Genomic DNA, 72,089 nt, shown 5'->3' with positions numbered 1-72,089 from the left:
TGAGGGGTTCTGGGTTATGGGTCTCATGGGTCTTCACCGGAAATCCACTAGAACCGCTAGAAATCGTGCCAGACTTTACCACCGAAGGATCGAGTCACACGGGTTCTCCCGAATTCGTCGGGTTGCACACACGGGTCACGGGTTTCACTCCCGGGTCTGGCGGGTTTGACGGGTTTCCACGAAAATCTCTCTATCTCCATCTCACTCTCTCGTCTCTCTCTCTGTGCGATCGGGTGAGAAGAACAAAGAAGGAAGAAGAATAGAAGAGAAAGAAGAAAGAAAAGAGGAAGGAAAGGGGGGGGGGGGGGGCTGATGCGTGGGGCTTGAGGGGGAGAGGGATATTTTTCCACATCAATCCACTGCCACACACGTGGATGTGGATAAGACCAAACCTTGGTCTTATTCCAATACTAGCCCTTATCCTTTCTAAATTGCAATTTTGACCCCATCTTATCTTATTCATTTCTCAAATAATTATTATTCAACCCCATTTTATTCAATATCATTATCACTTAACCTTATAATTAATCATACATTACATTAGAACTCATTATTGTTAATATTTATTTTAACTCCATTATTTACTTTAAACTCATTTTATTCTTTCATAATATAAATGTTATCACCTAAAATCTATTATTGGTCCATCCTATTTAATAAATATGATTTACTAATTGCTAAACTCCTTGTTTAAATTCTTGGTCTTTACATTCAGACTCCAAGGCAAAGAAGAATTCATGTTCCGCGGATCTCCTGTGCGAACTACTCCACCACTTCTCTCTATCGTTCAAGCAATAAAGAGTGTCAGAGAGGGTGCACAAGCTTAGTTGTCTTATGTTCAATATTTGGCTTATGTTCAAGCCAAGCCTGAAGTTTAGGCAAATTTGGAAGACATTCCGGTGGTATGCAACTATCCGGATGTTTTCTTTGAAGTCAAGAAATTGCCTCCAGATTGGGAAATTGAGTTCTTCGTTGACTTGATATCAGGAACTCATCCTATTCACAAGGCACCCTACTGCATGCCTTCGATAGATTTAAGGGAGTTGAAGGAGCAGCTTCAAGAGTTGCTTGATAGGGATTTTATTCGCTCAAGCGTGTCACAATAGGAGCGCCGGTGTTATTTGTGAAGAAGAATGACGGGTCTATGCGGATGTGCATAGATTAGAATGAGCTAAACAGGGTGACAATCAAGAATAAGTATCCCTTACAAAGAATTGGCGACTTGTTTGATCAACTCATGGGAGCTTCGGTATTCTCGAAGATAGATCTTCTTTCGGGATATAATCAACTTAAGGCGCGAGAAGAAGATGTTCCAAAGACAGCGATCTAAACCTGGTATGGCCATTATGAGTTATTGGTGATGCCATTTGGATTGACTAATGCACTGTCGGTATTCATGGATTTGATGAACTGGGTATTGCATGAGTACTTGGATTCTTTTGTCGTGGTGTTTATTGATGACATATTAGTCTACTCGACTAATCATGTTAAACACAAAGAGCACTTGAAGACAGTGATGGAAAAGCTGAGAGAAAATAAGTTGTTTGCCAAACTGAATAAGTGTGAGTTTTAGCTTGAAGAAGTGTCCTTCTTGGGTCATGTGGTGAACAAGAATGGACTTGTAGTGGATCGTTGTAGTTGAGTGGGAGCGATTGATGAGTGTTTGGGAAATCCATAGTTTCCTGGGGCTAGCAGGTTACAACTGGAGATTCATAGAGGGATTCAAGGCCACTCATCGCCCTTACAAGGAAGAATGCCCCATATATATGGAACAAAGAATGTGAAGCAAGCTTCCAAGAGTTGAAATGGAGACTAGTGAGCATTGCACCTGTACTTACGCTACCTATGGAGTCTGTTGGGTATGTAGTTTATACAAATGCCTCGAAGAAAGGATTGGGATGCGTGCTTGTGCAGTAAGGCCGAGTTGTGGCCTATGCCTCAAGACAACTGAAAGATCATCAGAAGAACTATCCTACACATGACCTGGAGTTAGCAACAGTTGTCTATGCATTGAGGATATGAAGGCACTACCTTTATGGTGAAGAGTGTGAAATTCACACTTATCACCAAAGTCTAAAATACATTTTCACTAAAAAAGACTTAAATATGAGATAGCGCAGATGGCTTGAAGTGTTGAAGGACTACGGCAGCAAGATATTTTGTCATCCCTGCTAAAGCTGATGTTGTGGCTGATGCTCTTAGCAAAAAGTCTCGTGATGATGAGACCAATCCTGAAGTGCTGATGGACCAGCTATCGCAACAGTTTGCCATTGTGCAGAATGATTAAGTGATGACTGGTGATCCTCCAATCATGGTAGCACTTGCAGTACAGCCACAGAGTCTGGATGGAATCAGACAAGCACAAGAAGATGATCTTGAGCTACAGGATCTCATTGATAGAACCAGACATGAAGAAGCAACTACGTTCAATCTCACAGGAAAGGGAATGCTGAAAACTAGCAGTGGGAGAACAGTTATCCCTAATGATGTTGAGTTGAGAAGAGACATTCTTGATGAACTCATTAGACATGGTACACTGTTCACCCAAGAAATAACAAGATTACCAGGATCTCAGAAAAAAGCTTTGGTGGTGTGGCATTAAGCGAAATGTAGCTGAGTATGTTGCACAGTGTCCTTCATGCCAGCTTGTAAAAGCTGAACATCAAAGACCAACTAGGCAACTTTAGCCTCTCGAAGTGCCAATGTGGAAATGGGGATCAGATAGCTATTGATTTTATCGTTAGTTTATCAAGAACACCAAGCAGACAAGATGCCATATGGGTAATTATTGATAGACTCGTGAAGAGTGCCCACTTCCTCCATATCAAAATCACAAACTGGCAGATATGTATGTGTTGGAGATGGTAAGGCTGCATGGAGTGCCTGTCTCCATTGTGTCGGACCGTGATCCACAGTTCACTTCAATGTTTTGGGAGAGGCTATAGGGTGCAATGGTAACCAAGCTGAATTTCAGCACCGCATACCATCCGCAAACTGACGGCCAATCTGCAAGAACTATTCAGACACTCAAGGATATGCTTAGGTTGTGAGTGTTGGACTTCAAGGGAAGCTGGATATGATATGATGTGCAAATTTTAATACTCACAAGCGCACGAATCGTCTGTAATATAGTGTATGTGCAAGTGCGAGATCGTATCCACAGGGAATTGCGTTTTGGCAAACAAAATTTAAATCCAAATTAATTTAATCCTAACCTAGTTCCAAAAATTAAGAGACTGTTTTTGTGAATAAAAATCAAAAGTATAAACAAAATTAACTAGAGTGAATGTAAAAAAAAAAACACTAAGGTATCGGAATCCGCACTTACAAACTCATAGCAACGTATTCCCATGATCAATAATATTTCCCAAAGTTCTCACAGTAAAATCTTAAGTATGTTTTACTTTTGCTCCAAATAATTAATCAAAACAATCCCATGTATCCATTATTTACACAAATCACAAAAGAAATCCAATTTAAATTAAATCATCAAGTGTATCTGTAAATCACAGCAAGATATCCAATTTAAATCAAATCATCAATTGTATCCGTAGAATAAATCACAAGGGATATCCAATTTTTTTAAACAAAGAAAACCAAGCACAAACAATTCTATGGAACTATCTTAAATCATCAAATGTATCATTGAATCACAAAAGATATCCAAGAATCATTCCACAAAATTGAATTGAAGTAAAACAATTGAAAATCAAACTCATTAAAATTGGAAAATATTACATCACATGAGAATATTGTTGCTAATCATAAGTGAGGCTTCATCCTCAACCTTAGTTGAAGGTTTAGCCTCTCATGGCTAAAAATAACATGCTAACTTGAATTGAAAACATTAAAAATTAAAAGAACTTACAAGAAAAATTGTTGCAAGAAGACACCCAAATTATGCTCTAGCCTCACACACCTCTCTTTTAAAAGAGAAAAGGCTCATATATATAGTGCTAAGTAGGGTCTCGGCTGCTTGGATTAATTGGAAAGAATCATGTTTTCTTGCCTTATAAAATATTGTCCGTGTCTTGCTTGGAGTAGGTCTTGACCTGTTATGGAAAATTCTCATGTTCGATGTTTTAAAATAAGCTGGACTTTCCTTGTTGGGTGCTGCATGTCTACAAGTCATTGTCGAGCCAAGCTTGGAAATAAACGTGTAAGGGCTGCTTTGTTCAAGGATAGAATTACATCAAGCAATCTCACACTACCACGCACAGCTGCTGGCAAACTCTCTAAGTCGGTGCTGCATGGGATTGGTCCTTGTTCTGGACAGCAACGTGCATGGGTCTTTTGTTCGGCCAGTTATGGAAGGAGTTCAAGTATTGGTGCTAGCATGAAACGTGGCTTCTATCACTCATGCACGGCTACTAAATTTCTTGGAAAGAATCTTGTAAACCCAGGTATGGTAAGGAATCAACACGTGCATGGCTGGGTCAATTAAACATGTATCTCTCTCCCACAGGCACGGCTATACGTGTCTCTCGGTGCTCCAGCTGCATGGGAAGATATAACGTGTCTAAGTCTCCTTGTACTGCCAGGTTTTCACGTGCTGCCAGGTTGCTACTCCTACTAAGGAAGGTCGGTGCTGCCTTGTTTCGGAAGGAGCTCCGTGCTACTTTGGTCACCCATTGGAGAGAGACACGCTGCTTCTGTGTATGGAAAGTATCAATTGTCTCCAATATTCGGTGCTGTGAAGGTGTGCATAATTTGATCACTGCTGTCCAGCTGGAAATAAGATGTGCTGAACCGATGCTGCACCTACTTAAGGAAATAAAAACTGGTCCCTAAGTGTCACGTTGCTGCCTTTGCATGAAAAATATCCTGCATGTCCAATTTCCTAGCACGTAAAGAATCTGTCCCTTTTGTAAAGAAGAGACCTAGCCGCATGACATGTGTTCAAGAAAAGAGCTGCTAATCTTCTTTTGCTTGTTTTCACATTTATTTGCAATTTCACCAAAAGATCATCATTTTTTTATCAATCACCTACAAAAAATATCAGAACACCAAAACTAACCAAAAATATTAGAAAATAACAAAGCTAAAGGTTTAGTAAAAGTAAATTAAGAGGTCCACATATGCAATATTTGGCACTGATCACGATACCTACCATTAGTTGAATTTGCTTACAACAACAGTTTCCAAGCGACTATTGGCATGGCATTATACGAAGCTTTATAAGGGCGCAAGTGTAGATCGCCATTGTACTGGGATGAAGTTAGCGAGAGACAGTTGTCAGGGCCAGAGTTGGTGCAAGACACAAAGGAAAAGATTGCACTCATCCGGAAGCAGATGCTCACCGCCTAAAGCCGACAGACAAGATATGCGGATAAGCATTATTGTATGCTTGAATTTGTAGTTGGCGACATTGTATACCTCAAGGTGTCGCCAATGCAGGATGTATGCCGTTTTGACAATAAAGGCAAGCTCAGTCCAAGATATGTTGGACTATTCCAAGTGCTGAAACGAGTGAGCCGTTTAGCCTACAAGATCGAACTCCCTCCAAGTTTGGCAAGCATTCACGACGTCTTCTACGTCTTCTAATTGCGGAAGTCATGATCCATCACACGTGATAAGCTATGACCTTCCTGATATTCAGCCTAATCTGACATATAAAGAGTTGCCCGTGTAAGTATTGGATCACAAAGAGTAGTAGTTGAGGACCAAGACTATCCCACTAGTGAAGATTCTATGGCGGAATCACTGTGTTGAGGAAGCCTCGTAGGAGCTTCAACAGCCAATGCTGGATTGATATCCCCACTTGTTCGAGTAAACCCATGTATGATCATATGATTCATACCGTTTCCATATTTCTTTGAGTCAAATGCATGCTGAAATGTGTGTAAAACGACTTAGAGTTTAATTTCGAGGACAAAATTTTTATGAGGGAGGGATGTAATGTCCAAGACGTTAATTAGGTGTTTAAAATGTGAATTAGATTAACTAAATGATTAATTAGGTAAAGTGTGAAGAAAAACATTGAAAACACTTAGAAAACGTCCAAAAATCGAGTTTCTTGGCGTTGAGTCTAGACGAGCCAAGTTGGTGTCCAGACAGGTGAAGCAGGAAGTGAAAATTCAATTCCTGTGGGTTGTGTCCGGATAGGGCACTCCCAGTGTCTGGACATAAACTCCAGGGAGCCCCAGATGCGACTTCCTGAGCGCGTGTCCAGACAGCCTCTTTACTTGTCCGGACAGCACTCGATTTAAACCGAAAATGAGCTTCTTTTAAGATCATTTTCACACACCTCTCACCCTTCACCGTTTTGTTTTGGGTTTTCATCTAAAACCCATATTACTTGAAAATTCAAGCCTGTTAACTCAAATCCAATTTCAGAAACGCAATCTACGGGAAGAGATCTACGTTTTTACTGATTGATTTAAGGTAAAATTTGAAATCTCTAATCTCTCTAGTTTTGGGTTGATTCTTGAGAGATTGTGTTTGATCTTCTATTTTTCTTAGGTTTTGCACACTTTGGAGCTTCCTAAACAATCTCCAAGCTCCGGGTTGTGTTTTGGTAAGGTTTCCAAAACGCTAACTTTGAGTTATTGTTTAAATTATAGTTTTAAGTGCCTAACCCTAAGATTATCTTATGGGCTAGTGTTATTTGTAGTTGGGTTGTTGAAGGGAACCCTACAAATTCTATGGGAATTCTATGGGTATAGCCCTTGAATGATTCAAGAGCTATTTGAGAATGTAGAGTTAGAAATGCTAATATGTCATGCAATGTGTTAACACAGTGGTACATAGCAAGTCGTTGGCTAGGAATCTATAGTTGAGCCTAACATCCGAGCAGCCATTGTTAGTATTCTACTCACTGAGAAATGTTACTATGCTTTGTGTATTTTAAAGTTATGCTAAATGATATATTGTTTTAATTCGAATCGACAATATATTAATAATATGTGTTTGGGTGATTTCAATATTTTCAATTATGTTGAAATATAATGATGATGTTTGATGAGTTTAAGATATGATTATGAAAGTATGATTTGAGTTATGTTTTGATGAGTTTTAAAGTATGCTTGGGTTGAGGTATGAATTATGTGAATTGTGTTGAGAAAAGGACCTGATGAAATATTTATTTTTTATGCAAAAGTTATGTGTTGAAAACATGTTCATGAAAGTAAATGTATGATGATTTGAGCATGAAGCATGAGCATGGATGTGATTGAAATGCATAAGATATTAAAGAATCAAGACAAGTCTCCAGCATCACACTAATGGACAAGTCCATAAGGGCAATCTCTCTATGCTGTAATGGAATGTTAATAATGTTATGAAGGACAAGTCGTTAGAAGGAGTGAGTTGCAAGCTCTGACTGCGTCGGAGCAAGCCCCATAATGTTAAGTATGTGTACACGAAAGGAGATCTTAGAAGCTGTCGGGACAAATCCCATAGTAACACAAACGATGTACATGAGCATGCATAGCAAAGTTTTATGAGATGTTTAAGTTGTTTTCATGGCTAGATGTATCAGTATGCCTATGAGGTAGAATGAAACAGCACATATGTATACATTTATAGCTAGAATGGATTGATGAGTTTTCATGTTGGACATATCAATATACCTATGAAGTTGAATGGAATAGCACATATGTATATGGTTACGGCTATACTGCATAAGATGTTTTATGTGCGCCAAGCTTGATTGTGCTTAGATACTTGTGTTTCCCAAAGGTTTGGAAACATTTATATATTTGTATAGTTAGGCATGATGCCACTTATTTACTACTTGGACGTACTTGTATGCTAGTATTTCCCAAAGGTTGGAAAGCTTGTATACATTTATAGCTGACTTACCTATTATGAATGTAAAAGAAAGATAGTATATTGTAGATGGACTTGTATATATGTACTTCCAAGTAGTAGATTGGAATGCGTATATATATTCCCAGCTACATAGTATGATGTTCACTTGTTTATGAAATATCAATGTTTACGTTATCAGCTACGAAATGTTTTAAAGGGTAGGATTTTCTAAATGGTAAGTATTATTGTAAACATATGATAGAATAATAAAATGTTGATTTAATACGAAAAATTAGTGAGTATTATACCACTGAGTTGGTGAACTCACTTTTTCACCAATACGAATGTGGTTAACACCACGAACATATAGATATTGTTCTTTTGGCTGCAGGTACTCCGGATGTAGATGATGACCTAGTTGCCTTGTATTTGAGGTATTATGATTGAAGCACATCGCGACAGTCGAATGTTCAGACTCGAGGGTAGTCCGCATTTTGTAGACTTTATGGCTTGTGACGCTTGTGTCACTTATTCTTTTATAACGCCATTATTTGAGATGTAATTAATATTTTGATAAGCTTTAAACAGATAGACTATTGAATGGCTCTTTTTTGTTGTAATGAACTTGTGATAGTTTTATAAAATGTGATTTCTGTTGTAAATATGTTTTCCGTTGCATAGATGTATTACTCTGAATATCTGGTAGATATTATGGGATGTGTACCAAATATTGGCTATGTGACAAATAGTCATACCACTATGATGATCCATTTGTATGTTACAAAAAAAAAAAAAAAAAAAAAAAGGGTCGTCATAGATTGTATGGTGGTTGGACCACCTTGGGTAATGTAATAAACTCAAAAAATAAAATGTATTTTAAAAATATAAATCTTCTAGAAAATATGCATGGTTTTCAAACAAGTATATTTGACATGGATTTTGTGTTCTTTAAAAAAAAAAAAGAAAAGGAGAAGATCAATTCTCCCCTCATCGATCCTATTAATGATTCTCCTCTCATCGATTGATGATGTTAGAATAACTATTATAATTTTCATTGATTTTCTTTGAGTTGTACATACTCAATCATCATTTTAAACGAACACAATCATACCCATCAATTTATTTCATAATAGTTTTGACTTCTTAAGGTAATGAAGGCAAAATTCTTGATGATTCTCGTATCAAGAGCTTAACCTTGACACCTAAAGATTATTCTTGGACATTTCCATGTGTTGTCGGAACCCTAGGGACATTCAGAATGTTTGGATGCAGATTTTGGGACTCGAAAAGGCTCAAAACTAGTGCTGGAAAGCACCAAGATCGATCCCATCCCAACAAGATCGATTCATGCCTCGCAGGATCAATCACAAGCCCCTCATTATGGATGTCAGCCCTATTGTCATGATCCCTGGTCCCATAGGATCAATCCTAGACAGCCGGGATAGATCCCGAGAACCCTTAAGATTGATCCTAACTGCCATGGAAGCCTGTTTTAAGGTTTCCAATGTGTCGTTTAGGTTTCTAAGTGTGTTTTAGGTTTCTAAGTATGTTTTAGGTTTCTAAGTATGTTTTAGGTTTGTGATTAGTGTTTGGCTAATTATAGGGTGTTTTGCACTGCATGAAGTTAGGATGTCTAAGGAATCATCCTGTTTACCCCGAACATTAATTACGGTTAAGTATGCTTTAATCATAACTTAAGGATCTAGGGTTGGTTCTCAGTTGGTAAGGTGTGAGATCTTGGACTTTTAAGAATCTTTTGTCTCTGGGAATGTTCGAAGTCTCCTTCAAACGATCGCCAATGAAAGTTCAAACTTTCCTTCGAAAACTCGCAAGGGAACATTTGAAGTTTCCTTCGAACAATCGCCAACGAACATTCAACAGTACATCCAGAACATTCAATGCATGTTAGTAGTGCAATGTCCAAGACATTTTTAGTAATGAAAATACGAAAGTTGAGTAAATAATTGACTAAAGTTAATTTAGTGTCCTTAAAAAATGCAAGAGAATATTTTAGGTCCAAAGAAAAGAAATTGAAAAAAAAAATGAAATAAGAAAAAAAAAATAAAAAAAAAAAGGAAAAAGGAAAAAGAAAAGTCAAAAGAAAAGAAAAGAAATAATAATAAAATACAGATGTGGGGCGACTTGCGCCCCACATGCATCACAAAGTGACGGGCCGCCTGGCCCTTGACAAAAGAAAAAGAAAAAAATGATAAGGCACCCCTGCGCCTTATCTCGTTAAAAATAAAATAAAATAAAATAAAAAGGGTTCTTTAGTTTCTTTTTTGGGTTTTCATGGAAAACCCTTGATCTACGAAGATCTAACTGTTCAATCTCACATCCAACTTCGATAACGTGATCCACGAAGCCTGATCTATGTTTCTACCGATCGTTTTGAGGTAAATCGTTAAACTTGTATTTTTGAGATTTTTGGTTAAATCATATAAAATATGAGTTTAATCTTGAATATTTTTTAGGCTTGGTATTACTTGGAGCTTGCAAAGATCCCCCAAACATCGGATATTGTTTGAGTAAATTTTTGGGTAAGTTCCTTTAAACCCTAATTTATGGATATTTGATTTAATTGGTATTTTATGAGTTTAACCTAAGATTTTCTTATGGGTTAATGTTATTATGATTATGTTAGTGTTCTATGTTAATGGGTTAGTGTTTATTGTGACTAGGTTAGTAAATATAATTTATGGGTTAGTGTTTATTATTATGGGTGTTAGTTTGTAATTGGCTTCATTCTGTTAGACAAAATCACTTCTTTATAATGATGCTTTTAAATAAGGTTCCGCTATTCAGAGTGCTTCCAGAAGATTCTTCACAGTCTACAAGTCAAAAAAATCGGATCCCCAGCAGCCTTCCGGACGATGTGATATACCGTCTAGATGCCCAACTGTTCAAAGCATCATCCATCCGGATGACGAGAACTTTCCATCCGAACCTTCCTTTGTGTCGAGAAGCTTCGAACTACTCCAGCTTGCATCTGTCCGGACGTTTCAGCAGCACGTCCGGACGACACTCAGTGTTCAACTAGCTATGGAATTTCCTTCCAAAACATAGATATGGCAAGATCACTGCAACCGTTCAGACGATGTGGATTCCTGTCCGGACGCACTCATCCATAAGGCAAGTCACGCATTCAAAATTCAAACGTACGAACGCCAGTTTTCATGGTCCGGATGCTTGAGCTATTTATATGGAAATTGTGTGCATCAAATCAACCGTCCGGACGACCATTCCCTTGGTCTAGAAGCGCGAAGCCTCAATATGGAAATTGCGTGCAGCTGAACTGCGATCGTTTGGACGATAGGGTAACAAGTCCGGACGCAGCTCAAATCAGGAAAGAATTTCAGCGAAATTTTGGAAAGCGGATGGCACAGTTGTCCGTCCGAACGTCCTATGACTACCGTCCGAACGCACCTAAGTTTTATCTAGCCAGACGCTCATTTGAACCTACAGCTGATAAATAAAGGTCCCTAGGCTTGAGAACAGCAATAATTCTGTATTGAATTCCTTAGTGCTTAAAGAGTTATATTGTAAGGGAATTGTGCTGAGTTAGTCTCTCTGAAGCCATTGTTGTGTGTGCTATTGCTGCGCTGATCTGAAGTCTATCTTAGGGTTTGACCCTAAAGTAAAGGATTCCATTGAAGACCCCTTCAGGTAGGAGACCTGGTTGAGAGGCGTTGTTGTTAGGTTACACGTTAGAGTGCAAGGTACGACCACTACATTAGGGGTATGTGAGTACTACTACTTTGTAACTAGTCTTGTCTTCTGAATAGTGGATATCCTGGGTTTGGCTGCCTCGAAGTGGTTTTTCTCTTATTGAGTTTCTACTTCGTTAACAAAATTCTTGTGTTGTTTAAATTCTGCATTGATATTATTTTGTTAACACTTTGTGCACACACACACTTGTTTATATTAAAAGTCAATTTAATAATTTTTCAAAGGGTATTTGTTTAGATTGTGATTTTTAGTGTACAACCCTAAGCAAATATTTTGGGGTTAGTGGTATTTGTGACGGGTTAGTACTTTTGGGTAGTGGATTGGAACCCTAGAAAATTCTATGGGTTTTCCATGGGTTAGCTCTTTGGTAAGTTAAAAGCTAAATATTAGTTTGTGTTATAGAAATATTTAGTAATTGCAATGTGTTATTTTTACAGTGACACATTGCGAGAAGTTGTTTAGGAAGCTTAGTTGAGTTTGTTATCTGCGCAGCCAATGTAAGTATTCTACTCACTGAGAAAATGATACTACATTTATGTATTTTATAGAAATGAAATAATATGTTGACTATATGTTTTGTAAGGGTGGGCGCGGGCCGGATTGGGCCGGATTTGCATGTTTTCCACAATCCGCCCCGCAGTGAACGGGTTTGAATTTCAAGATCCACAACCCGCATAGTGAATGGTCAACCCACTGGGCCTTGGGTAGTGCGGATTGGGACGGGTTCATGCGGGTTCGGGTATTTTTTTATTATTTTTTCTGGGCCCAAAACTAGAAAAATAATTCACAATCTTGTTAACCCAATTTAAAATTTGAAAATCCCAATTGAATCAACCTCACCAGCAAACAATTACAAGAAGAAAGAACCAGAATTACCAACAAACCTAACTGTAAAGAACTTTTTTATTCTTTTATGTGATTGTAGATTGAATGAGTATGTGTATGTGAGAATGTAGAGATGAAAGTGTATATAAGAATGTAATAAGAATAGAGATGAAATGGATAGTGCAGAATTGAATGAAATCAAAGGTACACAATTTGGGCAATTCGTGACTCTTATAATATTTTTGGAGAAAATTTGATGAAATCAAAGGCACACCCCTAGTCATGATTCTTACAATTTTTTGGAGAAAATTTGATGGTATGAATATAAAGGGATTGCGGGGCGGGGCGGGTGAGAAAAAATTTAATACTGCAACCCGCCCCATAAATCACGGGTTGGCATATTTAGGGCCCGCACTTTTTTAGAAATGTCTTATATCCGTTATTGACGAGACGGGTTGGTGTGGGGCGGGGCGGGTTAGCGGGTGCGGGTGGGTTTTGCATACCCCTAATGTTTTGGATGATTTAAGTAGTTTCAATTATGTTAAGATATAACAATGTTATTTATGAGAGTTGAAGTATGATTGAAAACTGTGATTTGAATTGTGAATGGAAATGTTTGACTGCCTGCTGTTGTTGGAATTTAAATTATGCGATTATGATTTAGCAAAATAACATGTTGATTGGTTACTGTTTTATAACGAAAGCATGTGTTAAAGGCATAGTTCTTGAAAAGCAAAGGTATATGGTTTTGAGCATAAAGCATTGGGTTGGAAAGACCTTAGGGCCGGTATCCCCTTTGGCATAGTGTGTGAAAGACCAATGGGCTTGTATCCCCTATGGCTAGGTTAAAGACCAATGGGCTTGCATCCCCTATGGCACAACTTTAAATACCAATGGGCTTCTATCTCCTATGGCATAGGATTAAAGACCAATGGGCTTGTATCCCCTATGGCATAGGTTAAAGACCAATGGGCTTACATCTCTTATGGCACAACTTTAAAGACCAATGGGCTTGTATCTCCTATGGCATAAGTTAAAGACCAATGGGCTTACATCCCTTATGGCACAACTTTAAAGACCAATGGGCTTGTATCCCCTATGACATAAGATTAAAGACTAATAGGCTTATATCCCCTATGGCATAGGTTAAAGACCAATGAGCTTGCATCCCCTATGCTACAGCTTTAAAGACCAATGGGCTTGTATCCCCTATGTCACAGCTTTAAAGACCAATGGGCTTGTATCTCCTATGGCATAGGTTAAAGACCAATGGGCTTTCATCCCCTATGGCACAGTTTTAAAGAAGAATGGGCTTGTATCCCCTATAGCATAGGATTAAAGACCAATGGGCTTGTATCCCCTATGGCATAGGATTAAAGACCCATGGGCTTGTATCCCCTATGGTGCAACTTTGGGTAGACCAATGGGTTTGCATCCGCTATGGCACAATTAGGTTAAAGACCATTGGGCTTGCATCCTCGACCGGCATCTGTGTGTATTCAATAGTATGCATGTAATTGCAGTATAGTGTTTTCACGGGATTCCATTGACTATTGGGCTGACATCCCCTTTGGCACTACATTGCTTTGTATTGGACTGGGTTGGTAATTGAGCATGCATAACATTGTTTTAACTTGTTTATGATATGTCAATATAGTATGAATTGTTGATTGAGATATCGTTAAGAATTGATGATTGAGATATAGTATGAATTTGTATGTGAGCATGTTGGAATAAGAACAATATTATTATGTTTTGTTTGTTTTTACTCTATCTACTATGATGTGATTTCAAGAGACATATTTTCATAACCAAAACAGTAACTGTTATTATAAACAAGAGATTAAGTAAAATGCCGTTTTATGTGAAAACTTAGTGAGTCTTATACCATTGACACCTCAGTAATTTATTACTAAGGTGGTGAACTCATACTTTCACCTGTACAGATGTGGTTAACACTACAATCGTGTAGATACTGATGTTTTTGGCTTCAGGATCAGCGGATCTAGAGGATGACCCCGTAGCACGGTACTTGGGGTACTGCGACTGAGGCATATCACTGGAGTCATAGCTACGTGGACTTGGACGTCCCATTTTGGTAGTTTATTGTTGTTGGCTCGTGTCCTACGTGACACATGTATTTTGTAGAGCTAGTCTCTTGGTATGTAATTAATGTTAAGTTTAAGCCTTAAACAAATAGACTTATGTATGGCTCTTTTATGATTAACAGTTATGTTATAGAAATGTTTTTCCACTATTCAGATTATGTATAATTGAATGTTCCACTGCATAGATATATCTTTTAATATCAGGTACATATTATGGGATATGTATCGTATGTTGGCTGAGCAACAAGTAGTCGTGCTACTGTGATGAATCATTTATGTATGTTTTCAAAAAAAAAAAAAAAAGGAGTCGGCACAAGTAGGGTTTTTTTAAAGAATTAGGACTCGTGTGTTCATAGAGTCCTATAAATAGGACCCCTACAACACTTAAGAAGGTTATCTTGGTCTTCTCTTCTTCAAGAGGTAATATCTTAGCCTTTATTTATTTATTGGGATGAATTAAAACTTTTATAAAACCAAACTCAAACAATACAACCCTCCAGTAAAAACTGGAACATATCCAAAAGGAAACACATAAACCCGTAATCACTACTGCATCGACCAGAAACCAAACCAAACTACATCAAACCAGTAGCATTACAACAATGAATGCAAATTCAACCTATACACAAGAACTAAGTTCTTGTTTAAATTCTTGAATTTGCCCTTAGCCAACACTTTGGACCTGACTTCCCACAAGATATTAGCCACTAAAGCCTCCTCCGTTCTAGGGGTATTCCCATGCTGAAGATCATTTCTTTGCTTCCAAATGTGATACACTACAGCTCCTAAGCATAACCTTCCCAAGCAAGACCTCAGATTTCTTCCGTGCAACATAGTAGTGCTCCACTCCACAATACTATCCCAAAATAGAGGTGGATCATCATAAGAACAAGCAGCCATAACAACCCTCCAAATCCTCCGACTAAAACTGCAACTAAAAAAGAGGTGCTCCACAATATCTTAGCCTTTAACTCATTTAGTTTGATATTATCAGTATGTTTAGCTTCTGTTCATGTTGTTTTTATGGGTTTGTATTTATAGGGTTGTGTTAAGCAATAATATGAGTTTAACGATGGGTTAGTGATTTAATGATCTTGGATGAACTTTTTAGTGCGTGAACGTGTTATTTGTGGTTATGACAGTCTTAGGTTTGTTAATAGGACCTTAGATCGTGTTTAGGTGGGTTAAGTTTGGACCTTTTGTCAAATTAGAGGTTCTGCCAGACTTTTGAAAAGCTCTTGGGGGTTGTTGAACGTTCGACACGATACTTGAATGATCGACGGCCAAGCAAAATGCCAATTTTGACCCCTGTTTAGGTTTTAGGGTATTTTCATCTAGATCATGGTATGATGTGAGGTATTTTATCAGGTTTCGAGGTCGAAGAGTCTCTAGGACTTTGTTCGGAGGAGCCATATGACTCAAATGAATAAAACTCATATGGATACTTATTGTTACTTTTCTGCATAGCATGAATATTTATTGTATCAAACATGCATGTTTACAACTCACATGAAATACATTTTAGAAGAATGTAGGCTATATTTTGTGAAAATGATTGATGAATAATAAGATAATGAAATGATGAATTTATAAAATGTGTGGTTCATCTCTACGTGCTCATACATTCACAGCTAAATATGTATGTTGTACGAGGTTTTATAGCTCTTATAAGGTATTATGGGCTAAAGTGAGGATGGAGAATATTCAAAAACTTGTCAAGCAAAGCCCATTAGATGGAAACTTGAGTAAAGAAAAGGCGAGTGTAGTCAAAGAGTATGATGATATCAGTAAGCCGAATAGAGCTTCTTCAAGTGAAAGTTCCGGGTGCAATGGCTAAACTTGGGGGACTACAACACTAAATTATTCTTCAGGGCTACAAAAGTTGTTTCTTGTTCTTACGCACAACGGCTTTCTAAAGCTCAATTTGTTGCTTGTTCTGACGCGTACTACGGCTTTTCAGCCACCGTTTGCTGGGATGAAGGGATGAAAGATTTTAGTTCCATATAGTCTTTCAAACGTCTATTGCACTCAAGCCTTTCGGCCCATATTTGAAACAATTTTATTGCCTTGGGTTTTAAAAAATAAGATAAAATAATCTGTTCATTTCTCAAGGGTCGAGTGCTCCTACCCCTTTCCTCTTTAGGGCTCCTACGGATGCCTAATTCTTTTGTCATTTTGAATAGGAACAAGTACAACCCAGTTCATCCGATTACTACAGGGATGAACCCATTAGATGGAAACTTATGTAAAGAAGAGGCATGTGCAGTCCAAGAGTATGATGATCTTAGTAGAGCCGAAGAGAGCTTCTTCAAGCAAAAGTCCCGGGTGCAATGGCTAAACTTGTGGGACTATAACACAAAATTATTCTAGTTTTCCAATATGACTCTTGTAAGCTCCTCCAAAATCTCGACGTGAATCGGGGGTCGCAATCCTATACTATTGAAATTGTCACACCGAGCAAACGAACGATTTCATCCACGTAAATTTGACTCAGCTTGCTACCATGAATGGTAGTTCGAATCAGTAGAAAATATGCAGTCTTGGTTAATCAGTCTACAACTAGCTACCCAAATAGCACCAAAAGGAGAAACTTCCTAGTAAAGTAATTTTCTTTCCAAATGTTGCACAATATATATATAGTCGGCTTCGTACGTTTCTCTCGACCATTTTATCCACCAAACGTTTTTTAAACGTTTTTAGTTCTCTTATTTATTGTGTGTAGATTTTGCCTTGGCGACTTTTTCGCCTAGAGTACCATGGTTTTTTCCTGTGTGATGGCCCTCATTGGTGTCTGCTTTGGTGCTTTTTACAAGGTGGCCGTGACTCTATGGGGTGGATTAACGAAACCAGTATTGATTACTACAAGGATTGGGCTTCTAATAAGGCCTTCTATATATCTTCTTGATGTTAGCTAGGCTCCCCCTATAGTTTCCACAACGGTGCACAGGTCATTTTCAACCCACTTGCAGTAGTGGACAATCGATAGACTTCTCACATGTTGTCTGATGCTGAGAAAGTGAGAGGAAGTCAAGAATCCTACGTGTACACTTCAACCACTGTGTTCTGAAGAAAAGATAGCAGAGGAACATGCAGTATGACTCGAACACTGATTCGAACAGATGATGGTCTGAGATAAGATCATGCAGCAGATGATCGAAGTTTGTTTTTCCTAAGTTTCCTCAACAGAGACATCAACAACTTGTGAAGTTAACTGATGATAGAGTTTGTTTCGATAGTTTGAATATATGTAAAGATATACCTTTTCAAATCTGATGATTAACTTGTTCGTGATATGATGCACACGATACTTTTTTCTACAAATAAAATTCAGACAATTGCTGTTTTAATTTGGTCATCAAAACCAAAACACGCACACTTCCCAAAGTTCTGCAGAAGTAAGGGGGAAAGCCTCGTAAATGACCTATCTATTTACAACAATTTACCAAACCAGAAATGGGTGTGCTAATTATGAAATTATCCCTTTTATTTAAGTAAGGTGACAACTATTCGGGAATCAGCTGAATGCATGGACCGTGTAAATCCAGTGGTCCTTGTAGAGTCAAAAGGATAAACACAAACAGCTCTAATCCAAAAGCCTGTTTAGAATTGTGTCGGTAAATAGTACTTTTGTTTATAGAAATGCTTCATTTTGAAGCTTTCCTTAAAACACAATTTTGGGCATTTTTTTTAAGAACAAGAAAGTGACTTTAAGTTTTTTACTAAACCGACCCATCTTTGATTGGTACAACTTTTATATGCTAAAATCACTTTTTAACGCAATTTCAAACAGGCTCAAAGTCTTATTCTAGCTTTAAACCTTGGAAAAGCCAATGTGGCCGGTTTGTTTCCTGATCAAATGTGGCACTAGAGCTACTCATGGGGGTCGTGGGGTCACTGAAATCCTCTCCTCGATCTGATTTAAAAGAGGCCAATGAATCAAGCTCCCTAATTCCCATATGGGATGACTCACAGATTCCTAGTTTGGGCTGGTAGGATTGCAGTGCCTTCTTGCTCAATCTACCACCAATGCTTAATGTCAGCTCCACATCACTATCTTCATCAGAACCATCAATGCTCAACTTATGAGTACTGGGTGGCATATTGTGGAAGTTTGGCCCTGCAGCTTGGTCTTCATCGATGGCGGCACTGACTCCTGTTGAGATGTCTTCCTCAGCAGGCCTTTCAAGATCAAAACCCCTTGCCATTCTCATGGTGTCTCCAGAGCAACTGCCACTTCTCTCCCTTGAGCTTGGATCTTCTCTCAATCTTTGAAGATTGAAACTAAATCCACAAGCCGTTTGTGTTGTTGGATGGTGGGGATTAATGAAGTGAGAGTGGTTTATATCTGAGTTGTTACTCATGGAAGTACTCCAACATCTGTTTTGCTTCAGTTCTTTTTTCAGCTCATCCATTTGCATCTTTTGCAGACTGTAGAGCCTGTGGAGTTCCCGTACCTGCAACTTTCACTTTGTTACAACATTGCTATAACTTGCATCAACAACAAATTCCTGCAATTACCATGTTCGATTGATAGGATTAGGCTTAAGTGCCGTAAGAAAAAAGTACGACACTGATGGTAACAGTTGTTTTAGAGGTCCAGATTTAATTTGAAGTGTTTTATGAAAAAGAGAGAGTAAAATTAAATCTGAACTCTTAAAACAATTACAATAAAGGCGTTATAGTTTTTCTTTTTACAGCATCTAAGTCAAATCCAAATTGATAAATGAAAATCTACGGATTAGTTAACCGAACATTATCAAAACCTTATAAATTAAAAGGTGGTTGGTGGGGCTCTTAGAATGATGGGGAAACATCAACAAGAGTTATGTTTTAGTATAGCTATTGATGCCGTCGGATGAAAGACTGGAGTGTCGTTTGTAATGTCAGTATACGCAATAATTGAAGTATTTCACAAAATATTAATGAATAAGATGTGAACAACTAATAACAACAATCCTGGCACAGTGATTATATATGTGTGAAAGCATGAAAGGGGAAGCATCTATATATTCTTTATTTCAGAAATAAAATACAGAATCCACCGACAAAGCTCACTTAATGTTCATGGCCCCATAACTGATTGAAATATTTGAAGGAAAAAGGTTAATGCCATTATTGATTTCTTAAGAGGAGGAAGACATGGTAAGTACGGATTCATGGTACCTGGTATTTGAAGACATCTTCATGCGTTTGCATTGTCCTTTTGATGTGTTCTATGTTGTGCTTTCCAAGCTTCTTGTCCATGGAGTCCTCAAAGTTGTCAACTTCAGTCCTAAAGAAGTTTCCCTTCAGCCCTTTATTCTGCAAGTGCTCCCAATCATCCACACAATGCACAGTAAAGCTGTTGTTGTTTAGTGAGGCTTCTAAGATATTGACTGCGTATTCAATTTTAGTTCCCATGCCTGAAATAAATATATTACTGTCAACTACTTTCCAATTAAAACATACATTTTGAGACACCACCAGGATATTAATTAATTACCAAAAGATAAGGATAAAATTGTGGAAAAAAGCAGGGAACTGCAAGTAATTAAATCCATGTTTTTTGGCTTTCTTATCCTTTCTGATTTCAGTGGGGTGGGTGTGATTTATAGGAAGTCACTACATGTAGGTGGAGACACAGTTTGGTTGACCCTAAGTCTGTGTCTGATGCGAAATTCAAGCACCAAAAATTACCGGGAAATCTGATAATGTTGAGTCATCTCCAACCTCCCCAAAACCAAATACAATTGCAAGAAACAATTTCAAAGCCATCTATCCAGTGGAATTCATCCCCAAATTCACTAACAAACACTTTCTTTAACATACTAAAATTCCCCCAGTTCCCTTTTTGGGTGTACAAATGCTGGCTAATTTTAGGATTGAGACTTGTTTGCTACACAAAAGAAGATGTGGAAACAAGAATTGGAATATACAACAATTACATGTCCGAATCGCTATCAATTTGGAGAGATATTGTGAGAGAGCTTATAGTTATATGGTATCCATCTGTCTAAATAAATTTGGGTTATCTAGCCACTTATCTGAGCAGGTGAACAACATATGAACTCTCTCATATTACCTACTCTAATTGCTAGCAATTCGAACAAACATTATGAAAGATTTTATATGGGATAAATTTGAGCAGATAGATTTCATATAAACTCTCTCTTATTGTTACATTTCCAAATTACTAGTAATTCGGACTATAATTGCGGTGAATCCTTGCCCCGAAAACGGAGCTTTGGGTGGTACTAAGCATAGGTGGAACAAAAAGGAATTGTTCGAAACTGCATAGGGAGCCCCGAAAGCATGACTGAGAACAGTAGGCAGACAATGAGGAAGGATGAAAAAGAAGATGGGATGTGGGCAATAAAGAGACCAAATTTGGGATGTGGGTCTATCTTCCCCTCTCCCTCTCTCTTTCTTGGGTGCCACAATCACTTGGCCATAAAAACAGTGGTCTTCATCTCGGGAAAATTGTTGTCAAAAAGTCTCCACTTCCTCCTGTTTCTTCCACATGAATATGATGAAATCACACGACAGCCAAAAATGCATACGATGATGCTCAGAGAGGGACTTAAAGCGAGCAAAAATTATTTAATTACTAAACAGTAAAAGAGCATATGAGACACAGACAGAGACACACAGAGAGAGAGAGAGAGATTCAGTTCTAATAGCAAATTCACTGTTCAAGAACATCAATTTGCACTGCCAATTATTTAATAGAAAGACATAAAAATTAACAAGCATGAAGTTGCATGAACCTGTGATATAAACTGGCCTGGTTCCGATTCTCTCCCACGAGGCTCATTGGGCTTCTTCCTCCCTCATGCCACTGCTTTCACCCATAAGCAGTGCAGCTATGGTGAAGTTGAAAAAAAAACTCCTTTACACCAGCAAATCTCCCACTTTACCTGGAGAAAGCACAAAGCAAACCCGTCACTTAAAAAATCATAAACATGCTGTTAATAATTCAGGCTTGACAGCCTGTGGAGCGGGGGAAGCTAGCAGGAGAAAAAGACAGACAGACAGACAGACAGACAGAGAGAGAGATATGTTATATTGAGTTAAATTTTTTATATTTGTGAAGCACTGGACTGTGGGAGGAAGATCAGAGAAGGGGGGCCACAAGTTTTATATAAATAAGAGAAAATGGAATACTAAACATATGAAGCAAGCTAAGGTAGGCCAGTGAAGAAGATATTCCAAACAAAGTCTTGCAGACATCAAGATATGCATGAATGACGGAAAGTTGGTGGCTACCTTCTCTCTTACAGCAATACCAATCTTCTTCCCACACCTTTTTTTTTTTTTTTTTTGGTTTGTTTTAAATTTATTTTGAGTAAATTCAACGATTCCAATACCCAATTATTCTCTCCGTACTAAAACAACCATATCTAGTCCAGTGATTTGATTGAGATTTCATCTGAGCACAGAAGTTTCAGGTGTTGCCATTCCACAGTTGTTGCTCCCTTGGCAACTGTAAAAAATAAAAATAAAAAATTTGGCCTATATATATTTTCCTCACAAATTAATGAGCAGCAAAAAAGGTAATTAATATTGTCAATTTTTCCTTTTGCATGTAATGACATCCTAGCTGATAATCTTTAATTGAATATGAGAATTTATCTGGTTTTTTCTTTTCGATCGCATCTTTTTTTTTTACTTTTCAAAGTCCTTTTATCACATTAATTTGCGATCTAATCAGGAACGGAACTAGAAACTTAACTAATCTATATGGACATAGGTACGTGCTCCCAATCCCTCTTTAACACCGTCGCTAATTATAATGAATAAATATAAAGATTAGCATTTATAGTTATGCGAATGATTCAGAAAAGTAAAACTTTTCACACTTGTCACAGTACTGTGTTTATTTGCAAACTAAAAAGCATAACTTAGAATTGTCTAATTTGGATGGGCTAATCGTTACTCTAGTTGTTTTTATATACCTAGTAAGAAGAGCACAAGACAAAAGTTTGTAAAAAAAAAAACAAAGGAACCACCGACATTACATTATCTTGACTGATTAATTAAGAAGTAAAAATAAATAAATATATAAACTGAGGAAAGAATTGAAAAAAAAAAAAAGCATTGAGATTTGAGATGAAGAAAGGAAACTTCCCCACACATCGCTTTCCTTGAAAAGCCAAGGGGCCAAAGCATACCTGTGGAAAGATATTAAAAATCCTAAACCTAGCTAAGCTTACAACACTCCAAGGTGTGATCCAGGGAAATCACAACCGCACAAACCCACATGCAGCCATTATATAAATATATAATATAATATAATATTACATGATTTGCTTTTTACAATTTATTCTATATCTTCGCATGCCCTTATCTTGTCTTCTACTTGTTTATTTGTCTCCTCTCAAATCCTAAGGTAACATGCGTTTTGGTCATACGTACGTACCCGGTCCCCATTGCTCCACATACGTGTGCACACGTATTCACGCACACACGCAAGTGATCATGCCATGCTGCTCAACCAAATTAGGGTTACTTGACTATGGTTAATCAACTATATATGTTCGATCTCCACATTTAAATAAGTTAGCCCCACATGCAGAAACAAATTAATTGAAGATGCATGGGAGCTACCTATACATTCCTAGATTTCTTGGATATAATATTATAAGGGTGGGTATTGACTCCAACGGATCGAGTTGGAAATACTCCTTCCGACTTCTCACTTTGTCGACGGAATTAGAACAGTCAAAAAATTCTAACAACGGTGATTTTTCGAACTATCTCCAAAAATTCAGAGACGGTCGAGGTGGTTGAAATGGTTGGATCAAAGTAGAGTCGGGTTCCAAGATGATGACAAAGATGTCGAGGATCTCATCGTCTTTGGCTTTGCTAGTGTCGTCATCTTCATATATCTGTCAAAGACGAAGAGGTTGATCGACCGTCACTTTGTCTTTGTCCAGATTCGTATTCATCAAAGAGAAAGATTCAAGAGAGCTCACTACTCAAGAAGATTAGAGAGAGAGAGAGAGAGAGAGAGAGAGAGAGAGAGAGAACAGGGCTTAAAACGACGTAGGCTCAGCCAAATAGCGCTTCGAACGAATTTATCACTTCTTAAAAATGACGTCATTTTGGACTTCAACATAAAGGGTGCCATTTTATATTTTTTAATTTTTTTTTAAAAAAAAAAAATTGAAGTTTGGTTGGGTTGGAAAAAGTAGAAAATCTGAAGGGGTTTTCGACGTCGACTCTAACTTTTGTCGAAAATCTAAAATGAAATCCAATGTCGCCTTGCCTACAATCGGAAGTCGACCCGTGCTGGCCAAAACCTTTGTTGGCGTTGGGTCAGCAGTCAGAAAATCGGTGGTTTATACAACCCCAAGAAGATCTATTTTATTTTCTAATTTCCATGTATGGTAATAATTTGAAGTTGAATTAGACCATCTTTTGTAATTATCATTCTACAACAGGCAGCAAGATTTTTTACCATATAATTTCGTGAGACGAGTTAGAGTAACATATACATGATTAGAAAACCAATTTTGATGTACGTATGAAGAAAAATTTGAGGTCCAGAAGAACAAAAACTAATCTTGGTAAGTGTTTTCAAAAAAGGTTTCCTACACTTGAAAATGGAAAACGCGTGTATACTTCTCGAAAACCATTATTCAATTCAAACAAGTTTTCAGATGTGGCTTGGCCTATACAAAATAGTTTTCATTTTTAAATTTCACTAAAAGATTTCTAAACTCAAAACTAAAAATACAAAAAGGTTTTTAATTTGTTCATGATTTTCTTAAATACAGGTTTGGTAATATACATGTCTGAAAACTAGTATTAAGAAAAAGAAAAAAAAAAAACATGAGAACCAGTATCACATATATGTAACTTCTCGCCTAAACTAGGGTTAAGAAAATCCTTAATTAATTTGGACCTAAACGTTAACGAGGATCAAGATTTGGCTTAATGGATGGAAAAATGGGCTTCAATGGGACTCTTTTACCAGTTTTTGACAAAAGTTTAAATTTTTTATACGTGACGCAATCATCTACAATAAATTCACCCATGTTGAGGTGTTATAAGTAATGTTAAATCACCACTTACGCTAAAAGTTTAAGTTAATAGGAACTGACAAATTTATTAATTTAAAAAATGACAGAAATTTCCTACAAAATGGATTGAAGAAGTTTCTTACAAATCAGCCTCTAAAAATGACATGTGTCTTTTAAGAATGTGACAAGCACGTACTTTTTCAATAATGCTATTAAAAAAGCATGTGAAAAGCATATGCTTTTGAATAAACATATATTTCTCACATAATAAGATACATGTCACTTTTAGAAGCTGGTTTGTAAGAAATTTATATCGTTTTATTAATATTAATTTGAACACTTCTACACACGTGTGCGAGTGATACATTCGTGAAATATTTTGAATTTAAGATCTTTGCTCTCATACCATATTCCATCACCACTTATTATAAAAACTTAAATTCAAACCAACTTCTAAAAGACATAATGAGATCAAGAGAAAACCGAACAATGTATTCCAATATATCAATCACTGAAATTTGTTTGTCTAATGCTTTGGAAAATTTTCCAAGAGATGAATGAAGATAATCCAGCATAGGACTGAAAGGACGGTTACGGTAACCGGTTATCGCCTCTAACCGCTAATTAACCGTAATCTTACCGTAACCGCCTTAGGCGATTAGTCTAATTTGCTAACCGTCTCCGCACCGCCCAAGGCAGTTAGCAATTATTTTATAATGAGCAATGATTCACTACCACCTAAATATACAACTTTTCACCACCTTGTCTATGTGGCAAAGTGGTCCCCCACTTTAATTTATTTTTAAAAAATAAAAAAACTCAAAAAGTAGTGGGGGACCACCTTGCCACATATGCAAGGTGGTGAAAAATTGTATATTTAGGTGGCATTGAATCATTATTCTTTTATAATTAACCACCAATTAGGTTATTAAATCTATAACCGCTCCTCTATTGTCGCTTTTAGAATTTGGACCTATTTTGGGTGTTGGGCATGTTGTTTTGGCTCACTTTAAACGTTTGTTGTCCTTTTTTTTTTTTAATTTTTTTATTGGACCTTTTCAAGGTCTTTTTTTGACTTCTAATCTGTCTCTTCCACTGCAATTTTCAAAAAGCTCTATAAGACATTAGATACTACATTACTACATTAATACCACACACTGATAGTAACAACAGCAAAATAGCATTATTAATCACATAACCAGAACCGTAATAACTTTTCATTACCAATCACTTGTGGGAAGAAATTTCAACTCCACATATCAAAATCATCAATGATTAGAACCAAATTGAAAGTATCAATAGATGCCTAAAACTTCTAGTTTCTCCCAAATGAATTTTTTGATCCAAATGAAATTCTAGATTTGATTTTCAAAATCGTCAAGATTGATCTGTCAAAAAAGTTTCAGGGTTACAAATGATAAAGAAAAAGAAAAAAGAAAGACACAAAGATTCCATGTGTCTTTCAGATCAAGAAGAAGATTAACAACTCAAGAACAAGTCCTACAGATCCTGGGAATCTACGACTCCACGGCTTAGCTTTTGCCATCAATGATAGCAGAAAATGTGGAAGAACCACAATGACAACCCGCGGCAACAACAAGAAATCCCTGCATATTTACACAATATAAAATCAGTTAAAAGCAAAAGGGAAAACAAGAAGCAATTACCTAGCCTTAAATGAACAATGTCATGCGGTATTCTTTTTGTTTGCTCAGGTTCGATCGTTGCTATTTCGAACATTATTACCAAGCGACCCTTTGTTGCTGATACAGTCCTGAACTTGTTTTAGGAAACTAGAGGATTTAGAGAAGAATTAAGAGAGAATCGAAGTAATATTCAAGAGAAATGAAGAACAACTGTATTGAAACCCTTGACAAAAGGTCAGCTAGACGACCAGAATTTGCCATAGTAACCGAAGCTAGACCAACGTCTGCGACAGCACTTATCAAATGCAACAACACTACCTTACTCTTCTGTGAAGATAACTTGAAGGTGGAAGGATCCTCCAAACACCAATTGAAGCCCGGTTGAATGCCTTTCAACAAACATTTCTTACCAATATAGATGAATTCCATAGTGAGGGCTGTAAAACCCCACAATATGGGTCCTAAAATTCTCAGCCAGTGTATCCCTAGCACCACATCACAACCAGCTAAGGGAACCACAAAGAAATCAATGTGAAACTGAGTACCTTGCAATTTAAGGGGCACGCCGTCATTTCTTCCTGAACTCACAATTTCCTGCCCATTAGCCACCTTAACCCGAATCACTTCCTCACTTTTAGGCATCAGACCTAGCAAGGCAACAAGTTTAGAATCCATGAAATTATGCGTACTTCCTGAATCAATGAGGATAATTACTTGCTGATTTTTTAACACACCAATTAGCCTCATTGTCTTGGGTGTCAGTGTTCCAGTGATTGCATTCAGGGAGATTTCTGGATCTGTCTCCGTGTTATCTGCATTGCTAACCAGCTCTTCAACCACCAAAGAAGCAGGATCAGCATCCTCTACCTCTTCCATCTCCTCTAACAAAAAGAGCTTTGGTCCACCCTCACTGACATGACCCCTAGACCACTTGGCATCACGTGAATAACAAAGGCCTTTCCGACGCCTTTCCTCCATTTGAGCCTGGGATATCTTCTGCACTGGAACCAATGCTTTACTAGCACCCCCGGCATTACTACTTTCCCCAACATACCTACTGCCTCCAGTCAAAGGCAACTTAGGACTAAAGGAGCTATTAACAATCCGAGAAGTCTATGATTGAACAGAGGTCCAGGAAGGTTTAATAGGCTTCTTATTGGTCCAAAGTAGTTCCTCCTGAATTTTTGCCAAAGAATAGGCATCAATCATTCGACTAGGATTGAACATCCGTACAGGAAGACGGATTTCATCCTTTAAACCTCCCAAAATACAACTTAATTTCAAGTGTTCAGGCAAATCATGGACACGATTGGCTAGAGTCTCAAATTTAGATTTGAATTCTTCAACACTACCGGTCTGTTTCAACTTAACCAAAGTTTCCATCGGATCATCATATGATCCGGTACCAAACCGAGCTTGGAGAGCCTTAAGAAACTCATTCCAAGTGGTTAATCCATTTCCACTATGTAACTCCTGAAACCATACCAACGCTCTACCCTCCATATGAAAACTAGCAATAGTAAATCTCTTCGGATCAGGTATTACATAGTATTCAAAAAATTGAGAAGGTCTATAACACCAACCTTCAGGATCCTCGCCATCGAAGCGTGGAAAATCCAGGCACAATGTGCGAGTGTGGAACGGATCCGCATGCTCCCACCCCTGGCGAGTATGGAACTGATTAGCTTGCTCTGTAGCCTGACGAGTGTGGAAATTCTCAGGAACAGTTGTTTCTGGATCCTGCGGGGCACCAGTATGGCGACTAGTCTCACCACGTGCAGTCAACGTCTCCTGTACTTTACCTTTGAGCATGGCAAGAAGCTCTTCCTGATTCTTCTGCATTGCGGCATGATTCCTCTGCAACTCTGCTTGACACCGTTGCATTTTAGCTTGATGCTGACGCATCCTTTCATCTTGAGACCGTAATTCTTCATGAATTCCGAGCTGATGTTGACGGACTTCTCGTTGAACATCATCAATCTCGATTTGGATCCGAGATAAACCTTCCTGTAGAGCAGCACACATTCCCTCAGCGTTCGCAGAATCTTCAGCTGTGGATCGAGTCTTCGCCATTACAATGAATCAAGAATAGAATAGAACGAAAATTTCCCCGTAGATCTAGGGCTCTGATACCAATTGATACAGTCCTGAACTTGTTTTAGGAAACTAGAGGATTTAGAGAAGAATTAAGAGAGAATTAAGAGAGAATCGAACTAATATTCAAGAGAAATGAAGAACAACTGTATAGAAACCCTTGACAATTCGAGGAGTCAAGGAAAACCTCCTGTATTCAATCTGTTAATCCACAAATTGAATGAATGATGATCGGCCCAAAGCCAACCTATTTCAACAACTCCCCTTCCTGCCTACGCAACAGAATAACAAAAGTAAAATGACAATTGTACATGCAATTCCTTATTAAACGACAACGTATTTACAATGGAATGCACACTTAGCCAAACTTAGACTAGAACCCTCCAGGTGTCCGCACTTCCAAGTGTCACCCGCTGCTTCTTCCAGCTGTCTTCCAGCTGTCCACCAAGCGGGTCATGTGACAGTTGCTCCCTCCGGCTCTGTTCCCTTCTCGCTTCTACGATGACGAGATCGAATAGCTGACCAAATCCAAACACGATGACGGACTTGGAGGATCTCTGGAGCAAACAAACCGTCAAGACGAGAGGAAATGAGGTGGGTATGGTTGTGCGGCGTATCTCGGACTGGAAAAATAAGACAGGTCAGGGACCATATTAGTGTTTAACTTAAAACCGTAGAATCAAAACGACATAATTTTGTGTGTGTGTGTGTGTGTGTATATATATATATATATATATATATATATATATATATATGGGTAGACTGACCGCTAACCGCCTACTTCCAAAACCGCTAACAGCCACGCTATAGGTGATTAGCGGTTTTTTCTAACCACTTCTAAATGAGATTAATTAGGTGGTTGGTTAATGGTTAGCGGGTGATTAATAAGCGCCCGTCTTTGCAGCCCTAACCAGAGCAGTTATTGTTGTCAAGGTTCAGCGCATGCTAGTTGGAGAGACAGCACCACATATTTGGAAAAGTTGTTTATATATTGGGATTTAGCTCATCTTGTACTTAATATATAGTAAAAGGCTGCTTTTGATAGAAATATTTACTTTCTCGGTACCGAAATAGTTCAGGACGTGATATAAAGTATATATAGAAGTATTTGCTTTCTCGATCGGGAACATTGCAATTGTTGATGCCTGCACTGCAGGCTGCAGCATGTGTTATCGTCATTCACATTTGTGCCTTAAGCGTCAACGATCTTTATTACTCCTGGTGTACTTTTGGTACTGAATTGTATGAAACCAGTTACTCCAAGGGATATGCGCGAGAAGCATTGAGTTCATGGAGAAGGCCCTACGCATATGCGCCATCCTACAACGTAAACAAGCAAAAATGTTGAGAAAATTGCTTACCGTGGCCTTTGAGAGTGCAAGGATGATAAAGAATATGATATCTGTTACGTATATATCCATGACCTAGATATGCATACGTCAGTTGCCTGAACAAACAGGCTTGAACAAAACCCAGCTTGCGAAACGCACGAACGGAACTGCCAACCCTCTTTGAAGGCCGACCCTTTTCCAACCAACTAAACTAAACAAGTAACCCAACTTGAAGAATGAATTGGTGGAAAATGATTTGGTTGAATCTAAACCGTGAATGAGAGGAAATTGGTGCAAAACGAATTGGTGGTGAAGGATCCCATTCTATTTTATAACTTTCAATATTTATGGTGTGACTGGTGAAAGTTTTTTGACTTGTTTTGTTGGGTTCTTCCCAATTACCAACCAAAAATTCAACCAACACAGAGTCATTTTCAATACAACGTAAATATATAACAAAAAAGAAAAAAAAAAAAACCACGTTATCGTTTCCTTTTGAGGAAAAGTCCCTCTGCTCCCTGACGTGCCTTGCAGTGGTTGGCCTTGACCAGTTTTTGGTGCTGTTATTATACACTTCATGACATTTTTGGGGTCTAAAGTGTAAGAGTTGATCTTTTCAGCTTGCTTAACCTCAACCTCTGAACATCCTTAAGTATTTATAGGATGAAAAGAAACCATTATATAAAGCCTTCAGCTTTCTACAAAATTTCGTGCGGCTTCAGGACGTTTCAATATCTCATTAGGGTTTCGTCACTAACGTCAGTCGACTGACGTTTGTGATAGCTCATCAACATCAGGATGTATTGCTTACGGTCTTCCTAATGTAGCTCTCGGGTAGGAATCTTCCATGAGTAGCTTCAGAACAGTCTTTTGACTATCTTGCTGATGGTAGCCTCCGGAGTCCCCCTTGTCAAGCAGCATCAAAAAGTCTACCCAAAGGTCCTCTCGGGTAGGCTTTAAAGTCATGTATCACGAATCAAGTAAAGACATATGTGACAAGTAGGGATGTAAATAAATCAGTCCGTTTGACAACTCGTTCGATACCCGTTCGGTTTAGCCCAATCCAAACTCGAGCTCGATACTGTAGAAACTCGCTCATTATTGTATAAACTCGCTCGATTAGTAAGTAATACATACCCGACTCGCTCGACAAAACTCCATAAGGGCTCACGAGCTTAGCTCGTTTAAAACTTGACCGGATCGCTCGCCCGGCTCGTTAGTCCAACTCGTTATCTCGTTCATATCTCTTACATATTACTAAAAATAAATTATATAAATTTAAGCATGTATATTAGTAATTAAGTAACATATATTATATATGTTACTTAATATTTAATTTATATGTGTGTGTATTAGTTAACATACTAACTAGTTAGTTCATAAACTAACATATTATCTAGTTAATTAACATATACTAAATAAATGTAATTGATTATATGTTACTTGATATTTTTTGTATATATATAAATAAGCATATAGTATACTAGCTAAGTAAATATTGTATTATATATTAATTATAATACTTTGATAATAGTATTTCGTATGTTAAACTAACATATTAAGTTATTAATAGTTAGTATGGAGGTTATTCACAAATTCAGGCTTGAACTCTGCTTTCACTACAAAAAAAAATTGCAATTTGCCACATGCACTTCGCCACGTGTCATTGGACACGTGTGCGGCGCGTGTTAGATCTGGCTGTAGCTAAATGCACATTTTGCCGCGTGTACAGAAATATACACGGCCAAGTGGCCACGTGTACTACAGTACACGCGGCTAACAGTTAGCCGCGTGTATTTAGTATACGCGGCTAACAGTCTGCCACGTGTACTCAATACACGTGGCAATTTGTTTTTTTTAAAAAAAAAAAATTAAAATATAATTTTTTTATTTAATTTAAATTTTTATTTAATTATTTTTTAAATTATTGATTGTATTTTTAATTTAATTCTTTTTTTTTAGAGGAAAAAAAAATTAATAACTGAAAAAGAAAAAAATAAAAGGAAAACCACACATGTGGTTTTCCTGAACGAGCAAGTTCAGTAGAGAGAGCGAGAGAGAAAGAGCAATACAGAGAGAGCGAGAGACGTCGGGAAGGCCGGCCACGCGGTGGTCAAGGAGCTGGCCGGTGGTGCAGTACTGACGGAGAGAGAGAGAGAGATAGAGAGAGAGCGATACAGAGAGAGAGTGATACAGAGAGAGCGAGAGACGTCGGGAAGGCCAGAGGGAAGGCCAGCCACGCGGTGGTCGGGGAGCTGGTCGGTGGTGCAGTACTGACGGAGAGAGAGAGAGAGAGAGAGAGAGAGCGAGAGATGTCGAGAAGGCCGGAGGGAAGGCCGGCCACACGGTGGTTGGGGAGCTGGCCGGTGGTGCAGTACTGACAGAGAAAGAGAGAGAGAGAGAGAGAGAGAGAGAGAGAGAACGCGTGCAGTATTTAACGAAAATTATTTTCCCTTTTCAAATATTTAAATATAATATATATATATATATATATATTATATTTGAAAGTAATGGTCAGGTGGCGTGCAGGACAATTCCCGCGCACCTACCTACACAAATTTTGGCCACGTGGCCAATTCTCTTATACATATGCATATATATTTTTTATCAATAGTGTACAAAACCTTAATAAAATTTGTTTTTATTAATATATATTTGATAAAAACAATTGGCCACGTGTATTAAATACACGTGGCCAATTTGACGTGTGTAAAAAATATACGCAGCCACTTGTTTTTCTTATACCACCAGCCACGTGTCTTCATTAGACGTGGCCAATTGGCCGTGTGTCTACAGTAAACTATAGCGGTTACTGTAGACACGCGGCCAGTTGCACCTTTTTTTGTAGTGTTTGATCACATATTGAAAAATTTAATAGCCTACCTCGAACTCTAGTTGAGCCGAGCTTGTTGAGTAACCCTGCTCGGCTCGGCTCGGCTCAGCTCAAATATCATTGTCAACGAGCTCGAGTTCACTCGAGTTTTAAACGAGCCGAGCTTGAACACGCATTTTATAACTCGGCTCGAATTCGAGTTCGACTCATAAACAAGCCAATCTTAAAATCTTAAAACTTTATTCAACTCGGATCGGCTCGATTACATCCCTAGTGACAAGCTTGCTAACAGTAGTACAAAAAAAAAAAAAAAAAAAAAAAAAAAAAAAAAAAAAAAAAAAATTAAGTCTAAGCCTAACTGTTTAGGCCTAATCACTTGGGTGCTAAAAGTTAACAGCCGTAGTGTTAATCACTGAAATGAGCCGGTATCGAAAACCTAACTCTACTGACTTGCATCGGAAGTGTCCCCGCCAATACAATTGACAAGCCTCTTTTGCTCACTTTTTGTCCAACTGCAAGTTCTGTTAACTAAACAACCGATGTGTGGCCATTTGTATCATCAATGACCACTCATTGTAGGAGTTTGCCACAGGCAAAATTTTCAAACTCTTACCAGCTATTTAAATATTGATATCCGTTGAAGAATTTTCAACTCCAATATGTAAAAATATTAGTTAAATAAATTAATTAACCTCTTCTTATAACTTTAAACTTTCAAATACTTGGTGTCCCACATGTGAGGGAGAAGTATAAAAATGTTAATTAAATACTTAAACTCATCTATTTTTATCAACTTACGCTTTGAAATAAGTAGTATTTTAACACAATATATACGTGCCACTATAACAATCTTACCAGATTATGAACCTTCTTTGATGCGTATAGAGTAGACCATAATTACATAAACTTATTATATATATGCCACATTGATCTGCTTTATGTCCCGGCCCCTTTCCTGTATTGATTGCTTTTTTTTTTAAAAAAAAAATGGAGTATCTAGATTTACATTTTGTATAATATATATGCAGAGATTGAGGAAACGATGAGGAACCTTCCCTCAAGATAGAGCTAGCAGTACCCGAATAATTATATTTATTTATAGCTAGATAAAATAGTCCGACCAATTGGAAACTAATAACAAAAAAGTAGAAATAATTTAATATATCTAAACAAATTAAAGGATCGATCAATGGATCGGAGGGAAGACAAAAAAAAAACTTCCCCTTGGGAATCCCTCAGCAGTCAGCACCGTACCGGTTCAGTTTCTACCCATGCATTCATTGCATCAGAACTATTGGGAGTATGACTTTCCAACCAATAAAAATAAATAAATGTTAAACGTACGTCATAAAGCTTTAAAATTAGTATAAAATTGGGTTCGTAAAAGACCAAAGGAATCTCCCTGTTGTCGGCCTAAAGCTTATCTTCCAACATTTTTTACAACAATATCCTGGCGGCCTCATCCCCCACGTTGTTCTAGTGCATGCTTCTTTTATTATCATTTGTTTTGGCCCCAACGCCTCAATTATTTCTCATTTTGATACAAAGTGGCCGGATGTACATGTTGGAACGCAAAGAGCATAATTTTAACATATATCGGCCTTGACAGCTTAATTACCAGAACACAAGATCAATAAATAATTAAGAAAGAAAGAAAACACATTGGGCTTCACCTTTTTATTCAAATTTTAATTGTTCTACTTTTTTATTATTTTCGATTTGTGTTGACAATTTGGTTGCTATATCTATAAGTATTGCATGTTAATTTGTGAGTTGATCTGCTGACGCAATGAGTCTGCCCTATCGGCACCGGCATATATATCTGATTGGGTTTTCTTTAAATATTGACCAAAATGCTTTACAAAAGTAGGTGTGTGAATCATTACATGCACCATCCCCTAGCCTGTAGCCTTTCCCTTTATCAATCAAAAAAAAAAAAAAAAACTCATTAAAAGTTGGAAAAGAACATAAAAGAAGAGAAATGCTAGAAATTTACTACTCATCCCCCTTTGTCTCACTTTTTCCTTTAAAAAAATTGATTTTAAGGAAAAAGTTGTCTCTGATGTCACATCAGAGACAACTTTTTCCTTCAAACCAATTTTTTTATTATAAAGGGAGGATGAAGGGGGATGAAGGGTGCATGTGTAGCATCCCTCATAAAAGAATCATAAGCCTGATTGCAATGGTCTTAAAATAATAGTGGCATATACTTAATATTCAATTCTCTTCTTTATATATAGGGAAAATCTTTAAAAAATAAAAAATAAAAAATAAAAAAAAATAAAACGAGAGTTTTGAGGCTCTAAGAGATTTGGAACCGAGGGACTAGTTTTTGCTCGAAAGGAAAAGGAATTGAAAGTCAAGAACTGATAGACGGGAGAGGAGACAGGAGAGAGAGTACAATTTTCTTTTATGAATATAGTAGACCATTGGATAGCTACAGTGATACCTAATACATTGGGTAACACTGTAGTTGCCAACGGTTTAGGGAATGTATAGGGTGCCTGCTGCAAATGAGTTTTTGTGAGTTTTTGTGAATTTTTTTTTATTTTTTATTTTTTTAGATTTTCTCTATATATAGAGAAGGAAATGGGCTATTGGGTGTTTGCTGCTGGTGCTCTTTCAATCTTAAAAAAAAAAAAAAAAAAAAAGCTCTCTCCTCTCACATCTCCCAACAACCCCTTTTAATTATTCTTCTTCTTCTCTTTCTTCGTCTTCTTCTCACAACAACCCCATCTACCTCTTCTTCTTCTTCTTCTTCTTCCTCCTCCTCCTCCTCCTCCTCCTTTCTCTCACAACAACCTCATCTCCCAGCCTCCTCCCCTCACACCTTTACACCTATAGATATGGTACCTCCATTCAACTTCCATCTAAAAATTGGTGAAAGCCCACGCCACTAGCCTTAAAAAGCCGACACATGTTCCTATGCCTAATGAAATAAAAAATAAAAATAATAAACTAAGAATAATAAAAAATAATAAAAAACTTTAAAAATATAAGATTTTTAAAAAGAGAGAGAGAGAGAGAGAGAGAGAGAGAGGCGGATTGAGCCACACCTTTGGACAAAATGGGGGTGGCCGAAACCACCCCCATTTTGCTCTTTCGGGGTGACTGAACCACTCTCACAGGCTATGTGACAACTTCTTAAAGGTGTTGATGTGGACTTCCGTCAATTTTTGGATGAAAGTTGGAATGAGCTACAATCTTTGTCTTTAGCCATAAATGATGTATTATCTACGAAACGAAATGAACCACATGACAAAAAAAAAAAAAAAAGTCTTTAAACCATAAGGGAGGAAAAAAATGTATTTAATCCTATTTTCAAATTACAAGGAAATTGTGATTTAGATATTTGTGTATTAACCCAAATAATACATATATCTCACATTTAATGTAACCTATGGACTACATTCATCAAATGAACATACAATGCAAATTACTCATGTAATCTTAGAAAATTAAACACTTTCATTAAATAAATTGACATACAAATTAGTTTTTAGGGCACTATCTGTAACTCCCCAAATTTAAATCCTTAAATAAAAAAGTTTTTATTTTTAGGCTAAGACAGAATTGTAATATTTGATGGATGAAATAATATTTGTAGAATTTTAAGATATATGTCGTTATTTATGATATGAGTTTTGGTTGGTTGATTTTAGTTTATAATCTTTGATTTTGTTATTAAGTAATTTATCCTAGGTTTTAATTTTATCAAGTTGGATTTAAATAAAAATGTTAGGGGATTTTAACCGGACTAAGAGAGGTTTTTGGGAGTTTATTTTAAATTTTAGATAATTGAGAAATGAAAAAGAAATAATAAAGAATATATAATAAGTAATTAAAAAGAAAGAGAAATTCTTAAATTAGAGAATATATAGTGGGGCTTTTGTTAAATTATTGATTCAATGAAGGCCCATTGACAAGATATTCAACCAGTTGTACAATGAGGTCCCGTGGCAGAGTAGGCCTTAAGAGCCCTTGGATACCATAGCTAAAAAAGAAAGAAAGAAAGAAGCACTAGACCTTATAATGGGAGATCTTCTAGATGCCCTACAAAATTTAGCCCAAGTGGAGTAAACCTTCCCTGGCCTACTACAAAGCCTTTTGCTTTTTTAGTGATAAATCCATTGCCATTCTTTCATTTTGAGAATTTGAATTGGGCTGCTTAAAATAGTCGAAAAGGTTATTTTGGCTAACTTCGTATACACAAAATATAGCCCAAGCAGATTGCACCATATTTTTTATTGGGCTAGACACTTGGACTAAGGAATTGGCTAACTCTTTTCGTACTCAACAAGATATGCACTTAGCTCGATAATGCATTAAAAAAAAATTATGAATAATACTATTTAGTAAATTATTATACGACTGCTATACAATTGGGGTTACGTGACAGTAAAAATCAAGTCTTAATTACTTTTTTTTTTTACAAGTTTTGATTTTCATTGTTACATCATTCCAATTATATAGTAGTCGTATAACAGTCTATTAAATAACATCAATAAAAAAATATATATATATGATTCTCCCGCCTCTTTAGGAATAGTGAAAATAAATAAAGAAATAATATTTAATATAAAATAGTAAATTATAAAATAAAAGTTGTGTTTAATAACCAAAAAAAAAAAAAAAAAACTACTTTTGTAAATTATTCATATCGAGACGTCAATAAGAATTGGATGATTCTAATTAATTTTGAACACTAGTTAAATATTTTAGGATAAATAAACTTGCAAAATCTTGAGGTGTTTTTCTTAGAGTGTGTAAAAACTCTAGAGGTAGAATAGATAACATGGACTATGTGAGATTGGAGCGTGTTTTTGTAACACCTCGGTAACGGGAAATGATGGGTAGGGAACGTTAATATGGGTGGGGGACGTCTTACCGTCCCCCAACCGGCTTTTTGAATAAAAAATAATTTTTTTTATTCAAAAAATAACTTCTAATGTCATCAAAAGTTACTTTTGATAAAAAAAAAATTATTTTTTAATTAAAAGGGAGGGCAGGGACGGTAAAATGTTACCCCCCCCCCCCCCAATCACTACTCCCTTGTAACTGTGAAGAGAGAGAGAGAGAGAGAGAGGGAGAGATTGTCCATCCATTATTCCAACGTGGCTTCTTTTCCTTTGAGTAAATCAGCAATAGCAACTCACAAATTCTGTCCACAAACTTGTTTCTTCCAGTTTTCTTTATTTTTATTTTTTTTATCGGCACTCTTCTATATATATATAGAGAGAGAGACAGAGAGAGAGAGAGAGAAGATCCGCCAATCACAAAACACTTTGTACTATCGACATTCCCTCCATAATCCATTCCTGCTGCAAAAATCATAACTCAACTACAAACATTCAGAAACGTAGAAGAGAATTTCAAATTTGTATTGGGTTTTTGAATTCCCACTGTTTCACTCAATGGTGGGCGTGGGTGCACAGGGTCTCAAAGCAACTTCCTTTTTCCCATTTGAAAAGATTTCAGCTCCCAACATATCAGTCTTCAAGGTCCTTTCACCTCTTTCTTTATTCACAATTTCATCCTTGTTTAAATTCTTCTCTAAGCTAATAATAATAGCCTTATTATGTGCAATTCACCATGCTCCAGAACCCCACTTCAGATTCCAGAGGATTTTCTTCCAAACAGAACTCTTTTCTCAGAGGTCAATTCCATACCAAATACTTTCTTGGCTTCTTCTCCAATCGTGCTCCACGAAATCAAGCGGGTATGTTAATGCAAATGCTCACTGCAAATATTGTTAGAATTTTATTTTAATTTTTCCCCTCTTCTAAAAAGCTTTCTTTGGTTGCTACAATGAAGTAAATTTTATGTTGGAATATAAATTAAATGATTAAATTTACCCGTTTCTATCTGCTTAAGCTTTTGGAAGTTTATCATTTCCTATAGTTTAAACTTTTCGGGTAAGGATATGTTAATTGAAAAATGCTCAATGTAAACTGCAAATATTGTTGGAACTTTATTTGAATTTTTGCCCTGTCGTAAAAAGCTTTATTTGGTTGCTATAATGAAGTAAATTTTAAGAATGACAACTGTTTGAATTGTTTGTTTAATGGCAAATGCTCTTCTTATGGAACTCTAAGGGATATTCCTCTGTAAGAGATTGATATATGGTAAGGACACGTTTGAAGTTGATAAAGCAAGATAAGCTCTTCTTCTTGGAACCAAATCAAGGAAAAAGTGATAGTCTTCTTGTTTCACCTACCGATTTCTCTTATTCCATGGATCTTCCTTTGTTTCCTCTTGACAGAAGAAGATTATTATGCTTAGGAAATGTAAGAAAACAAGAAAACAAGTTCAATTTTGAATCCTACAACAACCATGGCTAAGCTAAGCCACAATTTTATAGCTTAATTTAAGGTTATACAAGCCTAAGGTAAGACACCCCCTTGAAAATTGGCTTGTAAGAGAAGGATGCCGAAGAGCTTATATACATAAAGTTAAGTTGTACTTAAGCCAGGAAGGACACTTAGGATCGTAACATAAGGCAAGTTTTCATTTATTGAAATTATGAAGGCAAATAACATAAGATATCAATTTTTTTTTTCTCCAGCAACGATATAAGGGGGGTTAATGAGATCTTATTGAGTTTTGATTTTGGCATGGTTTCCAATTTTGAAGGGCTTGTGGTTTCACCAAGCTGTGTCCTTCCATTAACTGAAGAAAATGTGGAGAAGGTTTTGGACCAAGTACGGCCTGGCTTGATGGCTGATGGAGGGAATGTTGTTTTACATGAGATAGATGGCCTTGTTGTGGTACTAAAGCTACAAGGTGCTTGTGGGTCATGTCCAAGCTCAACTATGACACTAAAGATGGGAATTGAAACTCGGCTTCGAGATAAAATACCAGAAATTATGGCCGTGGAGCAGATCCTGGACACGGAGACAGGACTTGAGCTTAATGAGGAGAACGTCGAAAAGGTTAGATTTTTGTATCAGTTTCATAAAATTGTCTCATAAAAATACTCAATCTCACTACATTTCACACAAGAAGTTTTAGAAATTAATTTGGAGTAGTCCAAGCCACTTGTTCAAACGTACATATAAAGAAACTTTTAACTGATGGACAGTTCCCATTTACATGAGGGAGCTGCATTCAAGATTCATCAAAAAAATCAGAGGGGGTGAGCCCAAATACCTTATTTGCCATATCAGAAAACAAGAGTGAAGTCACTGATCAGAATTTCCATCTTAAAGACTTAAACTAAAGGCAACTTAAAATGGCATTTACTATGAATATTTCATGGGAGTTGAAAAATAAAGTTAACTGCAACAGAACAGCATACACATCTGTGCTAATTGATTTTGGTTGCAAATAGTTTTCTAAACTTCTCATATTATTACGATCTTCGCAACAACTGACTGGGGGATGCAGAATTTGATGTAGCCGAAGGTGGGAGGAGAGAAGAAGTACAGCTTCTTTTTCCTTGACGTCCTTGAATCTACAAAGAATAAACTAGTCTTCTTTTATTAAGCAATTCAATAATAAACTTAAAGATGTCAATCATTAAAATAAGTTCAATACAAGCCTCCATACAGATTGCAATTCTTAACGTAGACAGGAATCCTAAAGCTACAAAAAAAAAATTATAAAAGATAAATAAAACATTTGAAGTTTCTAGGAAACCCCAAAATACGAAGTCCTGAAATGGTTAGGAGAAAGCAAATAAAATAAAAGAAATCATACTCTTCCTATGACATTGAGGGGGTCACTTGTTTTTTTTTTGATAAGTAATTGTAATTATATTAAAAGCGCAGAGGGGCGCAATCCTTATACACGGGAAGTATACAAGAGAACCCCTAAAAGGGACGAACAGAAATTAAATTTAAAAATTCTACAAAAGTAAAAGAACTCGAACTATAATGGGGCGCTATCCAAAAAAATAAAGTATTGAGCCACCGCTTCCGTAGCTCCACCATGGGTGTCTCTACATCTTCAAACAGTCGAGCATTCCGTTCCCTCCAAATACACCACAGAGAGCACACAGGAGCTAACCGCCAAGCCTTTAAAGCATGACCATCCTCAAGCGCCCCCCCCCAACTATTCAGCAACTCCAACACCGTACGAGGCATAACCCACTCAACCCCGAATAGCATAAAGACGTAGCTCCAAAGAGCCCGGGCGAACTCACAGTGGAGCAATAGGTGATCAATAGACTCCCCGCTCTTCTTGCATAAACAACACCACTCAATTACTATCACCTTCCTCTTACGCAAGTTATCATGCGTCAGAATTTTGCCCAAAGCAGCTGACCAAACGAAGAAGGCCACCCTTGTTGGAACCTTAACACGCCAAATATTCTTCCAAGGGAAACACGGAACCAATGGGCCATCCTTCCTAATTTACTCTTTGTAGAAGGATCTCACCTCAAATACACCTTTTGTAGAGGGATTCCACACTAACTTGTCATACTCCCCATGTCGATTCGAAGTGGAGTATAGACGATCGAAGAAGGAAAGGACCATATCCAACTCCCAATCCTGAATTTGTCGTGTGAAGAGAACATTCCACTGAATAACACCATTATGAACCACCAAGTTATCTTCCACCATCGCGTCTTTAAACCTTGCAATTCTAAAGAGAGCAGGAAAGCATTGCTTCAAGGATCTATCCCCACACCACAAATCTTGCCAAAAACTAATGTTAGAACCATTCCCCACTTCAAATCGAATAAAATTTCGAAAATCCTCCCACCCCCTCCTAATATGCTTCCAAACACCTACTCCAAAAGAACCTAAAGCCTCTTTCGAACACCACCCCCCATTTAGACTATCAAATTTGGCATGAATCACCAAACGCCGTAAAGCCTCTCTCTCCCTACCATACCTCCATAACCACTTACCCAAGAGAGCTCAATTGAATTGAATGAAATTGTGAACTCCCAACCCACCTGCATGCAAGGGTGAACAAATTTTGTTCCAATTTACTAGATGAAATTTGGTCTCTTCACCCATGCCACCCCAAAGAAAATCCTTTCTAATTTTATCAAGACGATTAGCCACCCTCACTGGAATAGGAAACAAAGATAGGTAATAAGTGGGAATATTGGAGAGCGTACTATTGATAAGAGTCAACCGGGCACCCTTTGACAGATACATCCGTTTCCAACCCGCTAACCTCCTTTCCATTTTCTCAATAACTACATTCCAAATAACGGTGGACTTATAAGAAGCACCCAACGGCAAGCCCAAGTAAGTCATAGGCAAAGAAGCAACCCGACATCCAAGAAGATTCGCCAGCCTTTCGACATTCTCTACTCCACCAATAGGAACAATTTCTGATTTTCCTAAATTGATTCTCAAGCCAGAAGCTGCCTCAAAACATAAGAAAATACATCTCAGATGTCGAATCTGTTCTTTTTGAGCGCCACAAAAGATCAAAGTGTCATCCGCAAACAACAGGTGATTCACAACTAAAGCCTCAGAATCCCTTGACCCCACTGAGAAACCTGTCAAATTACCCTGATTCAATGCAGCAGTCAGCATCCGACTCAATGCCTCCATAACAACCACAAACAACAAAGGAGAAAGAGGATCTCCTTGTCGCAACCCACAAGAACTACTGAAAAAACCGGCTGGGGTTCCATTTACAAGAATAGAAAATCTCACCGTAGAAATACAAAAACGTATCCACTTCCTCCATTTTTCCCCCAAACCACATCTCTGCAACAAATAAAGCAAGAAATCCTCTAGTTGTCCTACATCAATTCCCTCCTCTTGAAAGAAATCCATCCTCTAATTTTTTTTTTTTTTTTTTGATAAGTAAGAGAGATTTCATCCTCTAGTTGGCTTCAATCTTTCCCGATCCATTGGAATCCCAAATAATGTCTTTCGCCCTCTTTTTCTTCATTGTCTTGCCAAAATCATGACAACATCTCTACTCCAAGTGTGCTAATAAAATACTTGGGTAATAGTCTTGCTCTTGTAAATTGTTCTTGAACTTGCAACATAAGTAATATGTCACGAGGAATGAATCATCATCATCTGTAACCATATCACCTTGTTCCAAAATTGAATTAACCTCGTTCTTGTACCTCTTGAATTCCATAGAGTATAATCCCTTTCTATAAAATATTCCCAAGTATAATCAGTTATCACTTCTCTGGTATCTGAAGTATAGGGTATCTCATAATTTGCTGTCATGTAAACAGAAAAAATAAATAAATAAAATAAAAGTGCCAACCTTCGGAAGAAAAAGAATCAATCTTTCTTAAAATTGGTCTCTCTGAAATTCCATTGAACAATTGAACTTCAAAGGTACAATTATCAGTTTTAGGGCACCTATCAAATATGTGCTACACATCAACATTATACTTTGAAATACAGTCACAATATATGTTGTTGAACTCTGCTGCATCGACTTTATTATCAGAACAATCCTCATAAGTAGGACAGCTTTAAAATCCCCACTTTGTACACAATTCTGCTTCGTCCAAAAGGGACATTGCGCATAATTTGACCTATAGTCTATCAAACTGTTGGGAGATGCCAAATTGTAGGACTTTTTGGTACTTGGTTGAACTGTCACACATATTTGATATTGGTGATATAGTACCAGTCTGTAATTTGAGGCTGATAAACTTTACCTTAATCAATTGTTTCCTCTCGTGCCAAGTCTTGATAGGCTGTTTTTCTTATTGTCCTGTTACACTGCATCAGTTTTAACCAATTAAATATCCTTCCTTTGAGTTTATAAGTGACCAATTTAACCTTTTTATCTTCCAGAATCTCGATATAAGTACCATTCCAGCTCCATAAACCAATTAAGAAAATCTTCGATATGTAATTGGCCATTAGAGGATTACAGATAACCTTCACTCGAAAATCATGTTCTTCTACTACTTCCCCATGTCTTCTCTTTGGTTGAAAGACTATTTTTTACCTCTTCATCACTTGGATCATTATGATTAAGTTCTCTACGAGATTCAAACCCTTGATAGTCACAACTATGACCACGCCTACACCTATTAGGAATAATATTATTTTCCTCTCCGATCTGGTGTAAACCTGCTACTGCAAAGTTTGGGCGATCTCTTGGAGCATTAACTCTTAGGCTTTAATGACCTTGCTCGTTTTTGGAAGTCATAGAGATGGTAGACAACTTGCTCTGATACCAACTAATATAGTGGATGGTGGGAAGAAAGAAGAAAAATATGGTCTTCCTTGAAGTTCTTGCATCCATAAGGAGGGAAAGAAGAAAAGAAAACTCTATGAGAGCTCAAATAATAAACTCAAAGATCTAAATAATTTAAATAAGTTTAACATAAAACCTTTATATACACTACGACAAATCATAAACTAGACAGAAATCCTGAAATTACTTGAACATTTTAAAAAGAAAATAAACAAATCATAAAATTTATACCAAAACCAAAAATACCTAAAAAGGAAATAAAAGAAATCATGAAGCTTTTATGAAAACCCATAATACAAAAATCCTAAACTTATTAGGAAAAACCAAAAAGAAAAGAAAAGAAATCATTATCTTCATGCAACTTTGAGGGGTTAACTTGTCCTACAGCAGAAGTAAAACTTTTAGATAAACTATATAGGACCCTCAGTCGAATTGAATTCAAATGGTTCACTAAAATGCATGAACTAGTCAATTGGAGCAGAAAATCCTACATGTAGAACAAGGTTAAAACCTTTTTTTTCTTGGCCACAACTCGGTAATACGTTTTTAATTAACGCTTTAACTGACTGCTGCTTATGTTTGTAATTATTCATTTATTGATAATTTCCAATAATTTCTGTTGGTTTTCTGATCATATCTTTATGACTTATTATTTCAACTAAAATATTGATTAAAGCAGCCTATGATTTTTTATTTTTTTGTATGTGGAGGGAGGGGGGGCCAACAATCCAGTCAATCAGGGAACCAGTTGGTTATTTGTTTTCTTTTTCATTTTCAGGTTCTTGCTGAGATTAGGCCATACCTAGCGGGTACAGGAGGTGGAATTCTTGAGCTTATTCAGATCAATGACTATGTTGTCAAAGTTCGGCTTAGTGGACCTGCAGCTGGAGTTATGACAGTCCGTGTCGCTCTTACACAAAAATTGAGGGAAAAGATACCTGTCATTGCGGCTGTCCAGCTAACAGAATGACATGTACACTGAAAAACATTGTCCACAGCAAGCAGAAGATAGTTTTCCATTTTACATTTATTGTTAATCTACATTAAGCACTTGTTATATTAAAACCAATTTGGTCAGTCTTCTTGTTTCTTTCTATTTTAATTGCTTTAGAAAGAAGACAGGGTCTAGACCGCGTAACAGGACGTTGTATGCGAAAACTTGCAGGATCAGTCAATTTTAAATGAAATGGATACTATCTATTTTATGGTCAGGATTTAAAGTCGATACATCTAACGGTGCATATGATTTTATATTATTTAAATGTTTAAAAGACATGCCAAAATTGATTTTATATACATCGTTAGATGCACTAACTTCAAATCTTAACCTTTCATTTAAAATAGACAATATCCATTTCGTTTTATGAAATGGAGAGGATCCTATTCCGTAAAGTTTACCTATGATTGCACAAGGACATTGGGAAACGTAAAGATTGAGGTTAAAGAGGACCTCGCTCACAACACAAGCTTGCTTAGTATTAATTCTTCTCTGCCCAACTTATTCTTGATGGTATTATATAGACTTGCAAACCATAGATGGTTGACTCTGAAACAAACTCAAGATAGACGCACAACAAAGACTCCTACTTAGCGATGGACTGAAATATCTCTAAGGAGATAATGTTCTCTCATAAAACTTATTAAACATGAAAAATTTTAAACAAGATTGATTTCTATAACAGCAAATGTTTTTGCTTAGATAACTTCAATAATCTTTAAGGCATGTATAGCACACTATTATATAGTGTTAGTATACAAGAGAGAAAAGGATAAAATAACATTTGTTAGATACAAGTATGGGAAGCATGGTTGCTGCTGTCATTGGTGCAACAGCATGGCAAAGTCTTCATGACTTGCCGTGTGAGGAAGTATAGCAACAGGGCAAGGTTGTAGCAGCAGTAGTTTTCATATGACTTCTGCAGTAAGGTTGAAGATTGAGTTGCAGACTATGTTGCAGTGTGAAGAGCTACTGTGTGGGACTGATCTGCAGGTTGTGGTGCAGTATGGACACTTGTTGTACCTGCAATATGGGCTACTGCAGAGTCTGCAATGTGGACTGTACTATGAGCTGCACTTTGAGTGTTAACAGCCCCCCTCAAGCTAATGGGGGAGAGACAGACCTTTAGCTTGTCACGAAGAAGGAAGAATCGAGCAGAGGTGAGGCCCTTGGTAAAAATGTTTGCAATTTGGTCTAGAGTAGGCAGGTACCGAGTGATAAGGTCCTTGCGAGCAATTTTCACTCGGATGAAATGATAGTCCACTTCAACATGTTTTGTCCGAGCATGGAAGATAGGATTAGAAGCCAAGGATAGAGTACCAATGTTATCACACCACAAAACTGGAGGAAATTTGAGTGGGAGTTGAAGTTCTTGAATGAGCATTCTAAGCCAATAAAGCTCGGCAGTAGCAAAGGCCATGGATCGGTATTCGGCTTCTGTGCTGGATTTGGAGACCACGGGCTGCTTCTTTGCACTCCAGCTGATGAGACATGGTCCAAGGAAGATAGCATAACCAATGGTGGACCTTCTATCATCAGGATTCGCAGCCCAGTCGGAATCACTATATGCATTAAGAAGAAGAGAACCTTTTCCAAAAAATAAACCATGATGAGCTGAGCCCTTTAGATATCTAAGGATACGTTTGGCAGCAGTTCAATGGGATGTTGTAGGATTATGCATAAACTGACACAACTGATTTACAGAGAAAGCAATGTCCGGTCTGGTCAATGTACAGTATTGGAGAGCACCTACAATTTGTCTATATTCTGTGGCATGTGGCAGTAGATCACCATCAAATTGTGAGAGTTTGGCACCGGCAGGAAGTGGAGTCTTGGAAGGCTTGGCACCAAGCAACTTTGCACGATCAAGTAATTCTGAGATATACTTGGATTGAGATAGATATAGTCCATCTGCTGTTCGGTGCACATGGATGCCCAAGAAGAAGGTAAGAGGGCCAAGGTCTTTCATTGCAAATTCTTGCTTTAAGCAAGAGATCAGTTTAGCAATTGTAGGGGCACTATTTCCAATGACAATTATGTCATCCACATAGATGAGAAGGAACAAATGAATGGTGGAAGTATGGAATGTGAAGAGAGAGTAGTCCACCTTGGATTCTGTAAAACCGAGATGCAGTAGGGTAGTGGACAGCTTGGTAAACCAGGCTCTAGGTGCTTGTTTGAGCCCATAGAGTGATTTTTGTAAATGACAAACATGGTCAGGAAACTCCTTGTTGGTAAAACTAGGAGGTTGTTCCATGAACACTTCTTCTAAGGAACCGTGGAGGAAGGCATTGGATACATCTAGTTGTCGGATTGGCCATTCAAAGTGGACAGAAATGGCAAGGATAGTCCGAATGGTTGAGGATTTGATGACTGGACTGAAAGTTTCTGTGAAGTCAATACCATCTTGTTGCTCAAACCCTTTTGCTACCAACCTGGCTTTAAATCTGTCAAGGGAGCCATCAACTTTCTGTTTTACCTTGAAAACCCATTTGTTAGAAATGACATTCTTGTGGAGAGGCCGAGGACAAAGGTTCCAAGTGTGGTTGGTAATGAGAGCATTAAATTCTTCACTCATAGCTTGGCGCCATTAAGGAGATTTAAGTGCTTGAGAGACCCGAGTAGGTGTGGAAGGTAATGTTGTGGAGTGAAGGGCAATGAAGGGATGCTTGGTGGAGTAGTAGAGTGTAAAATCTGCAAAAGATTTAGGGCAACGGGTTCCATCTCGGGACTTGGTTATCATGGGATGAGAAGGATTTGGATTTTGAGGTGCAGAAGAGTGACGATCAGTGGATGAGAGGGAGGTGTTTTGCAGATTTTCAGTGAGTGAAATAGGTGGAGAGGAGCTGGTTGGTGTATGAGTAGGTTGCAAAGGAGGAGACAGGTCATGAGATGAAGAAAGGAGGTCTACAGAAGTTGATGGGGAGTTGTCATCTGTTTGGGCAGCAGGTAAGGCATGAGATGGAGTGTTTGCAGTAGCTGCTGGAGTAGCTACTGTATCAGAATTTGAGGGAACATGATCTGCTAGTTGCACATCAGAATTTCTTACAAGAGAAATGTGGATAGATGGAGAGTGGTATAAACCATCAACTAAATTATTAAGGGAAGGAAGAGTACCTGAAGTGAGCGAGTATGATGCAGAGGGATATTGCAGAGGGGATATCCAATCTTGAGCAGGAAAGGTTGTTTCATCAAAAACAACATGTCGACTAAGATAGATTCTTTTAGTTGCTGGATCTTGACACCGGTAGCCTTGGTAATTTGAGCTATATCCGAGGAAGATGCATTTCTTGGATCTGAACATGAGTTTATGTCGATTGTAAGGTTGAAGCAAAGGGTAACAAGAGCAGCCAAAGGTTCGAAGGATAGAGTAATCTGGATTTTTCTTCAAGAGTTTAACATAGGGGGACTGTTTTTGAAGAACATAAGTAGGTAGTCTATTTATGAGATAGACAGCAATGTTAAAGGCATCTACCCAATAGGATGAAGGGAGTTTGGATTGAGCAAGAAGAGCTAGACCCGTTTCAACAATGTGTCTATGTTTTCTTTCAGCTAAACCATTTGTTAAGGGGTGTGTGGGCATGAGATTCTATGAAGTATTCCATGAGAGGTAAGGAATTGTTTGAATTGGTTAGAAGTGAATTCCCCACCTCCATCAGATTGAAAGGCTTTAATCTTTTTAGACACAAGGTTTTCAACTAGCCCTTTGAATTTAACAAAGCAACTGAATGTGTCAGATTTGTTATGCATGGGATAGATCCAAGAGAATCGAGAAAAATTATCAATGAAAACCACATAGTATCTGCAGCCACTAACAGAGGGAATAGGTGAACACCATAAGTCTGAATGTATTAATTCAAGAGATTCTGATGTTACATTGTTGGAATTAGAAAAGGGAAGACATTTGCTCTTGGCTAATTAACAAGATTCACATAGTGAATGGTGATTAACTGAAGGCAGAAACAGAAAGTTGTACTAATCTTCTAAGCTGCTCAATGATAGGAAGGGAAGGATGACCTAGTCTACGATGCCAGCAAGCCAAATCAGTAGAAACTCCAATGAAGGCAGTGAGTCTTCTAGCTTTATCAGGAGGCTTGGTAAAAAAGATTGGATAAAGTCCTTCTCTACTTCGCCCTTGCAAAAGAGTCAGCCCCGTGAGGTTGTTATTCACAAAATAATGATTAGCAGTTAGTTTAAACCAACAATGATTGTTAACACAATTTTTGAATTGAAAGGAGGTTTGTTGCAGCTATTGGACAGTGAAGAATATGCTTTAAATGAAATGGTATTTTTGAATTGTAAAGAGTTGTGGAACCTGTGTTAGTAATGGTCAAACCGGATCCATTACCCACTGCAACTTCTTCATCTCCTTTGTAGGGGTCTTGAATGGCCAGGTTGTCTAGAGTGGCTGTAATGTGGTTGTTGGCTCCTGAGTCAGCATACCAAGGTTGTTCTGCATTCTGTTCAGTTTGAGCATTTGTTTTGGCAGCCATAGCAACAAGTTGGGCAGGCGAGTGTTTCCTTTGGTATGTATAGTTCATCCGATGGAAACAATCTAAGGCTTAATGGCCTAGTTTTTCACAAATCTGACATGGTATTCGTGGCCGGTTTGGACTATAAGATGATAAATTTTTGGTGAAAGAGTTGTTACCTTCAGGATGTTTCTGACTGATGTGGTGAGTGTTTCTGTGTGAGCTGTTAGGCTTCCCTCTATGATTGGAGATCATAGGTTTGGATTTCTAAGTAAAAAGGGCAAAATTTCCAGAATCTATATCACTTGAATGTTGCTGCTGCTGTTGCTGATTTCCAAGGAGGATTTCATGATTGAGGAACTTTGCTTGAAAATCCTCAAATGAGACAGTTGACTGTCGGGTTAGAAGGTTGAAAGAGGAAATGAAACTGATGTAGGAGGGATTCAGACCACTCATTATGTAAGAGATGAAATCATCATCATCCACTAGCTTTCCCACGGCTCTGAGTTGATCTGACCAGCTCTTTGCATGACTTAAGAATTCTGTGCAGGATTTTGAACCTTGCTGCAAGGTTTGCAGCTGCCGCTTCAGATAGGCGATTCTGGAACGAGATTGGCTAGCAAACGTGTTGCTAGAGAGTCCCATACCTGGCTGGATGTGTCTAAGCCATAGACAGAGGATAAGACATTTGCTGATAAAGTGGTATTGATCCAACTAAGGAGAAATTGATCTCTTTTCTGCCAAAGTGTGCATTTAGGATTCACCTCATAAGTTATCTTTCCTGTTTCATCAGTCATAGGAAGAAGTTTTGGTGGGCATGGCTCACTGCCATCAACAATACCCAAGAGATCATGAGTTTTCAGCAAATGAATAAACTGTGCAGTCCAGTTCAGATAATCTGAACTGTTGTCCAGTTTTGTTTGGATGAAATGAGTGACATTTGGTAGAGAAAAGGTAGGGATAACAGAATCATTGGAAGAGGATGCCATAGGATCGAAGGGTGTTAGCCGTAGAGGCTCTAATACCATGAAAATTTTTAAACAAGATTGATTTCTATAACAGCAAATGTTTTTACTTAGATAACTTCAATAATCTTTAAGGTATGTACAACACACTATTATATAGTGTTAGTATACAAGAGAGAAAAGGATAAAATAAAATTTGTTAGATACAAGTATGGGAAGCATGGTTGCTGTTGTCATTGGTGCAACAGCATGGCAAAGTCTTCATGACTTGCCGTGTGAGGAAGTATAGCAACAGGGCAAGGTTGTAGCAGCAGTAGTTTTCATATGACTTCTGTAGTAAGGTTGAAAATTGAGTTGCAGACTATGTTGCAGTGTGAGGAGCTGATGTGTGGGACTGATCTGCAGGTTGTGGTGCAGTATGGACACTTGTTGTACCTGCAGTATGGGCTACTGCAGAGTCTGCAATGTGGACTGTACTATGAGCTGCACTTTGAGTGTTAACAAAACATACAACACTTACATTAAGACTTAGACTTGGATTGCCACTCAACAACTCACAGATCTCCAACTCAAACTAAACAAATAGGGCAATCCTATTTCACGTTGGGCTCTTATTCATTGCCTTTTTAATTAGGTGCTACAATGCTTGGTCGATCAAGCGATCCTATTTCAACAACGAAATGCTTGACACATGGCTTGGTCGATCAAGCTACTACAAGGAGGAAATTTTGGGTTTGCTGTCCCCTGATTGTTAAGGATTATTTTCTCTATTTTGGTGACGTAAGAATCTAAATTCTTTGGTTATCTTTTGGGTAATTCAAAATCCTGATTTCTCATAGCAATTTCGTGCATATTAGGTTTACAAGAATAGGGTTTGAAAGGTGATAGATTGAGAGCTTGGAACTATTTGAGGATTAAGGTAAGAACAATTTTTGTGGAATTATGCTGATGTGGTCCTCTGACAAAATTAAATTTGTATGGCATTGTAGTTAACATATATAGGATTATGTGGTAAAATTTTTGAAATTAAGGGTCCTAAAAGGGGCTTCCATAACTAAGAATTTATTAAGGTTTACATTGTAACGTCTTCCTTCAACAACACAATATTATTCGCTTTTGGCTTTCAGACCATACTTTCCAGGAAATCACCCATCCTAGTACAACTCTCGTAGAAGTACGCTTAACTACGAAGTGCTGATGACGTCACACATTACATGAGTATGGGAATAGGGATGTGCTTATATGTATATTCGCACCCATATTGACACAACGTCTTTTAGAGCCATAATGGTCATGAACCTATCAGAACTTCACAATTAAGCGTGCTTCTGTGAGAGTAGTATTGGGATAGGTGACTTCCTCATAAGTCTAGTTTGGGGGAGCCAAAAGCGGACAATATTGTGTCATTGGGGTGGGTTGATCCATACATACTGGAAACCAGCTCTCCTCCCATTTGAATAGCTCCTATTTTCTCCCATTTCTTTTTTGATTATTGACCCATCATCCATTATAGATCTAACGGAGGGACCGCTCCTTTCTAAAATTTCAATACTGTAGAATCCAAATGTTGTGGCCTCTTAAAGGGAGTTGTGTTGGAATTGTGTTTTTTTATTTTTTATTTTTATGAACGAGTAACTTTTCGTGATCAACAACATATTTAATTACAAATAAATCTTAGCAGAAGTAAAGCAAAATACAGCTAAAGAACAACCCAACTAAAAAACAACAAGAGGAGTACAGAGAGAAAAACAAGCAAAAAAATCAAACTAAAAATTCATCTAAATCCCAAATCCTGCAAAGGGTAACATTTTCTTTAGTGGCTTTAAACTTACTTTTAGAGAGAATCCTAGTTCTAACCTCCCATACAATCTGTTTGAGTAATTGGTCTTCAGTTTTGAGGTGATTAGCATAACGAACAACATTACGGTTTCTCCAAAGGTTGTAAATAACAGAACCAAGCACCAATCGGCAAAGATAAGCTTTCAACTTAGAACCCTTCCAACTCTATATTCCCATATCAACAATATCATCTCAAAGTGTGGGGGGATTCAAGACATTTCAAAGTTCCATAACATGTTTCCAAACTCAACTATTGAACCCACACATACACACACACACACACAAAATGGTGATCCCTGTCTTCAATGCCATACCGACAAAATATACATTGCACTTCACCCTTATATCCCAAGTTTAAATGCTTTCTACCTGTGGGCAAAGCATCCCTCATCACCAACCAAGTCATGAAAGCCTGTTTTGAGACAGAGAAAGAAAATCAAACTAAATCCCACCACTCCAACTGGTTGTGTTTAATACGAATTGCATTCCAAGTATCCGAGCAAGAGAACTTACCAGATTTTGAATCAATCCATTGGCGGGTATCTTGACCACTAACCGGAACTGAACACAGTTTACTCTATATCTTGCCACTAACCGAAACTAAATAGAGTTTACTCTAAATCTCAACAAGCATATTGAACCTAGCAGGCCTCCACATCCACTGCCCATACTTGATGACTGTAGAAAGCCGAACATCAAGCTTGCTTTGAGCATCATAAATCACACAAAGCCCATATATAGCATGAAGAACTCCATTCAAATGCCAATCATCAAACTATAGATGAATCTTAGAGCCATCTCCAATAGAGAAATTAATGAAATGCCGAGCTTCATCTCATAACTTCAAAAGTTTACACCAACTCCACGTGCAGACTTGGGGATACTCACCTGCCAAAAGCTTCTCCCTTCAATAAAATAACCTCCACTCAAGATACCCAAAGAGAGCCAGCTTTTACAAAAAGACTCCAAATATGCCGCATTATAGCTGCCAGGTTCCACTCCTCAAGCTTCTTTATACCCAACCCACAAAGGGAACTGTTTTGGTTATTATTAAAGCATGGTTTAAGCCTTAAAAGATTGACTTTGAATGGATAAAAACCCTAGATATGTGGCTATTAGTTATGTACTAGAAGAGACTTAAATGGAAATATGATCACCTATTGGAATTTCATAAATTGTAGTAGTAAAGGTTAAACAAATAGTACAATTTAGAGCTACTATAGCAAATAGTTTGGCAACAAAAGTTGGGGTCAAATACCATAGGATTAAGTGCCTTAAAATTTCTAAAAGAAGAGTTGCATAAAAGGGTTTTGGGTGTTTCACAATAAGGTGCAAAAAGAATGAGCTTTAAGACTAGTTATATGCCTACACATAGTTGGAATTTTGGTGATTTTAAGCTGTGATTTTAAAAAAAAAAAATTTTAAAAAAAAAAAACTGATTTAGGCTAGATTAAGACGAACTTTAAATCTTCTAAGAGAGTGGATCATATTATGGGTAGTGAGCTAAAATTAAGTCTTAAAGGTTTGATGATAATACGAAAGAAAAGAAACCTTAGGGTGTTAGAGATTGCATGTAAGATTAAGATGTGTTAAAGATAGTATTCTTGTTATGATTCAGGCTGGTGATTATCAACTTTAAAACATTCAAGAGTGAATTAAAGATAGTTTTGGTTTTCTTGTTTTAATCTTAGTTTATTAGCATAAGTACCAACTTTTGCAACCTTTGATGAATTGTTATAAATTGTTCAGGCTTAGTGAGTTGTTGTTTAAACTTCGGAGTGACGAATCGGATTGTTAGTAAACGAGGTAAGAAGCTTAGTTAATGGAATTTTTGAAAATTTGTTTATACTTTGGTTAAATAGTATTTTGGGAACATTGTGCATTGTTGGTACAGTTTTCAGTTTGATAACGTGTTGCCTTGTGATTCATTTTCTCCAACACCTACAAAACAATAAAAAGCTTGTCGGGTGTGCCGACGGGGCCTCACTCCGATGCTTAAGTCAAATTGAATAGACAAAAATATTGGAGTATGAGAGCACGAGAATATCAGAAAGATTAGAGAGTTTTGATACTTGTGGTAGCAGCCTATTTATAGGCATGTAGTTCTGATATAGTTAGAGTGCTCTGATTATAATTCCATTAGGAGTCTAATCCCCAGACCGTGTGGAATTAGGCCTTCTTTAGTGGAGAGTCCGGTTCAAGTAGGAATGTTCTTTAGTTGAGTTCAAACAAGTCTCTTATCCCATATTTTATAGGATAAATGCTTATCCCGAAAAACCGGGATAGAGTTCTTCTGCGCCTTTATAGGGATTATGGATGAAATCTTATCTCATAATCCTAGCCATAATATTCGGATGAAACATTTCAGTATATGTTTCATCCATATCGCCTCATGGTAGTCCCAAAAAATCCGTTCTCGGGACCAAATGGATATGGTCATTCCGTATGCGTTCTTCTCATATTCCCAGACACATATGTTCTGAGATGTTTCAACTTTGCTTATCTCCGGTTCTGGTAATCGAGGATATTCATAAGATTCTGTAAGGGATCTTCGAGACCCTGATGACCAACCGGGTCTTCATGGGTCTCTTTGGGTCAGTTGGACCAACTAGGCCTAGAGTTTAGTCATGGGCTCACTTGGGCTTTGAAAATAATAATTTTCCCAACATGCATAAAATTATTTTTTTTTTATAGATATTATCGGATATTTCTTTTACTTGTTTGTTGTGGAAATTTACATGCACTTGGTCAATACATTTTTCTATATTCTTATGGGGAATTGTTTGATTGTTGATTTGTGGATTCGATGTTATCAAAACTGGTTATGAATATAATCCCTCAATGTTTTTGATGAATTTTGCATGAAAAATTGAACTTCTGAGAATCTTTGAATTTATCCTTGGGCCAATAACAATTGATGCCTTTGTGGCATATTTGATGTCTTCGTGGCATAATTAATGTCTTTGTGGCACAATGGTGATTACCCTATCATATAACCTTGGAGAATCATTGTAAAAATATTCTTTTGTGGCAAAATTTGTTTGGCTCCCAATGTTTTAGAATATGAAATGTTATTTAACTTAAACTTGCAATTCTCATAACCCCCATTATCTATGGTACTTACTGGGCATTAGCTCCCCCCATATATTTATAACTTTTAGAAAGAAAGAAAAAATAGCAGGGTATTCCTCTAGTTAAGATGGTTTGCAAGTTGCTGATAGTCGGAGAATAAAGATGGGAGCAATTCATTGGATGTTGGTTAGAAGTGATTGGATTTAAAGTTTTATTTATGTGGGTTATTGGGGAATAAATTTAGGAATTGTTTAGCACCCAAATTCTATTCCTAAGTTGACCATAGAGGTTGTTGAAGAATAAATTGTATTTACATTAAAAAGTACTTTAATTGAGATGTATGTATTGTTGGATATTTATGTCTATTTAGAGTTATTTTAGAGCTCTGACTTTTTCTAATTTGGTCTTTTAAATATCTTTGTCAAGAGGTTGATGGCTTCTCCCTGAATGAAGGGTTCAAATCTCAAAACTTTTGCAAACATTAGTGTCCTCTCAAGGGGTAGCATAAAAAGACAACAAAGAATTGTTTTACATGTACAAATACAGTTAAATGTGTTTATTGTAAACACAGCATTGCATATTCTCTTTTTTCCCTTCGGCAAATTACAATCCATAATTATGATTCAAAATACATGGTGGTGGCTACTTTGAATGGCTTGTAGTCTAGTAGAGCATCTCCAACAATATTATGCATTTTAGCAAATTAAAAAGCACACTTTTCTACTTTACCTACTACTTTTTCAATACAAACTCCAAGAGATTTTCTATTACATTCTTTATTTTCCTTAAATATTATTTCTCAGTATTTTTTTTTTTTTTAATTTTTTGATTTCTTAAACAACTCAGAGAGAAGGGAAAGAAATGATATATATATATATATATGAAATCAAAAAATTAAAAAAAAAAAAAATACTGAGAAATAATATTTAAGGAAAATAAAGAATGTAATAGAAAATCTCTCTCTCTCTCTCTCTCTCTCTCTATATATATATATATATATATATATATATAACAGAAAAAAAAAAAAAAAAAAAACAAAAGTTATAATGCTTGCTTAAAAGTAGCTAATCGAAAAGCAAAATATGTGTTTTAGATAAGGAGAAGACAAGCTACTGGACCTTGTTTTTGCCTCATATTAGCTAAATATACACAATATGAAGGTTTTTGAGCAGAGATGCTCAAAGTGAAACATCTATACATATCATTCTATTCAAACATCAAAAAAAAAAAAAAAAAAAAAAAAAAATTATCTGCAGTACTAGTAATCACTGTCTTCATCTCTTGATCCAATGAATCTCCTCACAACAGCAGCTACAGCACCAAGAAACAGAAACAGAGCTAGAACATCAAATCCACCTCCAACGCCAATGGCAACACTTGGACCAGGTGCAAAGAATGAAAATGGTGACCAACCCCAGCCACCATAGAATGGTACACCATAACCAAAACCATACCCACCAACTAAAGGAGGGGCAACTGGAGGATTAATGTTAATGTTGGTCCTGCCAAATAAACTTAATTCTCTCAATAGACTGGTGGGTGCTAATTTGTTTATAATCGAATGAAGACAAATTCTTGGATGAGAAATCAAAATGGAAAGAAGAATAGGACAGAAATTTTAAAATGAAATATTTTATTTAAAATTCACATAACGATCCTCCACTTGATGGATAAAAGAAGCCAATAAAACATCCATTATAAGTCTAATGGACTTATGTGAAAAGTGATTAAGCATTGATCCATATGATATCAAACAATTTAAATTGACTAAAATTTATTCTTCTAATATATTAAGTATAATTTTGCAATCTCAATTCTGGTGGCTATCATTTCTTTTTTTTCTTTTCCTCGTCTAAAGGAATCTTCCTCTTTTAATAAATGCCGCCTGCTATTGGAAAATTGTTTTTCATGGAAATGCCTATGGTGTCCAAACAAACAAAATTTGTTTCATATCCAAGGTCCCACATCGCAAGCAATATCTAATCACTTCTAATAAATATATCCTAAAAGCTTAAGCTAATAAAAAATAGTAAATTTAATAATTTAATTAATATTATAACATTCAATCTCACATGTGATGCCAGACAATCTATGGAACATTTTAATTGAAATCGGAGTAAACAATAAAGTCAAAGTTTTAACTTAGAACTTCTGTCCTGATTTCATGTTAAATCACTAATTATTACAAAAACTTAAGCTGATAGAAAATAGTGAATTTAATATTTTAACAAATGTCCTAAATGGTACACAGGTTACAATCATTCTATTGCTTAATATGCAGCTTTTTGAAACTCAATTTCCTTCAATTCCCAGATTGTCCCATAATTTTCCTTATCAATTCCTGAAATCCAAATTACTCTAGAGCTGAGCAAATCCTAAGCCCCAATTTGTGAGTCTCTATCTATGGATCTTTATCCAGCTCAAATATAGATGCACTGGCTACAATTCGAATTTTCATCAGTTTGTGTTACAGAATGAGAATGAAAAAGGAATCTATGGTGTTGTTATATGGAGGTGTAATAATGGTGTTGTTCTTATATGGAGGTGTAATAATGCTGTCTTGAGGGTAGATATGCTTATGAAGACCTAAAAAAGCTGAAGAAAACATATAAAATGAAGAATCATTATAACAATGCATGTGGTTTGTAAATTTTTGTAAGCCTGTGAACATAAATTGACTAACGAAAATGGTAGCAAAAACTAAATGATATTTAATTTCTATGAAGGATCATTCCTCAATAAAACTCTCAAAACACAAAATGATCTGGATATATCTTGAAGACCCCTTCTTGGTTGTCTCATTTATCATCCTTCTTCTTTTTCTCTCTGTCTTTTTTCCTCAATATCTTGGCTACTTAAATTAAATAAGATAAAAGTTCATGTAAATAGACCAAACTTTAGAGAGAAAGAGGAGGCTCGTTAGCTCTCTTACGTAACCTACCTCACACGTTTTATTATATACGTTCAAGAAATATTCCAATGACCAAAATACCAATGTACAAAAAACCCTAATAACTCTTCTAACTTGACAAATACTGAATAAGTAATGTGTTAGTTTTTGGTTGGCTACATTCTGTTGGACAAAAACACTTCTATGTAATGATGCTTTTTAAATAGGGATTCACTTATTCAGAGTTCTTCTAGAAGATTCTGCACAGTCTACAAGTCAAAGGAATCGGATCCCTTGCAGCCGTCCGGACAACGTGATTTTCCGTCCGGATGCTCAACTGTCCAAGCATCATCCGGACGACGAGAACTTTCCGTCCGGACCTTCCCCTGTGTCGAGAAGCTTCGAATTGTTCTAGCTTGCATCTGTCTGGATGTTTCAGCAGCACGTCCAAACGCCACTCAGTATTCGAACAGCTATGGGATTTCTTACCAAAACACAGATATAGGAAGATAGCTGCAACCGTCCAGACAATGTGGATCCCGTCCGGACGCGCTCATCTATAAGGCAAGTCGTGCATTCAAAATCAAGACATCCGGACGCTATTCCTCATGGTTCGGACGCTCAAACTTCATATATGGAAATTGCGTACATCAGATCAACCGTTCAGACGACAGATCCTATGGTCCAGACTCGCGAAGCCTTGATATGGAAATTGTGTGCAACTAAAGTGTGACTGTCCGGACGACAGGGCAACACCGTCCGGACGCGGCTCAATTCAGGAAAGAATTTCTGCGAAATTTGGAAAGTCGATCGCACATTTGCCCGTCTGGACGCCTTATGTTTATCGTCCAGACGGCGCCTAGGTATTTCAAGCCAGACGCTCATTTGAACCTGCAGCCTATAAATAAAGGCCCCTAGGCTTGAGAATGGTAAGAATTCGGTATTGAATTCCGTAGTGCTTAGAGAGTTATATTTTAGAATTGTTGTACTGAGTTAGTCTCTCTCAAGCCATTGCCAAGTGTTGTTACTGTGCTGAACTGAAGTCTATCTTAGGGGTTGTCCCTAAGGTAAAGGATTCCATTGAAGACCCCTTCAAGTAGGAGACTTGGTTGGGAGGCGTTCGTGTTGAGTTACACGTCAGAGTTCAAGGTACGACCACTGCATAAGGTTATGTGAGTGCTACTGCTTTGTAATTAGTCTTGTCTTCTGAATAGTGGATATCCTAGGTTTGGCTGCCCCGCAGTGATTTTTCTCTTAACTGAGTTTCCACTTCGTCAACAAAATATCTGTCTCTTTTAATTCCGCATTTTGATATTTTGTTGCACACTTTTGCACACACTTGTTAAAATTAGAAGTCTATTTAATTTTCATTTGGTATCAGAGCATGATACACACTGTTTATATTCAATTCTTGAGTGGTATCTTTCCTTTTGACTTCTAGTTTTATTTCAATGTCTCAAAATCTTAATATTGTTCCTGCCTTCGATGGTACGAACTATGACTATTGGAAAGCTCGTATACGGTTCTTTTTAAAATCTATTGACTATTGGAATATTGTTGAAACTGGTTGGACCAAACCACTGGATGCAACTCTCGAACTAATCACTGAGAAAACCTCACAACTTTCTAATGATAAAGCCCTCCATACTCTTTGTCAAGCGCTTTCACCGTCTGAATTCGCAAGAATCTCAAACAGTGAATCCACTAAAGAAGCGTGGCAAATCCTAGAAACAACATATGAAGGCACCAAACTCGTTAAATCTGCCAAACTTCAAATGTTGATTTTTAGATTTGAAGAAATTAAGATGTTGGAAGATGAAACATTCGGAGAGTTTTACTCCAAAATGAGCGACTTAAGAAACTCAATGGTGAGTCTTGAGAAAACTGTCTCGGATGTAAAACTCATCCGTAAAATTCTAATATCTTTGCTTGAGTATTTTAGAATCAAGGTGACTACAATTGAAGAGAGCAAAGACTTGGAAGAGATGAAGATTGCAGAGTTGGTGGGTTCTCTTCAAACTTGTGAGCTGTCCCTGCCTCCGGTCAAAAAGTTGAAGACCATTACCCTAAAAGCTTCCAAGAAGAAGGTCGAAGTCTCATCTGGAGACAACTCTGAGGATGAAGAAAAAGTTGTGGCTATGCTGGCCAAAAATTTCGGAAGCTTAATGAGAAATGAGTGGTTCAAGAAGAAGTTTTCCGAAAAGATAAAGAAGGCCCCCAAAGAATCTGAACCTGAGGAAGCAGAGAAGAAAGATCCCCGAAGCCCAAGATGTTTTGAATGCTCAGGGTTTGGGCATATCCGGGCCGACTGTGGGAACCTCAAGTAGGGAAAGGGGAAAGTATATAACGCGACTCTCAGTGATGAGTCCGAAGAAGAAGAAGCTCTTGAGCAAGAGAAATTTCTAGCCTTTGTGGCTTCGCATGTAGAAGAGGAAGATTCTTACTCAGAACACAGTGATGTTGGGGAAGAACTCAAGGAGGCTTATAAAACCCTTTATGTAGAGTTCAAAAAGCTAAGGGAAGCTTGCAAGCAGCACATTCATGATCTGAACAGTTTACAGACTGAGAAGAGTTCATTGCAGCTCAAGATACAGGGGCTAGAAGAGAAGCTGCTAGAGACACAGCTTCAATTGAAGAGAGTCACCAATGAAAAGCTAACTCACATGCTATCAATCCAGAAAAACCCAACTGACAAGATTGGTCTCGGGTATATAGCTCCTCCTTCTGATATTCCCTCTACTTCCAAGACTGTCTTTGTTAAGCCTACAGTCCTCGAGCCTCCACCCACAGTTGAGGATAAAGAGAAGGACAAAATCAATGGAGATATTCCGGCTACGCAGAAGTTATCGACGATCAGAAGATCTCCCATATGCCATCACTGCGGGTTAAGTGGGCATGTCCAACCCCAATGCTCCCTTCTCAAAGCTCAGAGAGTAAAGGTCAAGGACGAAGTGCCCAGACAAGCAAATTACAGCACAAGACCTCTGGCTTAGTATCAGACTCCATGGCATCAAGCTCCTTATCAGGCTTCATGGAATCAAGCACCAAGGCATCAGGCTCCTCAATATCAAGGTCCTTGGCATCATGCACCACGGCGTCAAGCTCCTCAGCATCAGCGGCCTTAGCAGTGATTTGTTCCTGCCAATCTTAGTGGCAAATCCAAGAACAAATCCAAGCACTTTAAAAAGCCGCAGAAGGTGGAGGATGATCAATACTGCAGGGAGCCACCTATTTGGATGCAAAGCATGATGCAATGGATAGATCAGCAGATGAAATCTTGCCAATAACCACCCATAGGAAGGCAAGCTTGGGTCAGGAAGAAGGAAGACATTCACCCCATAAGGGGGAATGAACTCACCTAGTCGGTGAAGGTATTCATGCCTAGGATTTGGTTCTTAATCCTAAAGCATCAGGTTTGATTGCTTGATCTTTTACTTGTTATATCTTGTGCTTGCTGTGCAATCTTAGAACCACTGTTATTTGCCTCTTATTTCTCTTAAGAGAATTTGTAGGTACTATTTGGGAAAGACTGAAAAAGTATGTCGGACAACTGTTTTTCTGTATTAGCAATTTTGATCCCTCACAGGTTTGATCTTGCCTTGCATGCTAGTTCTATGATGTTGTTTCCATATAGCATGTTTTTATTAAAAAAAAAAAAATAGGGAGAAATTGCAGGAGATTCTTTTTCCTTTTTCTTGGCATGTCAGATATTGCTTGTATTTTTGCCTAATATCTCAATTCATTGTGCATTAATTGACTTTGCTTAGATATGATTAAGAGTTTATGACTATATATCTACCAAGTTTTTTCCTCTATGCGTAAAAGCTGGATAGTTACTTTCCTCATGCGATGAAAATGTGCACTTTCCAAGGCTCCCCTAAAGTACATTCTTTCCTCTCTGACTTCCTGCTTCTAGAAATTCTGAATAAGAGAGATGTTTTTGATAAGATGATCAAATTGACCAACATGCTAGTTGAACCTAGAGCCTAAAAATTCTAGCATTCTCTCTAGGTTACAGCACCAACAAGAACTAAGTAGTTATTATTCTAAATTCTGTGTTATATGCTTATATTCACTGCTTCTGTGTTGAATTAGCTTTATATCTTGTCATTCATGGTGCAAGTAAAATTTTACCTTGTCTTTCATAGCACAAGTAAAAACAGTTAGGTGCTGCATCTTAGGGGGAGTGTATCAGATGAAGGTGGCTAGGCCCTAGTAAATAATAAAGTTTGACTTTTGACTGATCTTTCATTAATTTTCTTTCTTGTCTAGAAAATCTAGTTGTTTTTTGTCATTTCAGTAAACTTTATACCTTATTGAGAAAGTCTTCACACACACACACGCATTGCATGAGTTGAGTAATCTATTTAAATTTTTTGTCTACAGGAAAATTTTGTGATGATTGTACTCTGAACTCTCTTTTATATCTCTGCATAGTTTTGAGATGCTATTTGACTGTTTTATCAGTTGATTATACATGCGTGTTCTGAAGCTGACATTAGAAAAAATATTCTTCTGCAATTTTTCATTCAGTTTCTGTGTTTCAGTGTGAAGCGTCCAGACGGCCTCCCTTGAGTTCGGACGGATGCGGCTCAGGTGTCCTAACGGTAAGGTTACAAGTTCGGATGCGTGCAGCCTGTTGCATGCTTATGTGGCAACACGGGTCCAGACAAGTTAGTGATCCGTCCGAACGGGGACCCCACAGGTTATAAGTCGAGTTTCTACCCTAGCTGCTGCCGCATCTTTCTTTTTCTTTTTTTTACTTGTTTTTCTCTTACTTTTTTGTCTTTTTGAGCAACTTTATCGTGGGTTAGTGCATATTCTCGGCGTTCTTTATCCTTTTGTGCTTATTTCTCTCCATTCCAGGTACTTTTTCTGTTCTTTCTATTCTTTTCAGTGTTTTATTCACTGTTAGAATATTAAATTTTTTGGGGAATGTGTTTTGAGATTAAAAACTGCATATCTGTGATATTTGTTGTGATGGGACTGTCTATTTTGGCACTCTTTTGTACTGTATTGAAGTATTAATTGTTTGTAACTATTTGGAAAGTTCATTTTTCTGCTATTATAATGCCGAATTTTTTCTTGGTATCAAACATTTTTAAGAATATTTTTGGCATACCTTGTTGGTAATTATTTTTGCAGAATCATGTCTGCTGACAGTCCATAGTGGAGAGTCCGACAAAGAACCGAGGAGGATGTGGCAGCTTTTAGAGCTAGAATTCTGAACAGGGCAGTCATTCTAGAAAGGAATGTCATTCGCACTGATCTCTTGGTTGCTCCACTGGACAGCATCAATGACATCATCCAAACATATCATTGGGGCTACCTCCATAACTGCGCCCTGTGTAGTCCTCACCAGATTGGTCCAACTTTTTTATGCCAATCTTGAGGTCGTGCAAAATGATGATAATGGCATTGTCTTACAATCTACCATTGACGGACATCTTATTATGGTTGATCCTCAGGTTATCAGCCAGATCATTGGAGTGCCAGTACTCCAGATTTCTGCCAGTCCGTACAATGGAGTTGTTTTGCCCCCTTCCTTGGATAAGCTTCTGGGCCTATTGTTAGGCGGAGCAATCTAATTCTGAAGAGGGCACAGTTCATTTACGCCATCTGTCTACGCTTGCCTTTTTGTCTGTGCAAGCATATTATGAGTATTATTTTGGAGACTCGAGATGAGAACAATACCGGCCTCCCCTTCGGCTGCTTGCTTACTCAGATCATTCTGCAATCAGGCATTTCTGTAGATGGAGAGCTGAAAATGGAAATCCAGGATCCCATCAGCAAGCAGACATTGATGAAGTAAGACGCCCAACTACGGCATGACGACCAAGATGAAGACCTTCAGCCGGCTCTGGTTTATGTTGAGATGCCGAACATTGCTTCTTCATCTCAGACTACTCAGCCACCATCTCAGTAGGATGCAGGATATGCTCAGATCCTTGAGGCCTTAGCTGCACTCCAGGGGGGCATGAGTTCCATGCAGCTGACCATGCCATCTATGCAGCAGTCCATTTTTACCATGCAACAAGAGGTTCACTCGATTAACCTCCATGTGGAGCAGAGTCAGCTAGACATCCAAGAGTGCCTCAAGCACCATAATCCATCAAGTAGTAGCAGTGATGACGAGGCAGATGCGCCTATGGATGAGGCTACTTGATATTTTTTTTGTGTGTTTGGCTTTTATCCATTTTGAGACATTTTATTTCGTTTGGATAAATTGTTGGATGTTCTAAAACTCTTGGATATTTATTATTCTGTTTACCCTTGTCCTTTTGAGACATTTAAAGGGAGTAATCGTTGTGTGGTTTTTCTTATTTCTCTGTTTTACCCTTTGTCCTTTTGTGACAAAAAGGGGGAGTAATTTTTGTTTTGGAGTGGGATTGTATTTTTAAATCGGTCAAGTGATTTTTGTCCCAAAATGGCCAAAATGGGAGTTTGTTAGTTTTTGGTTGGTTATATTCTGTTAGACAAAAACACTTCAATGTAATGATTTTTTTAAATAGGGATTCAGTTATTCACAGTTCTTCTAGAAGATTCTGCACAGTCTACAAGTCAGAGAAATCGGATACCTTGCAGCAGTCCGGACAACTTGATTTTCCATCCGGACGCTCAACTGTCCAAGCATCATCCATCCGAACGACGAGAACTTTCCGTCCGGACCTTCCCCTGTGTCGAGAAGCTTCAAACTGTTCCAGCTTACATCCGTGCGAATGTTTTAGCAACACGTCCGGACGCCATTCAATGTTCAAACAGCTATGGGATTTCTTTCCAAAACACAGATATGGAAAAACAGCTGCAACCGTCCGGACGCGCTCATCCATAAGGCAAGTCGTGCATTCACAATCAAGACGTCCGGACGCTATTCCTCATGGTTCGGACGCTCGAGCTTCATATATAGAAATTGCGTGTATCAGATCAACCATCCGGACGACAAATCCTATGGTCCGGACTTGCAAAGCCTCGATATGGAAATTGCGTGCAGCTAAAGTGAGATCGTCTGGACAACAGGACAACACCGTCTGGACGCGGCTCAATTCAGGAAAGAATTTCTGCGAAATTTGGAAAGCCGATCGCATAGTTGCCCGTCTGGACGCCTTATGTCTACTGTCCAGACGACGCCTAAGTATTTCAAGGCAAACGCTCTTTTGAACCTGCAGCCTATAAATAGAGGTCCCTAGGCTTAAGAATTGTAAGAATTCGGTATTGAATTCCGTAGTACTTAGAGTTATATTTTAAAGTTGTTGTGCTGAGTTAGTCTCTTTCAAGCCGTTGCCAAGTGTTGTTGCTGTGCTGAACTGAAGTCTATCTTAAGGGTTAACCCTAAGGTAACAGATTCCATTGAAGACCCCTTCAAGTAGGAGTTTGGGAGGCGTTTGTGTTGGGTTACATCTCAGAGTTCAAGGTACGACGACTGCATAAGGTTATGTGAGTGCTACTGTTTTGTAACTAGTGTTGTCTTTTGAATAGTAGATATCCTGGGTTTGGCTGCCCCATAGTGATTTTTCTTTTAACTGAGTTTCCACTTCGTCAACAAAATATGTCTCTTTTAACTCCGCATTTTGATATTTTGTTGTACACTTTTGCACACACTTGTTAAAATTAGAAGTACATTTAATTTTCATAATGGATCTTCCATGGTGATCTGAGCTTATTACTGGAAACTTCATCCATAGGACTTTCTGAAGTACGATCAAAAGAAACAGCAGCAATCGCGAACACCATCTAAGCTGCAATATATTTTTGCAACACAATTGGGAACTTAGAAGTAGCATATCTAAAACCACCAATGAATACTCACAAAGCCTAATGATTCAACCACTAGTCACCTAGGTTTCCTGCATACTCTAATCTCAGTCTATGTGTTCTATCAAAACACAAAAAAGACCTTGGCTATATCCATTTCATGACCATATTAATTGATAACTTTATCATTATAAATAGTCCTGCTATAAATTATATGGTTTCTACATCTTATTATAGGAAAAATAAATCACTTTGAAGCTTCAGAAAAGAACTTAGAAGCTTAAACCAAAAGCCTTTGCTTTTGATGACTTCTAAATATTCTTCAAGTACGCAAAATTTGAGCATATCTAGTTTACATGCAATGATGACTTCCTCTTTCAAGTTTTGAAAGCAAAAGAGGACACTGAAATCATGTTACACCTTCCAAACCTCTCCTACGCCATATTTATATATACTCGTCTCTAGAAAGCCTGTAGTTCTAACATTATAAGGGACAGTTTTGTTATGATTCAGAGCCATACAAGCTCTATATAGGGATCAGAAACCAGAGTTTCAGAGCAGAAATATCATCAAGTGAGACAGAATTTTCGAGTTGTGAGTTAACAACCGGGCAATTCATAACTGAAAAACAACATTTCTAGTGATCATTTTCTCCTTGGACACAAATCATGATCACTTCTAAGATTTACTCCTAGAATCGGCATTCTCTAGCAGAATTCAGAAGTTGCTGAATGTGACGAACATTAGTGATTCCTTCTTTTCATGTCAGAACCTTTACTCCATAGCTCTTGTAATGTAGCACAGCTGGAGAGCACAGATTCGAGCGCTCGAGCGGCCTCTACTAGAGAGGACCGCTCGAGGCCTGCTAGACCACCGCTTTAGAGGTGGTCTTCCAGAACAGAGCGCTTGAGCAGCGTCGACCACCGCCCGAGCGGTGGTCCTTCAGTTGATGCCCGATAGTTCTAGATTTGAGCGCTCAATGGTGCACCTGAGTGCCTCTCTAGAAGCAGTCCAATTTTGGCAATTTTCTGAGTTTAGCAACATTGTGATTTGAGTTGCTCATTGATTTTGGATGAATTTCCAGAACCAAGTGTTTCCATAATTATTCTAGTTTCCTTCATTGATAACTATTCCATCTTAGGAGATTTTATTACCTTTTTTGTAACCTTCGAACATTGTTATATGTTTAGAATGGCTGTATTAGGACCAGTTTTGGACATCAATAACATTTCAGTCTTTCATTGATAAGATTAATTTGAATTGGTAATTGATTGAATTGGATTCTCATGGTAGGCTATTACACATATAAGGGATTCCCTATCAATGCCCAGGAACTACAAATGGAAACAAGGGTTTATTTAGGAACAAATCTACTTATAGTTGCTGAATTAAATGTAGTGATTTAGGGGTGGAATCAAGCAATGTCATGTCTATACCAAAACAGGAAAGCTTTCCTGGTGAGTCTATGTCCATGCTTGGTAGTTGGTGTATGAGCTGGACAAGACTTAACATTCCTGCCCCCATGAGATAAACCTTGTCCTTAAGGTTGAAAATCAAGAAGCAGACTTTTGAGTGAATGGGCAGCTTCCCATTGCCTGTGGTCTTCGCCCTTCTAACGAATGGTGTGCTGGTTTAAAAACACTCGCAAGGGAATATCAATTGCATTTTGCAAGATTCCAAGGTGGTTTCCACCTGTTCCATCGTGGTGGTGCCAACTTCATACCAAAGGGTTGGATGTTCTTGTTGCTATCCTTTTCTTCTTGTAACCATGTCAACTCAATGGCTGATCTGAGAATGGTTGGTCGAAACATTTTAACATTAATTTGAATGTATTATTGCAAAAATTTGGGGGTAAACATGAGGAATGAGGATTGTGGTAAACATGATCTACAGGTACCATTGGAAATCCTCTCCTTAATGAAAAGAGGCTAGGCAAAGAATTGCTCAGCTCGATAGAGCCACCCTGATGGTTCGCCTCCATTGTAGCGAGGAAATTTGAGTGGCAAGGTTCGAGAATGAATGGAGTTCTCAATCAGCTTAGGAGGTTCGATGGTTGGAGGAATTGGTGGAAACTCCGGAGAATGCGGCGGTAGTGGTGGTGCGTTGGAGAGGCTTCCGCTGACATTGTTTTGCATGCGCTGAACGTTCTCGGAGAAATGATCAAACTTCATATTGAAGTTCGACACCGTCGGGATCAGTTCTCGCTATTGCTGCTCGGATCGCTCCATGAATAGTACAAATTTTTGATCCATTCTCTATCGTCATTTAGGGTGAGGACCATCCATGCATAGGAGGATTGGTACGCTCTGATACCAAATGATAAGATTATTTTGAATTGGTAATTCATTGAATTGGATTCTCATGCCTTTCTCATGGTAGGCTATTACATAGATAGGGGATTCCTCATCAATGCCCGAGAGCTACAAATGGATAAGTATCATTTGACCTTGGTGAAGGGTTTATTAGGAATAAATCTACTTATAGTTGATAAATTAAATGGAGTGATTTAAGGGAGGAATCAAACAATGTTCATGTCTATGCCAAAAAGGGAAGCTTTCCTTTTGAGGCCACGTCCATGCTTGGTAGTTGGTGGCTTAGCTGGAGAAGACTTAGACATTCATCATCATCGTATGTGTTGATTTGTCAATTGAAAACACAATTTTTCATTCACTTCTATTCTATTGTTTCCGCTACATCATCTTGAAACTAATTCCATCTCGGTTTCAAATTGATATATGTGGACCATTCCAAAGTCCAGAGGTGTCACTCAGACTTGTCGCTTGTTACAATCCCAAGCACAAAAATTTTAAATCATATCCAACTTGATTAAGACCAACCTTAGTCACGCTTGTATTTAAGCATACACAAATTTTAGATCCCAAGTCATGATGGTTCATAAATTTTCTCTGAGAAATGAACGACTTGCCAGTGAACTGGAATCTTAATTTTTACTATTGCCTAAAGCCTTCAATTGTCAAGACTAAACACAATCAGATTACACACCACACACAAGTTGATATAAACAACTCTCAAGTCTCAACGGCACCAACAATCTCAGATAAGCAGCAACCTTTTCAACTGAAAATGCATTCTGTATACTCAAACAATTTCAGCCATTATCTATCTAATGTGTTAAGAGTTATTTTTTATCGCAATAGCTTTCGCGAAGACTTATATAGCTACCATACAAGTGGAATGATGTGGTAGTAAAAATCAGTCTTTCAACGAGATGCACTTGTAAAAAAAGAAAAAAAAAATTATGGCTAATTTTTACTGCCTTGTCATTCCAGTTGTATGTAAATAGCATTTCTCGAGTAAAAAAGTCGAACCAATATGAATCCATTATAGAAGGTTCCAAAACCAAAGGCCAAATTTAAATCACAGAAACAGCGTAACTGAAGATACCTCGAATTATTGTTGACTCTAGGGGCTGACCGAGGAGCCGGTGACCGAAAAGCCTGGCCGCCTACTCTTCCACCAGTCTTGGCCGCAGATGCATCATGAACTGAGCCCAGCGTCAACACCCCAGCTGCCAGTGTCGCTATCGCCAGCCTTGCCAACTGGTTGTCACTGATCTTCCTAGGAAACCGATACCCAACACACAAAATTGTCTCAGAAACAGTTGGCCAAAGACTAAAAACGGTTTGAAAATATAACCGATAAGAATGAATACCCAATTGAAAGAAGTGGCTAAAAAGTGTGTGAGCGAGTCTGGTGACATTACCTTGGGGAATCTTGGTGGTCATGAGGTGGGTATCTGCATGAGATAGCTTTGACAGAATAGAGAATCCTTGTCTTGGATTTGTGGGTTGATGGAGTACTGAGGGCGTTGGCGAGGAAGCTTTGCTGAGATAAGGCTATGGACATTTTTGCTGTTCCCAATAACCAATAACTAACAGCAAAATCTTGGAATGTTACTCTTACTGCAATGTTGTAGTACTGCTTTTCTGTTAGATTTTTTTTATTTTTTAATTTTTTTTAATTTTTTTATTTTTTATTGATCCGATTAGTCTCATCTTTTATATGATGCTGAATCTGCCACGTGGAAAGATTTTAATGGCTGAATAGAAGTTTCAAGGTTACGTGAGCCACGCGCAAATGTGTATATTTCATTTTCTTTTTCTTTTCCTAATAAAATAAGATAAATGTTACCGGGAAAGATTCTTACCGCTCTGGATCTATATGAAAAAAAGAATTGAGATCCTATAACAATGCTTCCAAAAACATTATTGGAAGCGACATATTTAGCTAAAGCATGTACACTAAAATTAACACTACGAGACACTTTCGAAGCATTCCAATTTTAAAAGGAAGATAAAACTAAACTAATATTCGATATAATATTAGAAAAACTCCAAGAAGAGAAAAAAAGGACTACTAATAGCAAGAACTACTAAAAGAGCATCTCCGTCAAGAGAAAGATTACCAAAACTCGAAAGAACAGCAAGCCTAGACGCTAGAAGCAAGTAAAGCAGCCAAAGCCTCCCCTTGAAGAAAATCAAGGGATAAAAGTTCTTGGGTTGCAGCCATGATGATATTGCCAGAAGATTCACTAATAATAGCTTCTGAAACTGTTGAATTTCCCCTCATTGCAACATCAAAATTAGCTTTAATATTACCCAAGGGAGGAGGATCCCAAAGAGAAGGTAAAGCATTATCATTCCAAGTTGAGATGTGCATATCCACATAAAATAAAAGCTATTTCAAAACCTTTGCTGGAATTGGAATCACAACATCATGAATCAATTTATTCCTGACAAACCAAATATGATCCATAGTAAGAGTAGCAAATAATTAATTGAAATTTTCTAATTTCTCTTTTAGGAATATTCAATCTTTCCAAAGGATAAAGGATTGCAAGGATCTATCCATTCCGAAATAGGTCTAGCAGAAAAACCAGTGGAACAAAGAGACCAAGAAGAAGAATTCCAAAGGAAACTAGCTAAATCAAATTCCAAAAAAATATGGCTTAAACTTTCTAAAGGACCTTTACAAGAGGGACACAACCACAAAACGTTTCAATGTTAGCACGAGTAAGAATGATATTCCCTACAATCTTCCAAAGAAGATCTTTAAATCTTGCTTGAAGTTTTAAACCCCAAAGTTTATGCCAAGCTTATGAAGATAAAGGAGAAACACGTCCATTTAAAGAATGATTCACTTCATTAGCCGATTTAATAGAAAAAAAGACCAGTAGAAGAGGGTGCCCACAGCTAGTAGTCAAAATTCCTAGAATGGGACAAATGTATACTTAGGATGCATTGAACAGAAAAATGATTAAACAAATCCTGCAGCAACATCTTATTCCAAGATCTTTCACATTGAGTCATTAAATCATTAACACAAAAAGCAGGGAGTTCGATAACATTGACATTCGGCTTAGCTTTGAAATCTGGCATTAAAGGAATCCAAGGAGAGTCCCACACATCAACATGAGCAGCATTAGAAATAGAGATGCAAGCACCTTTATTAATAACCACTTTACTTTTTAGCAAATCCTTCCAAAGCCAAGAAGAAGTAGGATTAGGAGAAGTCTTCAAAAAAGGAATATCTTCCTTATGATATTTACCTTTAAGAACATCAATCCGAAGAGAAGGTGAATTGATAGTTAATTTCCACCCCAGCTTAGCCAGCAAACAAAGGTCGAATCCCTAAACCACCTAGAGCTTTCTGTTGACAAATATTCTCCCAAGAGAGGAATTCTGTCTTGGAAGAGAATTTGAAATTTTCAAATTCGAAGAATTCTGTCTCTCATACGGAATCAAGCAGAAATTTTCCTCTCCTATCACTCCTCAGCAAAATGGAGTTGTTGAAAGAAAGAACAGGGTTATTCAGGAGATGGCTCATGTGATGATCCACTCAAGGAATCTTGCTCAACATTTTTGGGGAGAAGCAATTAATACTGCATGCCACATTATCAACAGAGTATACCTGAGGCCTGAAACAAACAAGACTCCTTATGAAATTTGGCGATGTAAGAAACCCACTGTAAAGTATTTCAAAACTTTTGGAAGTAAATGCTATATCCTTCGTGATAGGGAGAATCTTGGGAAGTTTGATTCCAAGAGTGATGAAGGTATATTCCTGGGATACTCCACAAACAGTCGTGCCTACAGGGTCTTCAATAAAAGGACAGAGACTGTGATGGAATCCATAAACGTGGTTGTTGATGATGAAGAAGATGAGAGACAAAGCAACAGTAAAGAAAGTCAGCTCAATACAGTGGAGCCAGATCAAGCAAATTGTACTAAGTCTTCTCCGAACATGTCTCCGGAAAAATCTCCCTCTCCCACCGCTTCGGACATCACCTCTTGTACTTCCGAAGATGAGGATATTTATGCTAATCTGCCTAAGCAAACATGGGTAAAGCACAATCATCCTCCTCAGCAGCTCCTCGGAACCATAAATGAAGGGCATAGGCTAAGAAGTAGGGTCATTCAGCCCAACAGTGAAGTAGCCAATCAAGTTTCCTACAGCTGCTACCTTGCTCAATCAGAACCCAAGAAAGTTGATGAAGCTCTACAGGATGAAGGATGGGTGTCTGCCATGCATGATGAGCTCCATCAATTCACTAGAAATGATGTTTGGACCTTGGTTCCCCGTCCTGCTGAACAGAACATCATTGGCACTAAGTG

The 72,089-nt window shown here is 37.6% G+C and overlaps 3 protein-coding genes across 3 annotated transcripts; 1 reads left to right on the top strand and 2 right to left on the bottom strand.

Annotated features, from left to right (window-relative positions):
* Positions 1-17,740: 17,740 nt before the first annotated feature.
* On the bottom strand, positions 17,741-21,481 carry LOC133871051 (uncharacterized). The gene is made up of 3 exons (XM_062308403.1): positions 21,161-21,481; positions 19,578-19,816; positions 17,741-18,868 (listed from the first exon to the last, which is right to left on the bottom strand). Exons 2-3 carry the CDS (start codon positions 19,812-19,814, stop codon positions 18,215-18,217), a joined length of 891 nt encoding a protein of 296 aa, XP_062164387.1. The 5' UTR covers positions 19,815-19,816; positions 21,161-21,481; the 3' UTR covers positions 17,741-18,214.
* A 16,077-nt stretch (positions 21,482-37,558) lies between these two features.
* On the top strand, positions 37,559-44,678 carry LOC133870197 (nifU-like protein 3, chloroplastic). The gene is made up of 4 exons (XM_062307268.1): positions 37,559-37,823; positions 37,924-38,041; positions 38,956-39,254; positions 44,246-44,678. Exons 1-4 carry the CDS (start codon positions 37,737-37,739, stop codon positions 44,435-44,437), a joined length of 696 nt encoding a protein of 231 aa, XP_062163252.1. The 5' UTR covers positions 37,559-37,736; the 3' UTR covers positions 44,438-44,678.
* An 11,199-nt stretch (positions 44,679-55,877) lies between these two features.
* LOC133871364 (uncharacterized) lies at positions 55,878-69,402 on the bottom strand. Its single transcript, XM_062308802.1, has 3 exons — positions 69,179-69,402; positions 68,860-69,033; positions 55,878-56,314 (listed from the first exon to the last, which is right to left on the bottom strand). The coding sequence occupies exons 1-3, from the start codon at positions 69,319-69,321 to the stop codon at positions 56,071-56,073; spliced, it is 561 nt and encodes a 186-aa protein (XP_062164786.1). The 5' UTR covers positions 69,322-69,402; the 3' UTR covers positions 55,878-56,070.
* Between the last annotated feature and the right edge of the window lie 2,687 nt (positions 69,403-72,089).

The sequence above is a fragment of the Alnus glutinosa genome, chromosome 6, assembly GCF_958979055.1.
Source record: "Alnus glutinosa chromosome 6, dhAlnGlut1.1, whole genome shotgun sequence".
Taxonomy (NCBI): Eukaryota; Viridiplantae; Streptophyta; class Magnoliopsida; order Fagales; family Betulaceae; genus Alnus; species Alnus glutinosa.
The sequence above is the reverse complement of the archived record's forward strand: the minus strand, read 5'-3'. Positions and strand labels throughout refer to the sequence as shown.

Excerpts from the sequence above, each read along its gene's own strand:
- LOC133871051 (XM_062308403.1), bottom strand. The coding sequence starts at position 19,814 with ATGGGAACTAAAATTGAATACGCAGTCAATATCTTAGAAGCCTCACTA. Across the intron at positions 18,869-19,577 it reads AAGATGTCTTCAAATACCAG|GTACGGGAACTCCACAGGCT; the intron begins GTACCATGAATC and ends TGAAAGTTGCAG.
- LOC133870197 (XM_062307268.1), top strand. The coding sequence starts at position 37,737 with ATGGTGGGCGTGGGTGCACAGGGTCTCAAAGCAACTTCCTTTTTCCCA. Across the intron at positions 37,824-37,923 it reads CCAACATATCAGTCTTCAAG|AACCCCACTTCAGATTCCAG; the intron begins GTCCTTTCACCT and ends ACCATGCTCCAG. Across the intron at positions 39,255-44,245 it reads ATGAGGAGAACGTCGAAAAG|GTTCTTGCTGAGATTAGGCC; the intron begins GTTAGATTTTTG and ends TTTCATTTTCAG.
- LOC133871364 (XM_062308802.1), bottom strand. The coding sequence starts at position 69,321 with ATGTCCATAGCCTTATCTCAGCAAAGCTTCCTCGCCAACGCCCTCAGT. Across the intron at positions 69,034-69,178 it reads GACCACCAAGATTCCCCAAG|GAAGATCAGTGACAACCAGT; the intron begins GTAATGTCACCA and ends TCGGTTTCCTAG. Across the intron at positions 56,315-68,859 it reads AGAGTCAACAATAATTCGAG|GACCAACATTAACATTAATC; the intron begins GTATCTTCAGTT and ends TTTATTTGGCAG.